General features: G+C 35.0%; 1 protein-coding gene across 1 annotated transcript; it reads right to left on the bottom strand.

The window, feature by feature from the left end:
• Positions 1-1204: 1204 nt before the first annotated feature.
• On the bottom strand, positions 1205-56912 carry LOC107305888 (spliceosome-associated protein CWC27 homolog). The gene is made up of 6 exons (XM_015848530.2): positions 56895-56912; positions 55915-56108; positions 30936-31033; positions 21566-21675; positions 20178-20281; positions 1205-1631 (listed from the first exon to the last, which is right to left on the bottom strand). The coding sequence occupies exons 1-6, from the start codon at positions 56910-56912 to the stop codon at positions 1469-1471; spliced, it is 687 nt and encodes a 228-aa protein (XP_015704016.1). The 3' UTR covers positions 1205-1468.
• Positions 56913-72089: the final 15177 nt, after the last annotated feature.

Consider the following 72089-nt stretch of genomic DNA (forward strand, 5'->3'; position numbering starts at 1 on the left):
TACAGTGTAAGATGTTCATGTAAGATGCTCAAAGCCTGATAGAAAATGGCCTTATGATTAATAATTTTGACTTACTGGGCTGTGAATGGCTATGTTTAAGTATGTAACCCCTCTTAACTTCTTTACACCACGGTGCAGTGTAGTTCACTTAGCCTAAGAGGAGGATAATGACAGCTTTATTCAGGATCTCATGTCACACCTCCAGGTTTTCTTTTTATCTCCAAGATTATACAGCACATTAAAGCAGTAGTGCGCATTAATCTGACCTCTGGCATTTGAGCCATACTAACCCACCAGTGCAGGTTTATGTACCTCACACCTCAGACCCTATCAAGAAATTTGGAAGCGGCAGCTTGATAAGGACACCATACTTTACTGAATGTGTTCTAAAAACAACATCTGCAAAACGCTTCTCTAGGACACACTTTCTAATGACCTTCCTCACTTGTGCCCCTCTTCTTTAGCTATTACCCATGTGGGTTTTCCAAGCTTCTGCAGCATCAGAAAGTGCTGTAATGAAGTGCTGTCATGAAGTGGCAGTGAGAATTGTTAAGTTCATGCAAAAATGCCAGCACCAGGAGGAAGGATGAGAAATCTGTGTAAAGACTATGACTTTCTGGAAACCTTGGAAATTGATTATTTTAAGATGGTAAATAATTCTTCTAAAAAGGGTTACATTTCTAAAAAAACTGATGACATTTTTCATTTCAGTACTGGACTAATTAACAAATCAATCTGAATTACCAGCTACTTTAAAGTGAAAATTCTAGCAATGGGAGGTTTCCATTACTGCAGCAGTTTAAGCAATCACTGTAATACATTCAAATTCTCTGTTTATTAATGTGGCACTGATAGTGAAATAACACTCCCCAGATTTCTTATCCCAAGCTGGGATATGTATTGGCATACATGTACTGGAATACATATTTCAAAAGGAGATAAAATTAACTAATTTCTTAAATTCCTTAATTAAACTTACTTTATTTCAAGAACACTGGGGCCATTCTAAATAGCTTTAATTCAATGACATTGGCTCAGGAAGTCAGTGGTTACTGCTGTAATGTCTATATGCCTTCTCAAAAACCAATAATGGTAATTGTCATTTTGGAAAGGTGTTTCTATTTTCTAATTCTATCCTTAATGAAACAAAAAAACCTCATTCTTTATGTTGAAAACTTTTTAATTACACAGGTGACTATTGTAATTAAAGTACCAACCAAAGTAAAGTCAGTTGTTTTATTAAATACACACAAAGCTTTACAGAACTTGGATAATGAATGCACTGAGAGCAGTTCAATGTACAACTTAAGAAACAAATGGTAGTCCAGATTCAAAACCATATAATAAGGGTCCTGAGAGATTCCTTTTCACACTTGTCCAGTGATATTTTAGGATCTTCAGCTTACAAAAGACCAATGCTTTACTGCAGTCACTTTTCGAGGCAGCTCTGGCTAGCATTACATTCATTTTATCTCCTTTCCTTTTTTTCTCTCATTATCTTCTTGCTTTCTTCTCTTCGCCTCTTATTTACAGGATTCCGTGGATCATAGATCTCAAAAGTGTCTTCATCCTGCATGCTTGCATCTTTCACCTTTCTGCTCCTATCTTCGAACTGAAGTACATGTGACATCCTACAAAACAAATAAAACATGGCTCAAATCAAACAGAACAGTAAGTTATGATTACTAGTTACAATAACCATGGCGTAATTGTAGCACCATGCACAGTAGAGCAAAGAAGTCCTAAGCTTCGCTATTTTGTTTTCATCCCCTTATTAAACTCTGGTATAACAGGATAACCACTTTTATGAAAACACATATTCACAAATAGCAGCTGGAGTTTGCTCTGCTGGATTTTATTTCAAGAATTGAGCTCTCTTGTCTTGTCTTTTTCTATTTAACGTATCTTCCCAAATGCACTGAATAATTTTCCCAGGAACAGGGAGTGTTTCTTGAGAAACTTTTCCTATTAGTCACTTTGGACTTCCTTTCACAGTTATAGTTATGCAAAAGGAGAGAAGAGCTTGCATGGAAAACTAAGTAGGTACACAGATCAACATGGGAATGCTTGATTTAGTACTCTTCCACCTTAAACTGGTTCATATCATACTTTTTAATTATTTCAATACTAAACTGACGTTTCTTGCAACCCCAAGTTTTTTCTACAGTTGATAAGAAATCTTCTCCATTAGGTATTCTCCCTTTTCAGCAAACTCCCACTCTGGTCTGACTGATCATATTGCCATAATCTAGTCAAAAGTTTCTTGTTATCCAGGGAAGCCTTAAACTGATCAGCTGTGGCCTTATTAGTATAAATCTACAAGTTTTAACTTGGACTAAAAACAAAGAGGTACATTATTTTCTCTATCTAAAGAAAAAGGGTTGGGGGAAGAGAGAAGAAAAATACTACAGACGCTTTGAATTTGACCGAGTGTAAACCTACTGATATTACTGACAACCTTGTTACTTCTGTGTATCACAGAATGCAGTTTCAAGTATCAAAACTGTTAACACTTTCCACCACAGCAGTAATATTTTCAATGAAAAACCCACATGATTTTTTAACAAGACTATTGAATATAAAGTCACAGTAACACTCATAGTTATGGACCAAAGGCAGCAGAATTAGAAATAAACACCAAACACTAAATTAATGATTTTTCAGTGCACAGAGACATGACCAAGCGAAAAGCTCACATAAGCCTGGACTCTGTTTTAATCAACTGTAAAAATTTCTTTAATAGGACAACTTCAAATAGTAACAATGATATTGAACTGAGTATAAGCCTATTTGTCCTTACAGCATTAGATATTGATAAAGTCTTTGTAAAACAGGAAGTCCATGAAAAACAAGTCAGAAACAGAATGAAAGCTTTTTTGCTGATGAAATATTGCTTTATCAGTCTCTCACAACAACTAAGAGATCCTGCATAAAGAAAGTTTTTCAAAGAGCTCTACTGCAGATCTCCATACGTAAAGGGGAAGAGCAGCACCAAATCAGTAGATGTAGATTATAATATTGTACTATTAAAGAAATAAGACAAAATTCAAAGGAACAGACTATATGGGCTGGAATGGTTTTGAAAAATTCTAGATACAGTAATTGGGATTTTTCAACCCAATCTATTTTTGACATGCAGGTTTCTCACATTTTTCACTGAACAGTACTGAAAGTAGAGATGCATATTACCATGTCCTACGAGAACACTTCTTAGAGTTGTTTCCAGTATACAGTATTCAGTAGCTTATAAACCTCATAGACTGATTTAAAAAAAAAAAATTAAAAAAAAATAAATATATATACTTTCTAAGTCATATCTACAATTCAGAGCAACATAAAGCATCATCAGAGTGACTCAAGATTGTGTAACTGTAGTTTAATTATAAAAACACTGTATCGCTGTGGGGAGTCTGAAGTAATTTATTTAACATGCTTTTTACATTTGTCATATTCTTGTCAGCATATTAAAGATGAGCATCTAATATGTAAATATATTTAAAAATATATACCGCATCACACTATCCTAGACCAAATTAAAATACAGTCCCAAAGAGGTGGTGTAATTCCTCTGTAAGTGGTTTTAGAGGATGATAAATGAATGTGTGTAGTGCAGTCTCACTTAACCATTTAATCAGCTGGAGTTTCAAACTATGACATAGCATACTCATAGGATATGACTTATAGGAATTAAATCTCTCTCTTTCTCTCATTCTTAGGTCTGACCATAGAAATAAGATGAAGCAGATAGTGACCATACAACATTTAATTTGTTTCCAAGACCTGAAAGAAGTCACTCTCTGACTTCTATTCTTAACTTTCTGCTGACGTGTTCCCAGTTGTGACAAAAAATGAGCCAGTATTAAGAATTACTTTGAAACTCATTGAACAAATTTCAGATGCAGCATCTCATAAGTAACGCAAAATAAACAAAAGACTGTAGTGAAGATTTTCAAAAATACTCCCCTGGTGTGAACTTCAGCTGATTTATGTAAGACATGTATCTCCACAGGTACACCTGTTCTTCATCAATGTAAATGCTAAATCAGACTTCCTACTATTGAAAGAATAATAATTTGTTCCTTATTCTTTTTTCAAGAACATGGAAAGTATCTAGTAATTATTTTGAAATTAATAAATCTAGAGTAGTCTTACTCTAGCAATTGCAGCATGCCTGCACTTGCATAATTTTCCAAATGCTGAGATTGGGCAACAATTCCACAAACGCATGTGGTCTAAGAGTTTTCCCTCTTCAGTGTGTAGCTCTCTTCCCTTTCTCATGCTCCCAAATTCAGCAGAGAGCTGTCTGCCCCCTTGTGCTTTGCACTCACTGTTATGAAATCTCTCGCTCCACCTCTTCGTCTATGGACCTCCATAGTCTACCACTCAACTTGTGCTTATCACCAACTGTTGACATTTCATCTTACACTACATAAGATACACAAATTTAAAATACTACTTTTCTTCAGAATTTAAAGGATGAAAGGTGTCATTTCTTCTACATTAAATTTGAAACCCAAACTTTTGCAATGCAGGGTGTCTCCCTGCTCCCCCCCCCCCCTTCAAAACTAGTTTGAATTAAATAGCTTGCCAAAATGGATGATTCTGGGTTAAGACTGCTCAGTGGCAGCAAAATGGATCTGGCTATCTTACCATGGATTTAGTGCTGGATAGTTTGAGTACTGATTTATTCTATGTACTGGGGCAGCATCTGTGCTTTTAGCTGCACCTGTTCCCTGCAGTGTTAAAAAATGACATTTGGTACTCAGCTCTCTTGTGCTTGCCAGAAATGAAATGTCTTGATACATTAGACTGAAATACCTGAACACATTTTAACTTGCGTCATCAGAGACAACACAGTATTTCCAAAGGTAGGCAGATACACCCCTGGTGCAGTGGCATTCTCAGATGTTTCATGCAACAGCTGGCAAGCAAGACTCCACAGTCAATAACAGAGTGTCTCCCCAGTGTCCTTACACTGCAGTAACGAACACAATACCTTAGTGATCAGTTTGATTGCTTTCTAGGAGGCAACAAGTGGGAGTATGTTGGCTGCAACACTAAAAAAAGTCTATCACTACAGCAGGCTTCAAGAACTGCTGCAAAACGATTAAGCTGTGAGTCCAATAGCCAAAGCTGCATTTGCCAACTAGGCAGCAAAGGCCAGACCCCGCCTACATGATGCTCTCCAGGCAGACTCAACCAGCTTATCTGCGAGACAGACTGTGTTCTATCGAACTACTGCCGTGCAGAGGTACTTGTGAGAAAAGATAGGATATACAGTAATTCCTGTGATTTTGGGATGTGTGAACCATGCACTGGATCGGAAGCATGTGGAAGCTGATGACAGCTGCCAGTCATTTTAAGTGTAGCATAAGCAGAAATCAGGTATCACATTGGCTCTAGATTTCCCAGCACTGCATTTTGGGAGAAACCAAGTTGGCAAACAGTGAATTTAATTTTAAATATCGGAGATAACAAGGAAGCAGTGAAAATGCTAGTGATGAAACTCTAAACTTCATGTACTACACAATGCACAAATCCCTCCTTTTCATACTAATTTAATGGAAGTGCAAAACTGCATTGTCTACTTTCACGCTTGTTTATCAATCTGACACAGCTGTTGGCTGTTACCAGCCCACCTGTTGCTCATTCAACCTTCTTTGTACAAGTTACTATACATGCCATGTCCTCTGGCACCTCTGTAACTTCCGCACAGTGCCTAGGACATAAGCTTACACTAATCTATGTCACTGTTTCAAAGAGCAAAACTTTGCAGTAAATCATCAACAGGCATGGACAAATCCTGCCAACTCTGCTATGAGGGCAGCAACTTTTGGCAGAGAGGCACTAACATCTCAAGCAGTTATAGTCGGGACTCATTTGGAGGTGCCTGCAAAAAGCATGGCAGCTGGTGACAGTTCTTTTGTTTCTGCAATCAGCGGGCACTGAGGAATGAGAAATGCACAGCTCTTCACTCTCTAGATGCAGAACAATATGCTACTTAAAATGCACTACTTACAGTATGTCTGAATTGGAACACTGAACATGGGCAAAAATTACATACTTCTAAATGCAGATAAAATGAATCGAACAACTAATTACATTTCTATACAATTTACAATACCAGAATTCTATAAGTTATTCCTACATTTTAATATTGGTTAATTCCATCAGGATGTTTAAAATGGATGAAACAATAGTAAATATCTTGCCTTTCACAGGCTGTCTATAATAAGAGAGAAAGTAGAGACCAATATGGACCTGCTGGATATCTAGGGACTCCAAATGTGTAATGATAAACACTGGGACAGATTAGACGGAAGTTTTCTTAAACATGATCATAGTGACAGAACACTGGGTGGCATCTGCTCTCCTCATTTTCTTCTGACAACAAACCTATATGCTGTTTCAGGGGAAGAAAAGAAGAAGAAAAGCAGTTATTCTAGTGTTAACAAAACCAGGTATTGTCCCTGGGAGAGGTGTGCTCCTTAAGTAACTTGTGAGTGCTGCAGTTCTAAGAAGAGACAGTGTGGAGGTGGCTGGCTCCTGTTGGAGCCTCCAGGAGTGGCACACCCAGTGTCATCTTAGCTCCCAAGTGGGGGAGTTTAAAACAACCACAGACAGTTAGCTTTTAGTTGAAAGGAATGTTGTGTTAGGATAAACTTCTTAACCAGATGTCTCAAATCCTTAATATAAGTAATTTTATCACCACAGACTGTAACAACCAGTCCCACCATTTTTGCATTCAACATCACTTGCAAGTAACATGCTACCCACTCTTCTCAGTTATGACAAACGTTAAATATACTGAAGAAAAAAACACAGTAATCAAGTATTACTACATTCCCTTACATATTCTATTTGCAACACAGATTTTTCCTGCAACTACTGTAAATGTGTTTGTTAAACCATGAACATGGATGTAGGAGTGATACAATGCTTCCCTCCCATCACCCTCATGATATATAGGCAGTGGAAAGATGCATAGTTCATGTGAACAGATGAGAAAACAGATTAGTGAATCCACAGATCAAAGTAAATGAGATCTTGCTCCCAAGAAAAAAACATGTTAGTTGTTCTGGAAGAATGAGCTCACTGGCACCGTCTTCACTTCCAGCAGAGAAGCGGGTGGCACAGGAAGGGGAGAAACAGTTCAGAAAAAGAGAGACAAAAAGAAAAATAAATTGAGGAAGGTAAAGAATAACAAAAGGATAGGAATGGAAAAACAGAGAAAAAGAGATTGGCCAGAATGTAAATAAAATTTAAAAAAAAAAAAAAAAAAAGGAATTAATCTACAATTGAAAACAAGCAAAAAATGTAAATCAAAGCAAGAGAACAAGAGTAAGAACAAGACAAAAAATGTCAAAACCATGAAACGATTAGAATTTTAAGAGAGGAAATAATGATAAAATCTAAAGTTGTTTCCACTTTTTTCAGAACTGAGATACTACAATCAAAACAAGCTTCTTGGCTCAGCCTGCTGGTACCACTTCTTGCATAACAGTGTCCAAGAACTTTGCAGATAATTTTGTAAGTGCAATCCAGCAGGACAGAGAAAATATGTCTACGTCTGATGAAACCTTCAGCCACCATTATTTTCATTAAGCTACACAACTCCTGCAGGGAAGGTTTCTATCTACCCTAATCTCACCGTTGACCTTTTTTCTATAAGAGATAAACCACAATCACTCTTCATGCAAAGGAATCCCATATTGCAAATTCCTCTCTCTTAGCTAGCACAAAAAGCATTTTTTCCCAAGTATTTAATGTTGGTTCTGATTCTTACAGCAGTAAGTGTTAATAGCATTAAGTACTGCCATAGACACAGCTTCAAAAAAAGATCCATGTCTTTCATTCTCAGTGTTTCACACAGCAACCATGAAAAGAGGTGTGCATAGACAACAAGCTTCCATGAGAATGTTTCCTCCCATTGGTGCATAGCAACTACATTAGGCTAAATCATCTACAGAAGTTCCTACCATTCTGTAGTACTTGGTACTTAAACCTTCCACTGTACCACACATTATTCCAGATTGGGCCTAGTTTACCAAGCCTGTTTGATTTCATGTCAAAAAAGCGTAATAACTTTCCTAATAACTATCTCTAGTCATCAGGAATCTTCTGTGGTTGTTACTGCTGTAAGATTTCATTTTTCCTTTTTTTTTTCTCTGCTCTGCTCCCCTCTGAACATTTCCTTTATTTCCTTCTTATATTTGCCATACTCAAGTAAGTTTTGTGAGTATTTAATTCTATATCAAGGTAATAATGTTTCAGTCAATTCGTTCTAGTTTATGAATATGGTACAGAGCAAAGTTTTTTACTGAAATTTAAGAATGACTGCAAAACTCCTTTTTCACTGTGGCTGTAAATGTGATCCTCAATCTCCACCCTCCAAGCACTTTTAGAGAATAACTTGAAAGGAGCATTTTCTGACTTCCAGATCAATAGAGTATTATTAGTCTCTATTCATTCAGATATTAACAATGGAGGTGACATACTATTGCTGCTATGGCACAGGGCAAGAACCTCCTCAATTCTCACCATGGAAAACTGATTATAAATGAATAAAAAAATTCTACTAAGTCAGACTGCAGTCTTCTGTCAGGGTAACTGCATAAAATGATCAGAAGGGAACATTAGCAGGTATTTCTAACATGCTGTTTTCTTGCGATATTCTGTTAAAATGCTTTTTACTGACTTTTGTTCCAAAATATTCATCATAAAAATAATAAAAAAGCAATATTTTTACAAAGTGTAACAAAAAATAAATTCAGTATTTCCAAAGCTTCTAATAGTTTTACTAAACATTAGTATAATATAGTTTTTCATTGCTCGAAATGTTGCTAAGATTTTTCTTTTTTTGAAAGAGGATTTAATTTTAAGTAAATTTCTAAGCTAAAAACAACTCAACAGTGGAAAAGTTCTAAAGATAATGAAATCACTCAGTGAAAATTTGGGCTTTCTCTAAGTACCATAATTAGAAATATTTAAACCATGATGATTTACAATTTTAAGTATTTTTTCTAAAGAAAACCCTACCACCACCAACAACAAACCAAACAAAAACACCCCCACAAAAAACCCCCAACAGGACAACTACCCCAGTTGTCCTATTGTTATGTTCTATCTGTTCAGTCACAATTAAAAGAGCATATTTACATATTTTCCCCTTCAGAAAAACATTAAGTATCCTGATGAAAGAAGTTGGGTGCTTTAAATAGACAACTGCTCCTCATAGAGCAGGCTGGTATGGAAGACTGTAATGCAAATTCCAGATGTTGTTCCAGACAGTGTACCAGCACAGAAAAACTTTACACAGCATTTACTATGAGGACATAAGAAAGGCCATACCGGAATAAACCAATGATCCATCCAGTCTAGTATCCTGTCTCTGGCATGGACTTCTTACAATATCTGATGGTCTAGAAGTCAGCAAATTGCCTCCCCAGGTTAACACAGTCAGGGAATATTGTATCACCAGAGCACAGAGTAGGAGGGAGGGGAAGGAGAGTGTTTCTAACATAAGAATACTGGATTTTCATAACTTAGCATTCAACATTTTCTGGATGTGATCCATCCTCTTTTGTCATTCCCTCTTCCCATTCCGAATACATACAAATCCATGTGATTTAATCATGTCACTGAAACAGATGAAGTTGGGGAGCTTAGAAAGGTGTGTAAGTACTCAGGAAGCTTAGGCTAAGCTATTCAAGATTTAGAAGATTATTTCTTCATTCTTCACTAGATTTGTTGGCAATAAATAAAATGTAACATTTCCAGATAGTAACCGAAATACTAGATATCCCTTGAGTAAAGCATGGATCATCTCTGAATTTAAGTCAAACAGTAGTTGATTCCAGGCCTGAATGCCTTGTCCAAATAAACTTAGACATGGAGGAATTAACAAAAAACAAACAAACAAAAAAATCCACCCCAAATGCCCTGAGTTTCTCAGGCATGCCAAACAGCTAGAAGCAATAAATACATAACTTCATCAGAAGAAAGAGTTGTTAATACAATATTATTGACTGTTCAGACGTGAGCTAGCAGCTAACATTTACATATCAAGGTCTGACCACATTCTAGTGGTAAAAGGGTGAAGGTGGATATAAAACTGGAAAGATTTATAGCAGAAGGATTTTTTCTCATTCTTCCTTTAAAATGCTAAAACCCAAACAAACACTTACATTTTGCCAGACAGAAAAGAAACCCCTCTTTCCAATGTGTTTCTAATACAGACCTCTGGCATGCATTTATTCTTTGTAACAATCAAGTAAGTATTTTGTCTTTTTTTTTTTTTTTAACTAAATGTAGTTGAGTAAATCAATGGCCTTAGCAGGAGAGCCCTAATATAGAGCCAGTTTTTCCAGACTAGTGGAGGAACGTTGGCTCAAATCTGGTTGGGAGGAGGGGAGCAAACATGGCTTTAATCCATCTTTGTGCCTCACTGGCATAAATTACAGCAGCACTTTTTCTTTCATTCCCCAAGCCAGCATCGGCATGTGAAATTGACTGCTGCTTAGCTTTCAGGAGCTTACTGTGTTTGTCACAGCTAAGCTTCTGCAGCTGAATCTGCAGAGACTGCTGCTAATCTTGAGGAAACCATATTTCATAGTCATTGATCTAAGGTATTATGGCAAAGAAAGAGATGGCATTCTAGAAAATATATACAAAAAGGTTAGGTTTATGAAAGAAATATAACCATTTTCTAGGTGTTTATCCAGAAGGATTTCACAATGCAAAGTTTAAGAGCAGATGTTGTATAGAGTAAGAAATCTTGGAAATAAAATGTGGAAGACATTAACAGATATATGTGTAGTAAATATTAAAAGTGTGCATTTCTGATTTATTTCTTAATATAAATGAAATCCTGTAATATAAAAACGAATTGGCTGAGTGCAACATTTTATTGATTCCAAAATTGCTGTTGTAATTAAAAAAAAAATAACAAAATCTAACCAATTCTAGTCTACTCTCTACAGCAGACACCAAAGTGATCACATCTTGTTGTTTTTTTTAAGAACCATCTCTCCCTCTATCAGACACAAAATATCTTACTAGAAGAGTATGAAATAACTAAAATACTATATTCCCACTCTTGACTGCACCAGATTTGTCTTTGACATCAATGTTAAATATTCTGAGACAAACCTTTTCATGTATGATAAACAAAAACATTTTAAAAGACAGTAAATAGCATAACTACTGATGTTGGATAGAAAATACCTTTACTGAATGTAGAGATTTATTTTTCGCTTGTGCTGGATTAAAATCTAAGTGTCTACAATCTAGGTAAAACATTACACAGTTAAATTGCAATGCATGTCCTAGCACAAGGAGTTCAGCATTACCACACAATGCTCACAAAATATTCACTGGCCTCAGTGTTAGTTTTTTGAAATGCAGGGCTGGGAATAGACTAAAGGATATGACATACAGAAAACAGCCTTCACTCTAAATGATTAGCATTGAACTTCACTGAGCTTTCTGTCCACAGAACAAGTTAAATTACTACAATAGACACATGCCCTTAATTGCTGTCTATAAGGTGATCAGATCAATGTGTAGCATTTGACTTGCACTGTATTAAAGGATTCCTAGTAGTCATAAGGCTTTAAACAGTCAATTAAAGGGAACAATTACATTAAATACTTATAGATGGAGTCTGTCACAAATAGCTGGTAACAGTCATGTCAGTGTCAGTAATTTTTTTCAATCAGTAATGCATTTCTGTTTGAGATGGGAGACCTTTCCTTACGTAATTTTCACAATATCCTTTTCACTGTAATTTGAAAAGGTATTTTCAGGCATTAACATATCCACTTAGATTTACAAATAGTCCTATTTTTCCTGTTTCTCAAATTAAGTAACATTTAGAATAATAATCTCTATATATTTAGAACAAGCACAGCTCAGACTCAGCAAAGGTAACTAACCATAAAAGAATTTTAAACTGAAAAATCATGTGAAAACCATAATCCCATTTCAAATACTCCTCTTGCACATTCTTTCTTGTCCCACAGTATATCTGAAAGCTGAATGGATTTGTTATTTCATATCAAAGGAAGACAGTAAGTTTCAGAGTCTAGACATCCTCCCAGAAATGCTTAAGCTGACTGTCTCATTTACATTTATTGCTTCTAGTTACGGCTATAAAAGTATTCCACAGGGAAAGAAAAAGTCAAACTCTCTGAAAGATGAAGAAGCTTGGTAGTTTACATCTAGCACTTCAGATTTCACCCAGGAAATCCTGCAGTGTTTTGGACATGAAGCAGTGGCACCACGTACTGCTGTAAGATGAACGGTATTGTATGCTGAAAGTCACACACAAGTTCTAAATGGCTGCAGTACTTAGAGCTGATAGATACTACTGATCAAACCAGAAGAAATTATCAACATGTAGCTGCGTGAAGGAAAAATTACTGGTCTCTTTTTAAAGCCAAATGTAACAATAATGTAAAACCACACTTACAAGGGCTCAGACTACCACTGTGGAAACTAGTTTCAAGCAAGAACAGGATACTGCCTCAGTGCAGTGTTCAGCATATACCAATACCTTCTGGTGCTCTTCCAGCATTTGCTGCCTGTTAGCCAATATGCACTTTAATTATGAAATTCAGTTGTTTAGAATTGAATAGATGGACATATATTTTCAACACAAAAAACCCCACGGCTTGCTAGTCTATGTTGGTTTCAGGCCTTACAAGGTATTGTAATCTTGATTGATTTGGTGTGTGATGTATTTCTTTTTCAGTTGTACGGAATGCTGCTCTTTGTGAGTTTCAGGTTACTTGATCCTGACAACTAAGCTTTATATTCAAGTATGCTGCTGGAGTTTGACCATAAAACTTCTTGTGAATTTTGTCTGAGAACTCACGAACAAGGTGGACCCTTTATAGTAACATGGTAAGCCCACTTAGCGATCAGGTGAACTTTAAAGAAGGAAAATGGTTTTCTGTTTTCTAGAGAAAGTTCCACAAAGTCAAGAATGTTCAGGATTGTAACATTCTCATGGGAACATAAACACCTAAGTAAGCTACATGTGTTTCCAAAGATCTGAGTGAGAATAGAAGATAATCCAGAATTCTGATCATGGGTATGACAATTGTGTTCTTGTAGCAGAAAATCTGTAACTTAGAATAAAACCCCACAGCATTCCTTCTGGAAAAGTGTAGGTCAAAAAATAAATAAATAAATAAATAAATAAATAAAATATAGGCTTCATAAGGATTTAAAGCTGGTTTAAGTTCAGCTAGAAAGCCTGCTGTTTATAAATACGCAGCTATAGCTCAATGGCAAGAGTGAAAAAACAAATTCATTTAGTTGGAAGAATATATGTACGCAATGCATGTGCAATATAAACTTAGTGAAGAAGGGTTTTGAAAATTTATTGGAGTATTTAGAATTTGCATAATTTTAACAAGCTAGTAATAATATGAAAAACAAAGCACAGGTCAGAAAAATGAAGTGTAATGGCTGAATTTCAAAAAACAACATAGATACAGGACAGAGACAGGTTAGGCAACTATTCAGTAGAAAACAGTTTGTGGCTTGGAATGGATTGGAAACCAGACATGAAAGAAGCAATGACAAATAAAGTAATCCTTCAACTCAACACTAACAAAGCATTGTATCTAGTCATGAACCACTCAGAAATCTCAGGAAGAATGACCACAAATTGAGAAGAATAATCTCTGCAGAAAAGCTAAAAATCTTTTTTTCCAAATGAAAGAAATGCATTTATGATTATTTTCGTATGTGTTAAAAGACAGCTTCAAAAAGAGAAAATTAACTCTTTTGCAAAGTCCATTGTGGATTGATATATAAGATATTTGGTATCATACAGAATCATAGACTTTTGAGTTGGAAGGGTCTGTCAAACGACATCCAGTGCAACTCCCCTTAAATCACCAGGGACAGCTATAGCTACATCAGGTTGCTCAGAGGCCTGTCCAGCCTGACCTTGAATGTCACCACAGATGGGGCTTCTATAGCTTCTCTGGGCAACCTGTTACAGTGCCTCACTACCCTCATGGTAAAAAACTTTTTCCTTATATCCAATTTAAATCTCCTCTCTCCATTTTGAAACAATTTCCCCTTGTCTTATCACAACACACCCTGTTAAAGAGTCTGTTCCCTTCCCTCTTACAGCCCCGCTTTAGATACTGAAAGGCCATTCTCAGGTCTCCCCAGAGCCTTCTCCACGCTGAATAACCCAGCTCTCTTTGGGTGCACAATAAATGGTCTATATCTCTATATCATCCTCAGCAGGTTTGCAGATGACAGCAAGCTGTGGGGTGCAGTCAATACACTGGTGGGAAGGGAAGACATCCATAGGGACCTGGACAGGCTGGAGAAGTGGGCCCATGAAAACCTAATGAGATTCAGTAACACCAAGCTCAAGGTACTGCACTTGGGCTGGTGCAATCACAGTTGTTTATACAGACTGGGGAAGAAATCCTTGAGAGCAGCACTGCAGAGAAGGACGTGGGGGTCCTGGACATGAGCCAGCAGTCTGTGATTGCAGCCTGGAAGGCCAACTGTGTTCTGGGCTGCATTAAAAAAGGGGTGGTCAGCAGGGAGAGAGGTGATTGTCTCCCTCTACTCAGCTTTTGTGAGGCCCCACCTGGAGTGCTGTGTCCAGGTCTAGAGCTCCCAGTACATGAAACATTCAGGACTTTTGGAATGGGTCCAGAGGAGGGCCACTAAAATGATCAGAGGGCTGGAGCACCTCTCCTAAGGGGAAAGGTTGAGGGAACTGGGCTTCTTTAGCTTCGAGAAGAGAAGGCTCTGGGGGGACCTCATTGTGGCCTTCTAGTAGTTGGAGTATATATATATATATATCATTGGACTTTAAGAACAAATTTGACAAACAGTAAAAAAACTATATATCCTGCATTCCTTTTAGGCTTAATTATGTTACATTTGGGAGTCCTGCTCTGGCCCTTTTCAGGTGCAACTCAGAAATCAGTATTCATGGTGGATTCAGAAATCCACCATTATCAACTGAGTAGCAACATTATCTGCTAATAAGAATAAACAGGCCTCTGTTAGAGGATATGTTATCTGGGAAAATGTTTCACTTCTTAGCAATAGAAGATCTAATCTTATCCTTCCTGTAAACAGATAACAAACTGAGAGTCCAATATCACCAGCTGAACCACCTTTCTGTTAGGGATTAAGCATCACTGTTTCTCAGTGCAGTATCTGTAAATTAGTGCCAACTACAAAAACACACAGATGACCTTACAAACTTGCTAACATTTCTTTAGTACATAGTTGGATTGGGACATTTTTTACTATATGTATTTTTATTTGATGAATTATTTCATGGGAAAGTGTTTCAGCATTCTAAGTATCACTCTTATTCCATTTAAAGAAGATGATTTTGCACAAATTAACTAAAGCAGTCAGTCTTTGAATTGCATATCAAATTGCAGTACTTGATTGTGTCTGATTTTTTTTCTCCCATGCTGGACTCTCCCCATGGAAGATATTTTATGTTATGTTCACAGGAACTGCATCATCAGTTCCATTATATGCAGCTGTCGTAATATTTTTTTGACTAAGGCTTGCTTTTAGCTGCAGGTGTAAATATTTGATATTAGAATCATAGGCCTGAAGTAGCACTACAACCTGTCTAAGTATAACACACATATGAAGATCTATATAAAGCAGTTCAAACCTTGAAAATGGTGTGTCCTGTATAAAACAAAGTCTGGGTAGTATTTTCACTTTAAAAATCAGGCTTATTCACTAGTCCAGAAGAGAAGTAACACTTAAGTGAATTATTCCAGCTGGGTCTTATGCAGTCACATATTAAGTTTTATACGTCTAGTCCCCAAACAGATGACATCTCACTGCATCTGTGATGAATCTCATATATATATATTTTGAAGAAAAGTCTGTCATTTGAAGTGCCAGGTAAGACTTTCAGCCCAGAACAAATGACTGCACTCTGCACAAACTATATGGAAGAGAAGAATGAATTCCTATACCCGATGCCCTTGTTAGGTAGATTGAAACTAAACAGCAAGTAATGATCAAAAAGTACTAAAGAAGCCCGGCAAATCATTTAAAAAAAAAACAAACAAAAAAACCCCTAAACAACAGTTATCAATTTGGAGCCATAAGGACAATGGTGTTAATACCAGGATAAACAAGTCTATCTTCTTGAAGCACCTAGATGCCACCACAACAATGCATCTGTCGACTTGTTTCCAGACATTTTTACTGCTGAGTCCCCTTTCTGATAGTACATACCATATTCATTCTGACAGTTTTGATTTCTAAAGGAAATCAGATTTTGATTGCTGCAGACAGATAGATATAATCATTCTCACTTAGCAGCAGTGTTTGCAGTTTGATGTCTCAGTAGAGATCTTTCTATTTCATGTATATTACACATTTCAGATCTCTTCACAGCACTTCCTCAGATGCCTTCTTAGACAGTAAAATCTGGTAATAATTATCAAACACCATACACACTGTTTACAATAGAGTCATATTTCTTTCTTCTTTTTCTCTTGCATAAAAAGTAGAATGCTGCTGAAAAGTACCCAAACGTCTGCTGTGCTTCATGCCAATACAGCAGCTCAGCCAAATATGCAGAGAAAAGTTTGCCAAATAAAAGAAAACATAACAAATTCATAATGGTTTCTATCCTGACAGAAAATGAAAATTATACCTCAATGTGTGGCCACTCATGTGGACACATAAAAATGTCATAGAGGCAATCGTTCTACCTCAGATAACACACCCTGACAGTAGAGCAGTACATACTGGCTAACTTTCACTTCCCATAAAAACAGCAGCCATGACCTACAAAATGAACTGAAGGAATCACATAATTTGTGCATATCATATATGCATATGCCATGCACTAATTATATTTTTCATAAATAATACAAAGTAGAATGTTTGGTTTTTGAGTAGAATGACTGTATTTATAAGAGCAGATTGGAATTAAGAAAGCATTTTTAAAAGTGAAGTCACTACAGTTATCTCAAATAATCCGATCCAATGAAGACAATGAAAACAAAAGCCTTTATCCCCAAATGCGAAATTCAACTCTCCAAGCCATCTAAACAGTCTGAAGTTTAATAGCTTTTAGAAGACTTCATTGCTTTCCTAATGTTGTATATGGTTATAGCCAATTTATGTAATATGAATACTTTATAATTTATTTAGCTTTGATGTAAATTCTTTCAAATTGGAGCAATACTTATTTCTCAGTAAAGGTAATAAGCACACTTGAACTGTGAAATCAATAATATGATAATGTTGGTTATTAGTTTATTACCTAGCTTCATATCATTCTAACTCCTTATTTCAGTGCAATGTTGTTTTCTGAACAAAGTCATTTTTTGGAACAAAACTATAAGCAATTCCATAATCTCCAACTGAAACAGTCTTTTTTTTTTTTTTTTTTGTACCGTATGGATTATCTACAGGGTGAAGAATTATCTCTGATTAGATATTAGTAATTACTAAACAAGGAACATGAAAGATTACTCATAGGTTCCTGAGTCCTTTAAATTCTGTTCCTGGAGATAAAGGAAAGGCTGCATACTTTGTCAAGAGCTTAAAAGCACATCGATACCCCAGAAGAATCTCCAAGTCCTAGTGAAATCCTGAAATCCTAGGGACTAAAAATGTATGCTGTATGTTCTCCATCATCCTCAAATAGCTGCATAATGCCTGAGACAGAAAATGACAAATTGAAGAAGGACTATGTGGTTTAAAAACTTAACAAATAGAAGGTAACAAGAGAAAACTTAAAATAATAGCAAGCAGCACATAATGAGATTTATCCTAATGTAGCACAGTAAAGTCTCTACTTTCAAAATCAAGAATCTGAAGCAAAAATCATTTTGCTTTGATTTATCTTTTAAAAAGAACATAATCAAAGAAAGCATAGTTAATTCTTCTTTTCATTCCAGATAGTAGTTAGAATTGAAACTACCAGAAAACTTCAGAAATTTAATCTGAACTTTAAAACTACCACAATTCTAAAGCTAAAAGAAATCCTCAGTGCTTATGTAAACTAGAAGTATTATAAGCAAAGTATATAATCAGTAAAATAAGAAGTAAAATGATATGCTGTAACATGTTTGAATTGCAATTGTTTTAAATTATTACAAGATTTTTAATAGCTTATATAGTAACTCAAATGCAATTTCATCACTGTTATCTGTTAAAATGAAAGTGGACTACACTAATACAAAGAAGCACTGAAAAAATAAATGCACTTACCACACTCTCCATAAGAAAAAGTGTTGTTTTACTACTGCAAGAATTCTATACTAATGGCTGTACTACTAGTGTTAACATTTCTGCCAGAGCAGGCATTCAAAGCTTTCTGCAAAAAAGTTTCCTGGCATTTCCCCTGTGAGGTCTTCACAGAATCACAGTGAAAAGGAAGAAAGTGTGAAGGTGAAGCTGCAGAATTTGTGTTGCTTAATTAAAAACTAGCAGGGATTCATCATGTGTATGACAATTAAAAAAATAAGTGATTTGAGTGATATAAAATTTTAGGATCATCTACATACTTCATAATCTGCAGTTCGACTCACCTTTGATGATCATCTTTTTTTTCTTGTTAAATTTTCATAGAATGAATCTTCAAATAAGTAGTCTAAGATTTTCTTATTTGATGCACAAAAACGACCATGTTTATATTATAGATTACTGTAACTTGACAGATAACTTCTAGGTAGCTGAAAAATTAAGATTTTTTAAAAAATTGCCTTCCATGCATTATCTTCCTTCCCACTGTTTTTTATGTTCTTTTCTTACTTGCACATCTTTTTTCAACTGTAGAATTACTGTAAAAACATGTAACAGTCTGCATTTCTTCACAACATTACATGTCTCCTCATCTGAGAATAAACCTTAATTAAAGTTATGGTTATTTTACTGTTTTATATGAATCTTCTCAAAAAGATACAGGGTACTTCAATCATGTTTAGCTAAGTCATTCATTTTCTGTTTAAAATCCGAACACCTTCTTTTTACTCCTATTTGTATTTCAGTCTTTTCTGTGTTAAAGTATTGGTGCTATTCTGGAGATTTGGGGAAGATACATTATCAGACTATCTTCCAAAACACAAGCCTTTATGAAGATCTTAAGGCTATACTTCATACATATTTTCACTTACTCAGGCTACACTTCATAGATATTTTCACATAATCATATAAAATTATCAGAGACTGAAATATACAAGTGCTGATGTCTTAGTTAAATTTTATTTTTCAGAGCTAGTTTTGTGGTAGCTGTGACTGCTTACATGTATAACTAAGAAAAACATTGCAAGAGAGATATTTTATTAGACCTACAACTTGTCTTATAAAAAATATGACCAGTTTGTATAAAACATCTTTTTTCTTATTTTTGAATGTTTTTTTTTTTTTTCCTAGCTATTTCATGTAAATATTTTTATTATTGACTAGCAGTTCTCAATTTAAGATTACAGGATTGCAATTCAAATCACACTGATTTTTCTCCTTCCCTACCTAAAGGTGAATTCTTTGACATAAACATGGTACAGGCTGCTTCTGTGACTGGAAGGTGTTGAGTTCAGAACTTCTGCAGTGCTTCATCAATTGCTTCACTGTGGTCACCCTCCCCTCCAGTTGAATCTTTCCTTATCTCATCCACCAGTCTTTAAAATATAACCCCCAGTAAGGGTGGCAAAGCATTTCCCACTCTCCTGCTTTATTTTCCAAAGCACTAAAACATTATGTTTTAGCTGACACCTGCTGCATCAACTCTTTTAATTTGGTGTTTCAGCTGCTTCTTAGATTAAAGCTTAGAAGTGCAGGGTTTCAAAAACACACAGAGAAGTTTATCTAGAGGTGATGAAATCACTAAATTTTAAGGCAGAAAGCTGCTAACTCCTTTCAGAACTTATTTCCTCCTGGAGATAAATGGCACAGAAAGCATACCACTTTGTTTCCTCATAATGATATCCAGAAGAAGAAACAAGGAGAAGAAACTAGCAACTAATTGACCACTGAGAATTAAAGTGTTAGTAAAAGGAGTCTTACAGAATAAGGATCCACTTAACTGAAAATAGAGACTGATTTGCAAAACAAATGAAAAATGAAGACTGTTACTTATCCTCTGTCAATCTTGACCAGTAGTAACGAGACAAATCAAAATCCATAAAACTTACCACCCTTCATCAGTGTCTGCTTCAGATTCAGAAACCTCATTTTCAGGAGTTTCTTCAATTGCTTGGGTTAACTTTGATTTAAATCGGTCCAGCAGTGCCAGCGTCTGAAGTTAAATACAGTAGGAAGTCACATACATTTATAAACAAGTATTATACAACTTCAAACTATTATTTTGGGAAGCAGTGTGATGAGATGGGAGATAACTTTTCTATGACTTCAAAGAAAACTGCAGTCAAGCAACTGAGACTGATGGGTGCCAAGAGCGCATGTTGAGCAAGTGAGAGGGTGTGCAGTGCCGGGAGTACACAAGCAAGAGAGCAATTATCTAGCCATCTAGTAAAATAAAAACACTATATTTAGGAAACAGATACTCATGCTAATACTTACAGAATAAAATAGATAATAAATTAGACAGCACTGGCTACTGACAACAAATTTTACTGTTTCAATCTGTTAGTTTCTTCTAGTAAGGCAATCCGCTGCATAAATTATAGACAACTAAACTATTGAAGACACAGCTTAATTGATACTCCTGTATTTTACAATGCTGATCTTTTTTTTTTTTTTTTTTTTTCCCCGACTTTAAAAAACTCTAAGCTTTTTACTTGAATACAAAGAACCATCTTAACTACTTTGACAGACACTGGTCCTTACACTACACACACCAGAACCATCCTGATTTATATTTGGTATTTTATTTTACAGATTGACACTGCCCTGTCTTTCAGCTACAACAAAATCACTGAATCTATGGTAACATCTGAAGATCATACTGCAGGTCTTCTTTCTGATCACTTGAGAGGACATGCTGATTACACAAGAATTGTATATCTAAGCATTGTGATGGCACAAGGGTCATGGGGCTCTTCATAAAAAGGGCAGACCATAAGAACAGCCTGCACAGCCTGCAGCTTAATTCTTGCTGATATTTGAGACATTACTGGAAAGGAAAGCGTCAGGGAATAAGTACTTAACTGAATTTATGTGGCAGACTGCATTTGATCTGTAGGTGATAGGTTGGCCACCTATGCTGTAAAACACCTCTGCATGGCTGTTTAGTTTTGTTTAGTCAAGTTTTTCAAATTTAAAAGAATAAAAACTAAACAAGAATAAAAAACAGAATTTGGAAATACCAGAAGTGTTCACTGGAGTCAAATTTCCTTCTGGGAGCAATCTTAACTTTAGGAGTTTCCTGGCTTTTGAGTTCTTTCAAAAACACATTTTAGCACTGCCAAAGGTGGGTTTTAGCATTTATTAGTGTTTAGAAATAACAATTTATGTTTTATGGAAAATTAACTGTAACAGATTTGTAAACTTTGTTTTTTATACAAATGAAGAGAAAAAAGTTTTCAGAACTCATTCTGGAATCCTTATTCCCTAGGATTACCTGATCTTCACGGGAAGCTCCTTTCTTTGGCTGCTGCTTCCGTTTGTCTTCGTATTTTCTCTTCTCCTGAAGGTATTCTTCAACAACACTATTTGGTGCAGGTTCCTCTTCTGAGTAAGGAAATACATTTGGTTAAACAAATTACAGTTGGCTTTTTGATTTATTACCATTTTGAAGAACATTTGTTATTTCTGAAATACCAAACACAAGCCTTCCATAAAACGTTTCAGCTGTTTTGCTTTTTGAGCAAGTAAGATGATTTGCTGCTTGATGACATGAAATACAAAACACTGTACTAAGCAGACACAAGCCCCAATTTTTTTATGTCAATTATATTTTACCTCTGAGCAAGAGAAAGCAGGGTAGAACTCTGACATTAAGACAGAAGCAAAAACTGCTGAAATTTCTCTAAGAAGTTTACCTTCATCCCTGAGCATCTTTCCTGGAGCAGCTGAACTGATATACTGTATTATTAAATTATCAGTTCTTCTGTTTTGTAAGCTGAAGAAGCTACAATTCAAATCTCTGATGTTTGGATGATTGCTGACAGCTACACAGGGGCAAATACTTTAAAATAAAATTCTCTCACTTCATTTGACGTTGCCTATAAAGTTTATAAATACAACATGTAAAAAAAAAAGGAAAGAAATTTATGGTATGTAATCATCCATATACAAACAAAATAGTCCGCTTTGATAAGCAGAAATTCTCTGATAAAAATACTTTGTATTTGCAAGAACAAACACAGCTAATAAAGAAGGAAAAGAAAGTGTCTGGAAAAGAGAGTCGTTGGGGGGAAGAATCCCTTTTAAAATGCAAACTGTCCTTTTAGAATGCACAAAGGCATTTAACTGCTATTTCATACTTCCTAGTCTGTATCCCACAGCTCCTCCAAATTTTTTTTTGACAGGGCTGGAGGACCACATCACTATATGATGGACTTGAACTTCAAATCAAGACTAACAAATTTAGGACCAGCTTGTTAATCTGAAGTATAAAGACCGTTACACTGGCAATTATATATGAAAGCTCCAAGAATCTAAGAGGATTAATTCAGATAAAAATGAATGAAACTGTCATGAATACAATACACTGACAATGAAATTCCTCACTCAAGTAGCACAGAATGAAGAAAATACTAGTTTAAGTAACACAGAACTTGCATGTGTATCCTAGAACTATCAAATCACAAAGTGTAAATTGTGTCAAGAAAAGAAAGATTTTTTTTTTTTTTTAAAAATTCTGAGATTGCATACACATTATATCATTAGGAAAGGTGAGGAAAAACAAAACAAAACAATAAATAACTTTCCTTTTTGGAAAAAAGCTTCATTCTCACTTTAAGAGAATTTCTACTTACTCTCAGCTAGCCTGAGTTACTGCCAAGAGAACCTTCATCTTACTGTGACATAAACTTCAGCATTTGTGTAATTTATTTTCTTTCAGATAGATTCTTCTATCCTAAAATATTCCTTTAAGGAGTAACAGATGCCAACATTATGGTGTAATCTAATCTAAAACTTTGGTTTTGAGACATGGTTTCCAATGATATCTTGAAACAACAGAGGAGATTCAAGTCTGTAAACCAGAAAGGAAGAGACCGATTTTAAAAAATACAGAAGGGTTTATTTTTTCACGCTTAAATTAGGAACAGTTTAAATGATGTCAGTTTTCAAATACAAAAGTGAAGGATTATAACAAAGAAATGAGAACATGATCTGAGAGTACTGTAGGGAATGCCATTCTTCAAAATTTCAGATCACTTCCTAAACAAAAGATAGAGCTCGCTATAAAATTTTTATGCTTCATTCCTACAAGTAGAATTAAATAGTGTAAACAAACACTCAACCAGCGTTGCATCAATCACCTTCCATTTCACAAACTGCAACTGAATTTTCCCTTCCACTTTATGAAAACCAAGAACTTCTAGGCCTTCTGACTAGAAGATCAGAAAAATACAATCGTTGTTTAAGGACTCACTGCACCATCCCTGTACCTGAAGGATGTTTATAAACAGGAAGGCATCCCAATTTTTAGTATGGTCTGATAGTGATAGGACAAGGAGGAATGGATTTAAACTAAAAGAGGGTAGATTTAGGTTAAATGTTAGGAGAAAAATCTTCATACTGCAGGTGCTGAGGCTGCACAGGCTGCTCAGAGAAGCTGGGGATATCCCATCTCTGGAGGTGTTTAGGACCAGGTTGCATGGGGTCCTGAGCAGCCCGAGCTGGTGGGGAGCAACCATACCCACAGCACTGTTAGTCTGAACTGGGCGAACTTTTAGTTCCCTTCCAATCCAAACCATTCTGTGATTCTATGATTAAGTCAGTTTCTGTAATCAGGACCTAAGATGCTTCTTCCAGAACCCAGGATGTTTCTTCCAGCATTAAATATTGGCTATGCAAACAAAACATTAATTTACTGCAAAGTAACATAACATATAAATAAAATAAAATACAATATGAAATAATACTGCTACTCTTCAAAGAATTTGTAACCTTCTCTTCAGTTTATTTTTGATTAGAACTATCTAACTTGTTATTTTTTCACATCTTAAACTATCAGTCAGTTACTATTACCCTGGAACTTCTAAGAGCCACTACTGGTCCTAATGAGCAAGGCAAGAGTCAAGACATATTTATTACTAGTGAACAACCAAATACATTTTTTTACAGATTGATTTTCCAAGGCTGAGATTATTACTGGATTATATAGTTTCCTACGATGAAAAATAACAGTTTCAGAACAAACTTACTGGTTAATTTAGCCAACTTAAACAAAATAATCTTACTACTGATTTTTAGAGCTTCAAAACACGTGTTTGAAAAAGAAAGCCCCACTAATAATGCACTTTAATATGTGACAATGGAAATTCCTAGTGAACTGTCTCTGAACTTTGGCAGCTTTTAGGCACGCATTACAGAAGTCACAGGCTAAAATGTGGTTAATTTTCTAACATCGGCTGACTTTGAAAACATGCTTAAGATTACTAGGAAAGTCACAGCTGGCTTACAGTGAAGCTTTTTTCAACTTTTCTTTACCAAGCAGAGAGAGAGGGAAAAGCATTTACTTTAGCAGGGAAGAGGTATTACTTAAGGACAGTTTAAACAAGAAAAAATAAAAACTGAAACAATAGAAGAAAACAAAAATACACAAAAATGAAATATTCAAGATGCACACTTCGATACAGTGGAGCTATACTCTGTATTCCATATACCACAGATCCTCATACCTAACATGCCTTATGCTACATAATTTCAAAACAACCACAGTTTGGGTTTTGCAGTTTTCTGAAACATGCACAATTCTCTTATGGTATCAGAAGTCAAGAAAACGTCTTGACAGGACTTAAGCAAATCTTTACATGCCTCTGACATTACACAGACTTAATAATAAAAACAGAAATAAAACATAATCTTAAACTGGCATCCTTGCTAGCTTTGCAGACTTTCCTAAACACTTCAATCATTCAGTTCTCTTGCTACAAACTAGATAACAATCTGTGCCGCTGTAGGAGCCTTACACTTCATGCTGACTTTTACATTAGTAGTTAGGTTATTATGTTGAGGCTTTTCTTTTTTTCTCATGTATGGTAGTTAAATTCCTTCATTCAAAGATTATCATATAGTTTACAAAAATGTTCTAATGAGAAAAATGAAAATAGCACTTGAAAACTATTTAAAACCAACATATAATTAAGAAAACATGATATTTCTCTAGAGCATATTTGAAGTATATTCACAGATTTACGCAATAAAACTTTGAAGTACATCTTTTTCAAACACTTGATTAAGTACTTCAAAATGCTGAAGTAATTCAGCACTCAAATTATAATGTTTGATGTAATTTCTGGCATCACTGCAGTGAATGTCACATAAAAGAAAAACATCTTATTTAAAATAAGGTCTTGACAGCAGTCTGGCATAGTTAACAATTGTATTCACAGATTGGAAAGCTGGTTATAATCAAACTTGTAAGCAGGGAATTATTTTTTTTAATCTCTGTCCTCTTGAAACAATGTAAACACTTAAATTTTCACCCCTAATCCTCCTTAGTTTCCCGAATGTTCTGAACGTGGAAAGAATATTACGTACGCATTACACATAGGTCACTCTGAAAGTAATGCCTCCTATTTATTTCACTGGAAACTACAACAGGTATAAAGTGTACAATAGTACTGTTCAACAGAAGAAATTCTCAGCTACAAAATACTAATCTTCAATGCAGTCACCACCGTTAGCTATGCATTTTTGCCAGCAATGGACAAGAGCCTGATAGCAGACAGTTTTTAATACATGCAATTTCTTGTAAGCAAACAAACACAGAAAAGGTAAACTGTTAACATTTGTCAGATCATACGTCATGAAATGAGCTATATAAATCTGATTTTAACTTTTGGGCAAAATTACTTGCTCAGGTAAAACATTGTATTTTTTTGCTGTTAAATTTTATTATATCCAAACTGAAGTTTGAATGTAGAATAAAGTATTTTCTGCTATTCTTTGGTTGTAAATGGCTGCTTCACAGTAAATGTATCTTTCTTCACTTGCCATCTTAAATACTAAGGTCCCAGCACCTTCTACCTAAATTATAAATCCTTTCATCTATCTCCTAATAACAAATTCATCCAGTTCTTTGCTATTTTTTTCTTTTTTTTTTCCCTTCTTTTCCCCCCTGTTTGTATCCAATTGCTCCATATTTCTTGGTGGTACAACACTGAGAAGCAATATTATTTATAACCGTGCTTTCACAGTTAACAGCTTTTGTAGTAACAACTGCATGATCAAACCTGAATCACACATAAATTCATGTTCAGTTTGTTTTCCTGTACAAACTTGAAATACCAAGTGTGATGATCAAGTGAAATATCAAGTAAATATTAGCACCCCAACATGACACTGTTTATTTTCAGTGACATGCTTCACATCTCCCCCTCATCCCAACAAATTTGGTACCTCTTGTACTGGGATTCAGTATGTAGTGACATTTACGTTTGCTTTTTCATGATCAAAACATTATTTTTTCATTTTCATGATCCAGCGTGAATACTCAGTCCAGTTTTAATTTTCATAACACATGCATCACAAAGTGCAAGTTAAATCTGAGATATAACACTACATCAATATTGTAAGACTTACAAACATCTACATCTCTGTCTTCACAATTGGTATTATCTAGCAAGATTAGAGGTCTTCACTTGCAGTTCCTAAATTACTATCCAAACACCACTGAAAAACAGTAGGTTTGCAGTCAGAGAATGTTATTTAGTCATTTTAATCTGCACCTTCTTTAAAACTGATAATACAGAATGCCAACATTTTAACAGATGTTAGAGAAAAAAAGTGAACACTTTGTTAAGGTAAGAAAGGCAAATTCCAGACAACTGCTTTTAGCTCCCTACAAGCAATAATGAAAATAGAAGTTTTATTTTGAATGCAGACAGACTCACCTTATAGTGAGTCTTTAAGCTACCCTTTAGGCAACCACTAGGTAGCCTAATGCTGTTACTCATGAAAGGCAGGGAAACTTTGGCTACTTCAGTACTGGTCAACAATACTATGAAACAGGAGCAAACTATTTGCTAATGCCCTGATTCTCTCACTGTGCTCTTTGGGGGCTGTTTTATTTTGGACTACTGGTTGGATCTCAGCAGGTGCACTCCTGGAACACATCTTTTAGTGTGGCATCATCCAAAAACAGACATCTGGTTTGCAGTAAAGACACTAATGAAGATGTATGTTCTAGTTAATATTCCTATTAAAATTTCACCTCTCCAGAGAACTAGAATTTCTCTTTCTGCAAGCAATTTCATCCTTTACCAGAACCTTACCTGTCAGCTGTACTTACTCTTTCCATACAGACAACAAATTGATAGGTATGTGAGTGATGACAGAAGAAAAATCTTTAAAAAGCAGTCGGTACAATACAATAATGAAAAGAAATTATTTTAAATTCCTTTTCCCCAAGACCAAATAGAACATGTTTAATAACTCATTTGCATTTATTTTTTTAGTGTGCATTTTTCAGTGGCAGATTCTCAATTACCAGAAAGAAATATTATTCTTTTGATCATATGGTGAATTACATTTGTCTGTATTAAGTCATCCTCAAAAAGGGAAGCATCACTAGGATAGCAACTTTCTCTGACAATAGATAAAATAACTCATGAGAGTACGAGAATAAGTTAAGTGCGGAGAAAGCAAAAAGCAAAGACAGTAATACCTTACTGCAGACATATAAAAGTTTATTTTAACTTCATGACTTAAAGACTCAGAGATGGTAAATACCATACTTTCTGTAATGCTTCCATAAAGCTATCATCACTGGTAACAAGATGCTTAGTTTCACTTCCCCCTCAAAGCCTTCCTCCAGGCACACTTTATCTTTCTCTTGATTTACTGTTCAGCTGTGCTTCACAGAATATTGAAGAAAAGAACATATAAGCACACCTCACCCAAAAGACAGGCTCAGCCTTTTGTAAGCCAACCTAAAGAAATATTTGCCTAATTTGGAGCTGGGAAGTTCCACTCTGTAGGTCACCTATTCCAAAGATTCTCTCTTATATTTAATCTAAACCTCTTTTGCTTTAATTGAAGCTCACTACCTCTTGTCCCCTTTTTTTGTAGTAGATTTTGAAGAATAAGTTTCTCTCCATGGTAGCCTTTAACACTCTTGAAGTTCTTTAACATAGGTCGCTTTGGGATGTCATCTCTGCTTTAAACTGAATAACCACTGTTCTATTGTGCTTGCCACAGCATCAGTCACTGTTGTTGCTCTGCTCTGTGAACTTTTAAGAAGTCTCTCACCATTGTTTTCAATTGGAATTTGCTCAAATCTTAGCAAAATACTCAGGCTGAAGACTCACTCAAGTGGAACAGACAACTATCTTACATACAAACAAATCACTTTATATGTATTTTGCAGTATGTTTAAATCTTTTTCTGAACCATGGCCCTATATTTCCTTGACTTTAAGCTATCTAAATGTCAGTGAATGCTGATCATCTTCAGTTTATACAGTTGGTTCCTTTTAAAAGAGATACAAGCCACTTACTATCACCTTTTTTTTTCTCTGGACCTCTTCCCTTTCTGACTTACATATACTGTTTACCACAATTTGATTTTAAACTTCTATGAACTGATTCAATCAACAACTCTGGAACAGAAGTGTAGCAAACTAAGAACAGTTTTTTCCAAGTTAGCAAACTGAATCAGATCAGTTTGCTAACACATGCCAGGGACAGTACAAGTCAGTCACCAAACTTTTCATTTTAACATCTGCATGTGAAAATGCAACCTTAGCACTTATATTTGCACTGTTCTTCATTTTTCCTGTCACATTCCCCTTCCCTGCTCCAGATTTTTTTTTTTTCTTTTAACTCCACAAATAAAGGTAATCTGTCCTATTCTTCAAATCACAAGTAATCAGATTCCCAGTTTCATTAGTTATCTTAAAGCATTTTATTAATATTTTGTTAATGTCTCTGGGACTGCTTTAGCCAACTCCCCAGTAAGCTTCAGTGAATTCCAACAAGTTTGAATGATTTTAATGCACCTATTAAGTAGTTTATAGTTCATTTGTTCTGTACCTGAATGTTTCCCTTATGTGATAGATCCTCTGTAACCATATAAACAAAAGTGACCACTAGAGATTGAATTAAGCACTCAAACTTCTTTCCTTTTTGTCTAAAAAAACCAACATCTTGCTCATTCTTCTCCTCTTACTGTATTTTCATTAATCAATTTGTCCATCAATATTTGCATCTAATTTAACATCTTCTTAATTTTGTCTTCCATGCTTATTTTCAGAATATTTAGTTAGACTTCCCAACAACTCGGCGAATAGTTTCTTTCCTGCCATACATATTTCTCAACAGTAGAGTAGACCACTTCTGCTCAAAAAGGGAAACCAGGATTATTTTTATCACTAGCTGCTACCTACAGTTTTTCAGCAGGTTTATATTCTGCCTGCAATTTAATTCAAAGAAATTTTAAAGAAAACAAACTGATACATAAAGCTTTCTTTTCTTCCCCACAGCACCTTGTCCTAAAATAAAAGGTATCTTTTCAAACAGCATCATAGTTTTATCTATCACTGGCATCTAAATATTAATTTAGTCTGTCACTGTGGAAGTGGATTTCCTCCAATTCTTCTTCAGTAAGTCCTCTGACGTAACTGGCACCCAAACAGGGATATGTTTAAGCAATGGTGTTACAACTGCCATACAAGGCATGCTTCTGTTTCATTTATCATATATGTACATAGGGATTATTCTTTTTCTTTTCTACACTTCCACTTCTTTTTCATGTGCCCAGTGATTGGATATGCTGTCTTGCCAAAGAGAGCTCATATTCACTTAGTGACTAAGTTTTATTTCTAGAGCGTTTTTAGGGCCACTACTTTCTATAATATGATGACAGACTTCATACACAAGTTCCAGATACTGATTTTTTTTTTTTTTTAATTTGCCAGGCTGGTTTACTGATCAAGCTCACCTGCTATTCAAGAGAATTTATGACAATATCTAGCAATTATGTTACACTTTCTACCACTTTTCTAAATTGTGTATAATATGGCAATTTAACTGACAATTATTTTATATTTTCTTTCAGATTTGTTATGCTGTTGAGAGATGAGTGAAGACTGCAACCCAGAAATGTATCTAGCAACTCCAGAGTGCCAAAAAGCCTGTTTTTTTTTTTTTTTTCAGTTCTGCTAGTAATCTCTTGCAAATTTACATGCTGAAAATTCACCTTATCTATTAAACACTTGAAAATTTGTGTACGTTTATTAAGAAACAGAATGTAATTTTTTTTTTTTGCTACAGAAGTGTGCATCTAAAGATCCATCTTCTTTTGCATAAGTTTATATAGGATAAACTTTGAACTGTCCTCTATATTCTATATCCAATTGGTATCATTCAGAAGAAGTTCAGAATCGTAAAGTCGACAGCTTTGAGTTCAGTGTTGAGCATATGAATTTAAGTGTCTTTCCAGTGTGAACAGTCAAGAAAACTATTCACATTGGATGAGATAAGAACAGGCATGTGCCCTTCAAAGAATTCAGCTCATTATTTGAAAAAAACTGTATTTCAACTTTAGAAGCACTGTCCAGCTACACATATGTAAGCACAGGACATATGAAAGCAGAAATGCTACCAGTACCATTTATATACTGGTATCCTTTTGTTACTACCACTACCCATTCTTATAGAAAATTAATTTTCTAGGAAAAAAAACACCAAACACCATCTACTTTGACAATATATTGTCCACATTTTTGCAAAAGAAAATAAACCTACTGAAGAACATTAAAACTGTGATGTTAACTGGAGATCTAAGCAACACCTGCTGTACCTTCCTTTTCTTACCTTCCTTTTCTTTGGGTTTTATAGTTTGCTCTTCTTTTTTCTGCTTTGCTTCCAACAGTTCACGTTTCAGCTGTCGTGCTTCTTTCCGTAGCTCCTCACTGCAAGGAGAAAAATATTTACAAGAATTTAATCTTCTGAGAATGTAAAGCCACTCAGGAGAAACAGAATCAAAGTTAATGGGCAGTAAATCTCTGATATAAATTAAGGGAATGTACTGACTCACTCATGCTAGGAACATGGCTTAAGAATCAATTAGAAGCTAAGAAAGCTTGTATTTTCATTTAGAAAAGACAACAAAGGGACATAACAGATGACTTATTTTAAGAGCCCTTTAGAAATATGTCAGGGACATGAATAATAAAACAAAGAACTCCCATTTGTATTTTTAATTTAACATTGTAATATTTACTATAAGAACCACAAAAGAATTTGAGACAAAGGTAGAGCCAAATCAATTTTATGCATATTATAAAATTCAGTTTACAGAAGTAACAAATGCCAGCATTCCCAAATTCTTAGATGGACAGATAACGTTAGTTGTGATGTGATTAAGATTACATGTATGTAAGGATAAATTATTACATATGAAAAACTTAATTTTAAAATTTTACAACAACAAACAGGAAATAACAGCAGAAGAAAAAATTGCAAGTCAGTGTGCCAATATTGAACTAAATGTCTTTCTCTGCCATCCTGGCTTGTATCAGGAATGATGCGGTAAGCAGGACTAGGGAAGTCATCCTGCCCCTGTACTCAGCACTGGTGAGGCCTCGCCTTGAGTACTGTGTTCAATTTTGAGTGCCTCAATTCAGAAAGGACACTGAAGTGCTGGAGAACGTCCAAAGAAGGGCAGCAAGGCTTGTGAAGGACTTAGAAAATATGTTCTACAAGGAGAGACTGAAGAAACTGGGACTGTACAGTATGGGGAAAAGAAGGCTGAGGGGAGACCTTATTGCTCTCTTGCAATGTCTGAAATGTGCCTACAGTGAGAGTGGGGTTCATCTCTTCTCTCTGGTGACAGGACAAGTGGAAATGGCCTCAAGTTGCACCAAGGGAGGTTTAGGCTGGATATCAGGGAAAGCTTCTTTACAGAAAGGGAGGCTAAACACTGGAATAGGCTCCCCATGGAGGTGGTTGAGTCACCATCCCTGATTGTGTTTAAGAGCCATTTGGATGTCGTGCTCAGGGACTTGATTTAAGAGAGGGTTGTTAGAATTAGTGTTGTATGGTTAGGTTGTGGTTGGACTTGATGATCTTGTAGGTCTTTCCCAACCTGAGCAATTCTATGAATCACAAAACAGAAAAGTAATCTTGATCTCTTCTGAAGACTGTCCTGTCCAACTCCTTTCCGCAAGCATGGCCAATCATAGCAAGTTGGCTCAAGGCAATGTCCAGTTGGGACTTCTGTGTCCAAAACCAGAGACTCCATAACCCCTCTGGGCAACCTGATGCACCATCCTCAGTGTAAGGAAGTTTTTCCATATGTTTAAATTTAATTTCTTGAATTTCATTCTACATTCATATATATATGTATGTAGTATATATATACTAATATATATATATATACTAATATATATATTAAAGTAGTATATATATACTAATATATATATATATACATATAATATATATACTAATTTAAGTTCCTATTTATTTTTTACATGCCTGGAAACCATGTAATTTTTGACTTTAAGTTCCTTAAGTACATTGCTAGGTACAATCAAGTATTACAGCTTCTGAATGTAAAGGACATTGTAGAGTAAATGAATGCCACAATTTTCCAAATAAAGATGAGCATTAGCTTATTTGCAAACAATAGCTTTTAACTTTTTATCTCAGATTGTTAGCCTGCTTATTTTTCGACAATTAATACCACCTCTTGATTATTTAATCCTTGGTAACCTTTTCTGATTGAAGTCAGAACACCCTAAAAGGTAATAACCATTGAAAAATGTTAGCAATAGGCTTACACTATTCCAGGGCCAAGCAGAATTATCATCAGCTAGCTCAACCATATTCTCCATACTGAAAATAATGAAAAAATAACAGGGTATGTGTGTACTTGTCTACATATGCTTAAATGCATATAATAAATTGCACAGTAAATATTTCTGAAAAGAATTACTGACACTATTCTTTTTCTGCCAAAATCTAGGCAAGTTAGCTCCAATAAGCACTATGAGAAAACAAAACCAAAAACCTACTTGCTGAACTCAGAAACTAAAATGGAACAATATCAACATAATTGTTCATTTTTCTTATTTCTATCACAATTAATTGAAATCAGCATGTTCATTCTGCTTAAGACAAACCTAGACAATCAGAATCAAAAGAAAATGACTAATGTCAGGGTTTTTAGATGCATCAGTTAGACTCATGGGATCTCTATGATGTAGAAGCTACAGGATACTGGCTGTCTTCAGGTTCATCTCTACTGCATTTTAAATACAACACGCACGGTAAAACTACCAGCTTTCCTGGTAAACTATTTGAATGCATGTTCAACCAACAGCTCTGCACTGTCACCTTGGTCACTACCTGGCTTTCTATTCAGCAAATGAAATAATTTGTATTTCTTTACAATCTTTTTTAAAGGAAAGGATGTTCTCATCATTTTAGTAACTCCTGTTTGCTACGTAATTCCCTGCAATATGTCCACAATCCTTCCAAACACTGTCCTGAGAATCAGACATGGTGAGTTCAAGCACTCCAGTAAAGAACTGACTGCTTACTTGGAGCCTTTGCTTTGATTCACAGAAAATACAAAGTAATGACTGCGCTGAGTACTCAAATTACTTCTTGCAATGACTGTAAACCCATTTCTTATCCACTTCTTTCCAAAATGTTCTTCAGCCATTGTACTACCCTGCAGCTACAACCTACATTCCTGATTTCCAAATGTATCATCTATTATTCAGTAGTATTTTAAGTTTTTCTTGTTGCATTCTGGCTAAGTGCTATTTAATTCAAACTATTTTTAAGACTTTATCCTCAGGAAACCTAATGTTCTCATATAAAGACTTCAAATAAAAGCAAGAATGCCAGTGTGCTTATAAACAAATGCTTGGATTTACCTGTACTATAACCAATAAACTCCTTTTACAAATCAAAAAGGTAATCTCTTTAAACCTGTATCATCATTTCACTTAAGTTACTCTAAGAGGCAACACAGTTATTTACTAATCACCAGCAATGACTACAACTTTACTGGCCATCATCTTTGCTTTTGAGTATAACAAAGAAAGCATTCTGTTACGCCTTGTTAGAAAAGAAAGGATAAATTATTCATTTCTTGGTATCAGACCTTTTGCAATATTTAGACTCTGCAATGGCAGTCCTAGAATTCTTTGCAATTTCCTGGATTTTTACTATAAATTAACATTAGAAAAGCAGAAAGCATTCCATTTTCACCAATGTCCTTGCCTAGTTAACTAGGCCCGTTTTCTGCAAGTACTTAAGTTAAAAGATGTAGCATCTTTGTCAGTGGATGTGAACTTTTTACCGTCCTCATTCATACTGCACATACCACATATAGACCATAAATATTTATGTATAATTTTCCTATATAATGATTTCTGCTATCTTTATGATTGTCTGAAGACAAGCCAGCCATTTGCCCTGGTGGTCAAGAAGGCCAGTGTCCCCCTGGCCTGCATGAAAAATGTAGCCAACATGTCTAGGGAGTAATTGTCCCTCTGTACTCAGCCTGGTGAGACAGACAGCATCCCAGCTCTGCGGACAGTTTTGGGCCCCACACTACAAGAAGGAAATGACGTTGCTGGATGAGTTCCAAGAAGAGCAACAAAACTGGTTAAGTGACAAGGACACAAGATACGAGGCACAGCTGACAGAGAAGGAGTTGTTTATTCTGCCAAAAGGAAGCTGAAGGGAAATGTCACGGCACTCTATGCTACTTGAAGGGAGGCTATTGCAAAGCATATGTCAGTCTCTTTTCTCAGATGAAAAGTCATAGGATGTAAGGAAACAGCCTCAAACTGTGCCAGCGGTGGTTTAGATTGGGTTATCAGGAAGACTCTCTCCATGGAAAAAGTAGTCAGGTATTGGAACAGGCTGCCCAGAGAAATACCTCATCCCTTGAGGTATTTACAAAATACATGGATGCAGCACTTAGGAAAATGATTTTAATGGTAGAACTGGTCAGTTTGTTAGTCAGATTTGATGATCTTGAAAATCTTTTCCTACCATGACGATTCTATGATTCTGTATAGCAGACGACTCAATATACAGTCTGTCAAGACTTATTTTTTCCTTTTCTTTTTAATCTAAATTGTTGAAAAGATGCCCGTTCACTTGCTTCAAGCCTCATGGTGATTACATCAATATTTTACTGACTCTTGTTTCTAGTTGGTACTGGTGTTCCCATTCAAAACATTCTTTGCTATACCCCTTTTCTTTTTAATTGATTTCACATTCCTTTTAAACCAGAATATTTCCTTCCCAACGTGTCTTTGTTCCACATCCATATTGGGCATCCCTGAAAAATCCTGTATTTTGGTAACACCTCATTCTGTCTTCAGAATGCCTCCTAATCTAATATAATTTCAGAAATTCATGTCACAAGTCATATAAAGTAAAAAAAGCCTAGCAGTTTGAAGTCATACATAGGGACAGGCTCTATGCACAATCTGATGGAGATTGCTTAATCTCTTCTAATCCTTGCACTGAATTTGAAAGAAAGCAGATTTTGGCATCCCCACCGTCATAAAACGAAACAGGAAGAAGACTGAAAATCAGACTAAAGGTTAATAACGTAACTATTACCTTCTGTAACAAATGATCTGCCTTTTAGAGGGTAAACACACACTTGTTATACTGTGTACTTATCTTAAGAGCTGTGAGCAAGCATAGCTCCAAAAACTGATGATCATATAGTAGGTAAGGAGTTTCAGTACATTAGTTCTTTCATTGTTTAAAGCTTACATAGTTTCTGGCTTGGTTAAAAGGTCTGCAAAACTCGCTTGTGATGCTTGTTTACTACAGATATTCCAGCTCTCAGCATTCAGTCAAATTAAAGCTGCATTATTACTCATTCTTTTTAGTTTTAATTAATAAGTTTAAATTTCAATAAACTTATTTTTAAATTTTAATAGAATTTCATACAATTATGTTTAAAACATCATGCAATAAATGCTTCAACTTTCTAATTAATCTTTTTTTTTTTTTGTTTTGTTTTCCCCATATTTCTAATTGGGAATTAATACTTAGTTAATACAGAATTCAAAATTTAGTCAAATAATCTAAGTTAAATAAATAAATTTGTTTCCAGGTGCTAAATACCAAAGGTATCTTATGGCAAATACTAAGGGGTCCTCTGAATTAACTGATTAACCTCCTAAATAGAAAAGTTATATATTTGACTTCACTTTGTCAGAAGGAAAGATAACTGGTTATAGTACAGGAATTCTGTGACACTGGTGTAATAACTGCAGGATAATATTTCTTATGCACAAGCAGAAACTCATCCCTCTTCATATATGTACATTTGTACTTGTATGCTCATGCAGTCATGTATGTAAACCATGACTGGATGTTTAAGCATATAAAATATGTGAATTCTAAAATATATGTAATGTACTGTATTAGGTTTAGCTGACAAGGTTTTGGTAGCAGGAGGGACGCTGGGATGGCCTCTGTGAGCGGAGCCCAGATGTATCACTGGCCAAGCTGAGCCACAAGCAATGCTGGGTATGTTCTGGGAGAGCAGATTTAATAAAGAGGAAATACGCTGTACAACAGCAGCTGGAAGGGAGGAGTGAGAAATGTGAGCGAAGCAGCTCAGGAGAGGCCCACGGCAGTGCAGGCCGTCCCCCTGCAGCCCTCGGGCACCACGCAGAGCAGATCTCCCTGCAGCCACAGAGGAGCCCACAGTGCAGTGGTGGCTGAGGCTTGCAGGATGCACAGCACACGGATACCCCTGCAGGAGCAGCTCAAGGACGGAGCTGCAGCCCGTGGGGGTGGTACAGAGCTGTGTGGAGCAGCCCTGGAGAGCTGCGGCCCAAGCTCCAGTATAAAATCCACTGCAATGCAGAGTAGTTACTGCTCTTCCTTGAAATTCCACCTAAGCCCTGAGGGAAGCACAAATTGCTTGAGATTAGTCTAACATACAGTCATTCTCTGATCTTGGTACAAACAGCATCAAACAAGGTGTTTTTCTTTCACAACTCAAGCTCTTAGCTGATGCCAAAAAAAATACAAGCAGACTCACAGCCTGAGGATTCACTCTGCTAAGTGTGAATTTATAATGAAGAAACTACTCCGTGACTGAAAAATTGAAGAATATTTCCCACCATCAGACCTGGTGTTTTTCTAACAGGCGTGATTTAGTTGAAGCAAGAATTAATTTGCAGAAGTAATTTTTTTCTGTAATAATCAGTATTAGATTAAATTATCATTTTTTTGATGGTGTAACGTTATTTCCTTCCCTCTTTTTAAAAGTACTATAATCACATTATTAACATTATTATTTTAAGGTCATTTCTTCTCATATCTTTGAGCTGGCTTTTCATTCAGAAGCAGCAGAGGACTATTACTACTAACAGACTATACGGAAATGGTACAGTTATTTACTAAGTGTTGCTCGAAGTGAATATAACAGGAGAATGAAAAGAAAAACATTAATTTTACAAAGTTATTTTAAAACTATTTAAGTAACTAAGGAATGTTAAGATTGTCACGTGAAAGTATAGTCTTCACATGAGCAGCATCCAGTAACGTCTTCTGTCAGTTTCAATTCTCTCTTAAACTGCTTTCCAGTGGTGTAAACTATTCCAGAAATTATAAATATATACCACATAACAAAGTTAATGTGAACTACTTTTACATTACTTATGTGAATTCCACAGCAGAATTGATGATGTTAATTCAGTGTAAAGATAAAATCAAGATCTGGTACAATATTATCTATTAACTCTTCACAATGTAATCTAGCAAACTTTAAAGAAGTCCTGGACCCAATTCCCTCTTATTATAGGCAGATATATCTCTTTTAAAAAACTATTAAACATTAATTCCATAAGAAGCATATTCCACCATCTCTTATATTTACTAATGATCATATTCAATGTGTATTATTTCAGTAGCAGCCATGAAAGGTCATGCTAGAACTGACAAACGCTGATCTCAGGAACACTAGAGAAAAGAATCCCTGTTTAGATGTTTGCTTTTGATTTCTACTAGATTCTTTTGAAAAAACAAACACAAAAAACCACCTGTGATACCATGTTTGGGAATTCCAATTCTAAGTTAAAATATAAACAGCATTTTCAATTAGATCTCTAATGACAAGTTAAAGCAACATAAAATATTGTATCTGTACAACTACAGGCAGAATGTGAGCAAGGATCAAGGGAAATGGCTGTTACACAAGGTCATGGTTTTGGAGGCTTTTCCAATACTGCAGAATCTGGGTACCTGCAGAATATACAATTCTTGGAATGGATAGCAAATTCCTCCATTTGGCATGTAGATCTAAGACTTTTCTAGGGTTCAAGAATCTTATTTTACCTGGAATACTTGACTGTTCATCGTTGGCACTGAAAGAATTTTACAACTGTAAAACTGCAAAGGCAAATTGAAAATTATGGGTTTGGAATATACACCAAGTCTTTTTGCCAGCCTGGTTTTGCTGTAGGAAGGAGTCAGACAGATGTCTGTCTTCTGCAGATGATGTGCAGAAGAACTTCTCTATGGTAAGGGTGGTGGAGCAGCAGAACAGGTTTCCCGGAGAGGTTGTGGAATTGTCTTCTATGGAAATATTCCAGACCACTCTGGACCCATTGTAGGGTTCCTGCTTTAGCAGGGGATTGGACTTGATATCTTGAGGTCCATTCCAACCCCCGAAGTTCTGTGATTCTGTGATATAGACATAATAGAAGACATTCACCAGTTCCTGATGTTAGAAATCTGAGCTACATAGGTTGATGTAGGTGCTAAATGCAGTATTGACATGCTAATAATTAATGCTGTTTCTTGACTTTAATTTGCTATGTTCCTATTTGCATTTAGTACAATAACCCTTAGTTTAAAAAGGTTATTTCCTGCATTACTGCTTGCAATTAGTACTTTAACCTTTAGTTTAAAAAAACTGCATCAGAAGTGTTTATGGATGAATTACAACTATTTATATATTTTATCTAGGACTACTGAATTGTTTCAGTCCTGAAATATAATACGAGTGGCATGTGGCATATTTATTAGGGAGTACTGTGGCATCCATTACTGTTTTGCCATTTCCATAAATTCGAGTAAATAAGTAACATGATTAGAATATTAATTATCTGATGCTTTATTTCAATGTAATTATGCATGCTGGAATATAAACTGCATTTTATGCCAGCTATTGCAGTGCTGCACAATGAATTCACATAGGCTGAGATTGATGAAGAATGTTACCATTTTATTCTGTTGGAAGAAGCTTAGCAGAACAGTTGGACCTACAGACTGAGCACACAGTATAAACATATGCAAGAAGAAAAGTATTAAGTGAACAGCAATATCTTGTGATAGAGCAACTAAGACAGACAGAAAGTAAAAAAAAACAAAACAAAAAACAAACAAGTTTCAGGGCATATGAGCTCTTCTTCAGCTAGTTTATTTTTCTTTCACAGTTAGACTAATAAAAGGTATTAGCTTTCCTTACAAGAGTTGCTTCATTTATATGGTTCAGCCACTGACTATGCTGCCAGGAACGACAGATGTATGCATTAGTGAATGTATAGAAGCATATATCATAGTTTTATCTTAAGGATGATTTTATGCACTATCTTTACTTCTATTTTCATAATAGATTCTGGAACAGATAAGAGAACCTAACTTTTTCCAGTGTAAGAGAAGAGCCTAACTTTGGCTAATGTAATGTAGGCAACACTGTTATAAACTAAAAAGAATAACCAGAAAACCTCTGTGAAACTGCCAGCATACTTCATCCAGAGCAACTGGTGTGCATCTATATAAACTGGAAGCATGCAGTTTCAAGTCTGATAGAAGCACATTTGCCTTTTTCTTTGCAGCTCAGCACATTTTTTAATCAATGCTGTTGTGGTTAACAAGTTTCCTTCCTCATCTGTCACTTCCAAGCGACAGTTTGCATTAAGAATTCTTGTTTAAGTCCCTTATTGCATAATCTTATGACTGAAGCTTCATTCTATGTCTATCAATCAAACTTCTGTGATGAATTAATTTTCCACTGGGATATCTCTATCTAAGAAACTAATACTTTCTTCCTAAACATTACTTTCCAGCTTTATCCTACTTTGAAGTTTCACTTAATACAAATTGTTGGTTAACATCTCCCAAATTTAAACTGCTACCGAAAACTTGAAATGGGAACTATCCTAATAAACTTGACTAAAAGCTCCCATGGCATAATTTACATTCCCTTTTAACTGGCTTATCTATTTTAAAATTCTTCTAAATTTGAATTTCCTTCATTTTATCAATTTCCTCCTCTTAACCTTCCTTTTATCATATATTTAGCCTATGAAAAATGATTATTTTTGAACTGTAAGGACCTTGGCAAGTTCTCCTTTGGTAAACCAATTCAGTGTATTTTTCTATCAGCCATTTATCCTTGTCTTTAATTATTCTTACTGTCAAACTGAGGTCATTGTATTATACTGTTCTATCATAGAAGAAACAAATCAAATTCATAAGTCATCCTGAAAATTTAGAAGAGAAGTCTTAAAGAAAATATTACATGCTCTGGAAGAAACAAAACTGCTTCTTCTGAAACAACGAGCACTAAGATGTAATGAAAAGCTCACAAAAAAAAGTGACCAAAAGGGCAAAGAACTTGTGTGACTAAACAACAAAGTTTAAGAGGTTATTCATACAAAATAATTTTATATCTGTAAACTTCAACCTAGGGCTGGCAGAATAGATGGTAGAAGATCATATGTTAGGGGCTATGACAAACTTTAAAGAGGAAACAGCTGAAAGTATTAATGCTAAAATGACTGAATTAAGTAAAACAAGAAAACATAAAAGAAGGAGGAGGTCACTAGGTCACGTAGGATTAAAGGGAATAATAAGGCAAAACAAAACCACTGCTGATAAGATAAATGATGTATTTGTTTAAGCTTTCTCAAAAGAAGATGGTAGAGAGATAACTCTCTGAGAACTTGATGTGATTTGGAGATCAAGATGATGCACTATCAGAGCCAGAAGAAGAGTTATCAACCAACTGAAATATGATATAGCTCCAGAGAATATCCTCTGGAAGGAACTCAAGAATAACTGTTCCACTAACTCGCCTTAAAAACTATGTTGTATCAAATACTCTGATACAAATACCATATATTTCAAACTAAAGGAATGACCAAGAAAGCACAGTAAATTCCATGGCAACTTCTCATTAATAGTTACAAATACCTAAAAAAAACCCCACTCCTAATGGCAAGTCTCTATGTTTCAGTTACTAAGTAGTTTCATTCCAAGGTGCTGATAGAAGTGTGGATGAATACAGTAATGGACAATAAAATGAAGAGATTTAGACATTCAAAAATGCAATTAACAACAGCTTTTAAAAGTGCTATTAGAGAAGAAAAATGGCGAGAACAAACTGAAGGTAAAGTACACTGTGAAAAAAAACATAGCTGATCTGGGACAAGAGCAAGTAGTAATCTGACAGTACAGCAAAAGGTAATAATTCAAGTTGAACACTCAAAAAAACTGAAGGAGATCCTTGACAGCAATGTTGTGGAATATCCAAAATCAGAAGATTAGTCAATCCCAGACAAAATGGAGATTCCGCAGGGTTTTACGTCAGGAGTAGAGAATGAAAAAAAATGATCACAGTCACCTGTTCAGATATTCTGAGGAAATTCTCTTACAAAATTGAAGGAGATTCTGCAGAAGGAAATATATCTTGTATGGTTTACACAGCTCTAAACCCACAGAATAACCTTATGAAAATATTCTGAGTTTTATTAGCATCAACTTGGTGTGTAACTCCAGTAACCTATAGTTGTGAAAAAAAATCCAAACATATAACATATTGTGCTATAATTCACATTTATGGAGGATAATATAACAACTATTACAGTGGCTCTAACAGAAACAGCAGCATTGCTCAATTGAGAGTATTGCATACAAAACTGGATAACCCGTATCAAAACAGCCAAATCATATGGGAAACTCCAGAAAAGATAACCATATTCTCACCATTAAAAATGTTTGAGGAAACATGCAGACTTCCAATACCAAGTTGAAGATAAATTCAACAAAATCTCATAAATTATGTTAATAAAATATTTTTAACTCCTCAGATGAGAGCACACATCTCTATTGCAAACATTTTCTTTGCACTTAAAACCTACATCATTAAGAGTATCTCAGACATTTACACTGAAAATACAAACACTTTTTCAGAATAACTAATGCCAAAATGAATTTCAGAAAAAATAGAAGACTTCATTCCTTGAGATTATCTAATTACAAATGAGTTTATGCCCATTGCTTGATAGATCCCTCTCCCACTTCTCTAAGGCAAACAGAACTGACTACTGGCCGGCCAATTCTACTTGCCAATTTCTACATCATGAACTGAGGCAAAGCTAGTTAGAACAGCAGCATATGCCTAATGGAGATTTTCCTCTCCAAGCCTTAATCTGACCCTCTAATTTTATTAAAAGTGCCACCAGTGCTCCTGATTACTAAGTACCAAAACATTTATATCGTCATTAGATCTTTCAGAGAAAAACAATGTGCAAAAAGATGGAAATAAGTTTCTATAAGCTCTGTAATACCTGTATGCCGTTGGACATTTAAAGTATCTAAGTGGATGGATTGAACTAAGAGGGACAATACATGCCAATTACATATCACTGTTTCTTGGAAATTGGATAAAACACTTGCTCTGAGTTTTGCCTGCCGTTTCCCAACATCTGATAAAAATTTATAACAGATGGAAATGATTGCAATGTGAACAGCACTCCCTTCATGTTCTCCATTCTGCTGATTTAATCACAGACACACTGAATCTGATAGTAATGAAACAATAGACTTGTTGTTGATGAGATCACCAAATGGTTCCATAAAAACCTATCAGACACCGTAAAATATAGCCACCACAGGCATACAGAATTATTTTTTGACCTGCCATATCACCTGTCTATACAAAGTAGTAAATTCTGCCATAGGAGCAGCCTTAAATAAAACAAATGGTAAACTTTACTTAATTTGAAATTATATTGAGAAGCCAGATTCAAAAAGGAAAATCTTGCCAAAAATGCTTCAGAGTTTGCTGGCTTCGACACTTCTAAATTTTAGCATCCTTCCGTATTATGAAATGGCAGCATGATTCCCCAGTGAGTCTGCTCTGAAATCACTATATAACACATATTTTAAACAAACAAATCACATTCACATATTCTGCCACTGCAAACTACTACTGAGAGCTATATTTGTGTATACAATAGTGCTGAGGCACTTACAGGATTAATGCCAAATTGACTGGAAGGTCAGTTAGACCTTCTATTGCGTCTACCTATATTCCTCCTGAAGTAAATACAGATTCAGTTTTTTACTAAAACTTAAAAAGAACAGATCTCTGAAGAGAAACAAAATAACTTAATTCTTCTAAAACCTCAACATTATAAAAAATTGCTTTTTTGTACATAAAAATGTCATCAACTTAATGTCAGTTTAAAGACTGATTTGCAGAATGTTTCAAGTCTAGAAGCAATCACTGAGCCTCACTCATAGCTAACAAAAACTGCCTCTTTCCAATAGTACTATTTTAGCCTTGAAGTATCCAACAGGGTGATTCATCCAGCCTCAGGATCCTTCCTGGCTGCCCCTTCTCCTAGGGGCTGCTCTGATCCAGACAAGGGAGAGCAGACTGGAAAAAATTTTTCTGGCAGCAAGAAAAGAACCTAGCTGGAGCGCTGCCTTCCCCAAGCCCTCTTTTGTCACATGAAGAGACCACATGTACATGATGTGGTGGGAAAGGGTTGCAGGATTCTCAGGGAAAGTCAAAAGTCAGGAGTTCCACTGTCAGAACAATTTATCTGGCCCACATCATAGTTGTTTGTCCAGGGGCTCCTGAAGACACAGAGCGCTAGGTGTGAGCTAGATGAAATACTCTGGTAGCAGCATTTCCTTTCTTCTGTTTATGGCAGAAAACACAGGTATATATAGTAAATGTAGCACTTCAGAGAATTAATTGCCAGAGGTGTACTGTACAAAACATTCACAATAGGCCAAGTTATACTGCAGAAAACAATTATCTTTTATAATAATTCTCTCTCTCTCCAAAAATCCTGCACCTCACTTCCTGGTCAAGCACTGCATCTTGGTCTACAGTTGCTTCTGTTTCAGAAATTATTAGTGGTTAAGAGGATCTTTTATGAACTCCTTGCCTTACTTTTATGATCTCTCCTCTAAATACCCTGTCAGAAGGAGCAGACCACATCCAATTGGGATTTCAGTGAGAAAAGGCAATCGAGCTTCTCTGGCTGTCCAGTGAAAGAGGAAATTCCTCATGTTTCACCATCTCCAAAGCTTGTTCATTATTCAGAGTCCAGCGATTAGAGATGCTAGATATGAGAAATTCATATGGAAGGCAAATTATAACACAAACAAAGATTTGAAGGGGTCTGAAAACTATACCCAATCAAATATGGGACAGAAATGTCTTCAACAGAAAAAGCTGCAGGAGTTAGTCACAATTTTTCATATGAAAAGAACCTGAAGGTGTAAAATGAAACTGGAAGACAGCGGATTTAAAACAAGCAAGAGGAAATATTGTCCACACTGGTTAAAATTAAATTGAGGAACGTACTGCCACATGATATCTAAGGCCAAAAGCATGACTGGGATCAAAGCTGCTCGATATATTCATGGAAGAAAAATATACCAAAGACCATTAAGCACAACAGCCCAAATGAATTTTCTGACTAAATAAGCCTTAAACATTAGATTGTAGGAAATGGGAAAAGTTTCTCAGTATTATCCTAGGCCTACTCTGTTTCTGGCCACTGTCAGAGACAGGGTATTTGACTAAACAGATCTTTGATCTAATCCAGCACAGCTTATTCTTAAATCAATTGGACTTCTAAACACTGACATTTATTACTTTGAATTAGCAACATATAAGCGTGGAGTGACATTTTCCATATTGGAGAGGTCTCTGTTTAAATGTGCACAACTACATTTGTTTTCTTGCTTTATTTTTGGATGAAATAGCTCTTCGGTAAAAATAATCTTCAGAGAAAGCAATATGTCATTTTCTGCTTTTGAATGGAGAGAAAGTAGGCATTTCTTACAGCTCTAAAAGGATTGGCTTCTTTATGTAGTAGGAAAAACTGGATAAAATTTTGAAAATAATGGCTGTGGAATATGTAACTATAAAAAGAAAAATATATTTATAATTTTTAGGTAATGTATAAACAAGGAAGGAGTTAATAAATGATATCTTTTCCAGTATAATCAATACCTCACCCAGTCTTTAGGACTTGTGTGAAGTACATCCATTTTAAACACCTAACATATGTAAATTGCTCTGGAAGTAATGTCTCCTGTTCATTTCCATGGAAACAACAGCTGCAAAGAGCAAAATAACACTATTCAACAGAGAAAATTCTGAAATAGAGAACACAGTCACCACCATTAGCTATGTACTTTCACCAACATTCTACATTTGTAAAAATCAGCCCCAGCAGAGATGCCCCACTGTTGCCATGGCTGAAACGCGCCACCCACCGCCTCACTGTGCTCACATCCACTGTTTGGTCTCCAGGAATATCCAGAAAGTGTTGAATGATGTCAGTGGGTGCCATTATTTTCTGTTGGAAGAATTCAGTGGCACACTCTTGCTTTATCCGCACTTGCATGCCAGATGCCATTTTGTCAGTGCCCCTCTGCTGCCTCTGTCACATGGCAACAAAATGTTATGGCATGTTGGTGGGGAGGTTCAACCTGTACTATCATACCACCAATATCTGATGTTGTGGTCCAAAATAACAGAATAGGAGGCATTAGTTTCAGAGTAGTCCTCATAGAACGATTATGCCATAGCTGATACAGTTATCCAATGAATGTCTGGACTATAGAATTAATTACAATGATGTAATCATGATCAAAAAAACTCCCCCAGCTTCCCACAGTATAATCAAATGTATTTCATGGTGCCCAGTATATTCTGTGCATCTGATGTAATTCCTTCACCTATAAAATTAGTTAGAAAAATCACTAGCGTATCAGCGTAACAGTAATTCTAGTAGAAAAGAATTCAGCAAATTAAAGTGACCATTAAAATTTGTGAAGTCTGTCTAGAACAAAAAGTAAGGTTCAATTATTCAGTTATAAATGAATAAAATATATTCTACAATCTTTAATCTTAAGAAGCACAACCTGAGTGCTGTGTTATTTTACAGCAGAAAATTCTAGGTGATCTTCTTACACCAGATGGATTTCACATTCTTATGAAGTAGCTCCCTCTCTAATCTCTTCCCTTACCCATTCCTTTCCTCACTTGAAGGAAGAATGGCTCCAAAATGCCTCTTTCATTATTATACCACATCTGTACATCAATTAAGCATGGACCATTTGTGAGCCAGAAAAAACATTTTTGGGTCTCTTTAGATTGAGTAAAAAGTATTTTCAAACTGAGCTAAAGCAAGCCTTAGAGAAATTCCAATCAAATAGAAAATATGTTCTATTTTTGCAGCAGATCTCCAACTGGACCTGAATCTCATTATGTAATAAAACCACGCTTTAGATGAACATCCTGTCCCAGATATTATTTAAAATACTTTTTCTGTTTTAAAGAGCAAGACAGGTAACTGATTAACATATAATATTTCTTGCTTCAAATATGTTTTGTTACGGTAATCATTATTTTTTTATTGGTCACCACAGAAAGACCTGATTGGGATAATTAGACAGATCCGCAGACACTTCTGTACTTTGCTTATCATGTATATAATTCCATTCTTCAAACTACATTTCACTGTTTACATCCATACCTTAAAATGATATACAGTGCTGAAAATGCTAGCAGATTTAAAACATTTAGGCTGAAAGGCTTGTACACTTGTGAACAAACATTTGTAAACAGTAAAGGTAAGTTAATTTAAACCATATAAAAAGAGAGGCACAAACTAATGTTCCATCTTATCCCACATGCAACTTTACTGCCAATCAAGAAGTATCCTGTTCTCACAATTTTCCTCTTTTTCAGGTGATAGTCAATTAAATTTCTGTCTTTACTGGACTAATTCACTATAAAATAGTTGCCCAAATTTAATAATCAAACTGGCATATATAATACTTTCATATTTAATAACATAATAACAGTTCTTGTAGCAATGTCACCAATATCATTAATTTGGTAAGTGCTGGACTAATTTGTCAAACATTAAAATTTTATTATGTATGTGATATTTTTTATGTAAGTATCGAATAAAAACAAATGTAAAACTAAATAAAAATAATGCAAGTGCTTTACCACTGCTTAAATAACATCTAAAGTACTAATATACTGCATAAGCTAATATATTTACATTTTATAGTGTATGAAGTAATGAAATTATTCTTAGTGACTTCTATTGGTAAGTCCCATTTAATAGACAAGTCAGTTCAGCTTTAACAGTAATTAAATATTCCTATAATTTGCTGAAGAAAGGCCATTTGGGGTAAGAAACAAAAAGTTAGGAACTGAGTGGATCCCCACCTGCAGAGCACAACAGACAGTTGGGATTATATACATCGCTTGCAACATTTTCTATTTCTAAAGGTAATATTTTGTGAGTAATCATCACAGTTTGCAGGAATCCTGTAATTCAGAGATCTGTCTGAAAACCCAGAATTCAGAACTTAAAATAGCTATTATCTCTAAGCATCAGTTAGCTAAAAATCCTAAAGCTTACCAGTGAATGAATAAAAATCAGTGCTTCACATGTCAGACAGCTGAAATAAAGTGGCCTGCACGTTTTCCTACTTAAACTACTCTTAGAGAACATTTACAACCAGGCAATATCAATGGAGAAAAACAATTCTATAAAGAAAAAAGACCAACAGATCATAGCAAAAAATAGTCTTATTGTAACAATACATTACAAAAGGCTTGTCAATACATTGTCCTAGGGTGCATCTTCTGTCTTAGAATTATTATTATTATTTTTTTAATTTTTCCTATTTTTTTTACATTGCACCTGTTATTCACCATTAAAATAAACAAAGGTGACTTGAACACAGAGAATGGATCCCATAGCTTTCAGCGCTACTTCTCTTTTAAATAAAAAAAGAAGGGTATTCTAATAACATCTCACTTTTCTAGCATGAAAGGCATGCATAAAAAATGAACAAAATTAATACACATGCAGAATTTTTCTTTCCTTACAAATTCTTACCCATTAACAGGAATATTAGCTATTTTTGTTATTACAATTATCATTCTGTTGTCTTGTTTTGATTTGTTGCTTTGTCAATAAAATCATATTTCCGTTTCCACTGATCTTCTAACAATGATAATTAATTATTCTCAAGTAAGGACTTCCTGTTAAAAATTTATGTAAAGCCTTTTCTCATGGCTTTTAAGTTACTAACGTCAAACACAAGACCAATGCGACAGTTTTTAAATGACCTGCTTCTAAATGATGCATAAAGTTCACCTGTTCAAAAATAGTCAGCCATCAAAGTATCTGTACCAAAGCTGTATCCCAACTGTATATTCTCTCTCTCATATCCATACATTTTCCTATGAAAATTATCTTAAAGCTTAACTAATTCCATTTTATTTATTTATTTATTTATTTAAATCTTGCCAGTAAAAGGAGGGATGATGCTGTGTGATCAAAAGTTCACATTCTACAGAGGTAGATTCAGAAGAAGGTAGAGAAGACTACAGTAAACTGTAAGTAAGGCAGTCACTGAACTTGAAGGGAAAAAAAAAAAAAAAAAAAAAGGATTTTAGAAATACACACAAATGCACACTTCAGAATTAATAGACCATTGGGAAGAATGGTAGCTTATTCTTGAAATCAGCCAGTAAGTATTGGATAATAGTAGAAAAGGGAGGTTTTTTTTTTTTGTTTTAAAGAAAAAGTTAAAACATATGTGGCAGAGGGCCCCCGTTAGTAGGCTGCAAAAGGAGAGTAGGGGATTCAGCACATATTTTATTAACTCAATTTTCTTTTCAGCTTTTCAGTTCACCTTTAAAATAAAAGCTTAGATTCTGCTGAAAACAGCAAAATTTGTGGAAAATCCATGGGGAGGCTCCAAATCCTTGGGATTTGTGGATTTTCTATTTGGACAGATTTTTATTGTTCCTGTTGATTGCCCTAACACTCACTTTCAGGCACTAGGCAGCTTGAATTATGTTATCTGTGGGCATTTAAACAGTACCAGCAGGTAGCTTAACTTTCCAAACTCATTTTTTCAAGAATGTGGAATGCCAAATAACTGTTAAGAGAGACATGAAAATGTAAAGAGAATTATCTTATCAGTTTTGTTAATTTAACTAGGTTTAATCATTGCCACTGACTTGTTAGATATATTAAGTTATAAAAATATTTTTATATACTGACACCTCTATTTTCATTCTTTTTGTTATTGCTTGGTCACATATATAGGAAAATGGCTGTGTCTGGGCTAAATGCCCAGAACATTTGAAGCATCTCATGCTGAAACAATAGTGGTCTTTGTTGGACACCATCTGCTAGCAGACTTTTTAAAAAAAATCATTGTGTGTCTGTTAATACAGATGCATTGCACTTCCACAAACGGAATTACATTTATGCTCAGACTAAATACTGTTCATGTAAAAGTGTTTCATTTCACATTATGACTGAGCTGGAGTTATGCTCATGCAACACACATGAGATAAGCTTGTTCCATGTGGCCAGATCACTTCAGAAGTATTTTATTTTATTTATTTATTTGTTACATGCTCTGCCAAGTTTTCAGTACCACAAATCATACCTTTCAGTAATAATCTATGTTCTGAAGTTGCTGGAATTGCTCATCATTCTGTTTCTTAACTAACTGGTACAAATTGGGCAACTGCCTTGTTTAAATTATGAATCAGGCAATAAAGAACACATTAATAAAATCTGCAGACACTAAGTAGTTATCTCCAGTAAGAAAACAGAAATGCATTAACAGATTTACAAAAATTAAAATACGAGCAGAAATGAAGTCTATCTTCAGAAGCATAAGAAAAAACATCTGTGAAAAATAGTTAAAAGTACAGATAGTCAATGAGAAGAACCAAATAGTAATGTGAAACACACTGAAAATGCAAACAAACCTAATTAAAGCGAGTATTGTGGCTGCATTTGTTGTTCCTTTTATATATGTATGTATGTATATATGCATTTATTGTAAAATTAATATGATGGTCATCACAGTCCTGTCTGAAATTTCACTGTGGAGAATGATATGGCAAATGGTAAATGGATTTTTGTGACAGCTAATGAGGGTTACTTCCAAATTTGTGAAAGCAATTTTTGAATCTGAAGGAAGAATGAAGAAAGTGAAAAAGTAGAAATGACTGTATTTGCTTCCTTATGTCTACTAGCTATATACTGCTTTTTTTGTTCTCCTAGATTATGCACCTGCAACAATTGTTTCCTTATGCTTCATAATTTGAAAAATATTTCTGATATCGAGTTCAACTATTGTGATTCTTTTTTCCTTTTACTTTCCCAAATCTTGTCTATTCTTGATCTTCAACAACTCCTATAAGTAACATGTTGACTACAACCTCAGATATGAGTAGATACTAAAGCCTTGGAAATGACTGTGGATCACTGTTCTGCAATCAGAACTGTGTGTGTACTTAGGTAACAACAAATACAAAACAAAGTATATTAACTTAAAACTCATTTAAAATATAAACTATGTGCCTACTCAGCAGAAATTAATCTGTAGTTGTCCCACATCAATTTAATTCACGTTAAAAATAGTTTTTGTAATCCAAGCCATACAAAATGAGTTTGTTTAAGACTACATTCAACTGTACCTCTAACTTTAGTGGAGGAGTAGCTAATAGGCATTTCATATAAATACTGTCTAAAACATACACTTAGATGAGTTCATTTTTTATACCCATCACATCTTTAAAATCCTGACTTCCAAAGCAAAGTAGCTGTTCATATACTTAGGTGACAACACAGTATTCTGAAGGATTGTTAATAAAAAGTATACAGCCCTATAATTGTTTCATCAGTAAAATATATTTTATTATATAAAGTCTAAATAAATAGAAATATAAATTTAAATAATGTGTATATATGTTCTAAATGACACATACAAAAGAATAATGTATTCCCAAAAGAACAACTCTTCTCAAAAATGACACAGTAGTTATGAACTATAGCATGCCTTGTTTAAACTAAGTCTTAGAAGAACAATACATAGAAAAATAATTAACGATTTATATTACTGACATTTATATTGCAGGAAATTCCATAATTAATCAAACCAAACTCTTAAACTAAATTTCAAAGCAAGCAATATATACAGAAACTTTCCTGTAACCTACTGCATTCTGAATAACTCCCCTACTTCATAATGGCGCTCAATAAAAGATCTGCATAACAGCCAGTACTGTTTGCAAGAGATAAGTATTTTATATAATAGAAGGCACTTTTAATAGGAAATGTCTAAGCTAAACAGTAACAAGTACTTTTTAAAAAAGCTGTACATAATACAGGCCCCTAAAAAAAACCAGCAGTAGTTGATTGGATTTTGCTATGTATAAAATGACCTGCATATCCCTAAAATGTTAAGAACATGGAATTAATAATTACACATTCAGTGTCTTTTTGAGGTATGCTATGTGGAAAGTGTATGCAGAAAGTTAAAAAAAAAAAAGAAAAAAAAAAAGGAATTGTACTCATATGGAAGCTGCGGTACTGATGTGTTTATGTCCCACAGCTCCATAAATCCATCTCCTACGCAGGTTGCCTCCATCCGCTTTTAAAGAAGTTTATTCAGAAACTACATTGCAAACTTTCTTTCCCAAAATCTGCTTTTTCTTGATAATAAGCCTGCTCTAGCCTGGGTAATAGCAAGCTACTTTCATATGGTCTTTCTCTGCATGCTTATCATCAGCTTTGTGCGGCTTGATTTCAGAATAAGAAGTATCCTGTTTTCCTTACAAGTCATACTGATTGTCTGGTCTTATACAGACAGTCTATAAAAACCAACTTTTCTGTCTCATTGTGTTACCAAACAGGAGAAACAACATCAACCAGACCATCTCTGTCATCAGTATTTAAAGCCTAAAAAACCCAACACCCAAAAACATTTAAAAATACAATGTTGAGACAACTTACCTCCAGCATTTATGTTCAGTATAAAAGTGCTAGATATTTCATCACAGTCAAGCGTTAATGTGTTTGACAACAGTTTTGTCTTTGTAGCCCACTCGGTTTACAGTAGTTGCTCTTTCAACAGTTTTTCCTGTCTTTTTATCAGTTGTTTTTCTTTTCAGAGTGTCCTGCTATCTGCTTTCCCTTTTTAACAATTCACCCTTAACCAAACTGTTGCCAAACACTGTCTTCTGTATATTTGTCTTATCTCACAAGATTAAGTAAAGAATGGCGCAGTCTTGTATTTACAAATTATTGCTTAATTTATGATGTGTTATAATGTATTTTATAATAAAAAGAGGGAATGCATTCATCTAACATTTAAGATTGCTATACTTGAAACTTGAAGATCCATACTGTTTATATTTTTATTAAATACATTAAAGGGTAAAAAGAAGGGTTAACTCATTAAGAACTACTTTTTCCACATCTAGTTTAAGGTATGCAGAAAAATGAAAACAGCAGGATCAGTAACGAATTCTAGTGAAGTACAGCCATAGATTTCTGTTGCCAGGCTTCACATCTGCCCTTCCCACCCACCCCTGACACTAAGCAGATATACCAGAACACCATGACAAATGAAAGTAATTTCTCTAATGTTCTAAAGAAAGCAGTAAAGCTGCTTTAGAAGCTAGGGCAAAATTAATAAATGCTTTTTTATAGAGGGATATTTAAGTATCATTTCTTAGCTACATTTCACCAAGTACAGAATCAGAAAAAGATACATGCCTACTGATGACTTCTGCATTTTTCTGCAGTTTAGATTCAATTCAATTCAATTCAATTCAATTCAATTCAATTCAATTCAATTCAATTCAATTCAATTCAATATTTTCTCGATAAAAAGTTCAATATTAACAAAGAGCACTACTTCAAAAATTTAGGTAATGACTTTCTCTAGCAAATAATGGATGGCACCGAGGACAACATCAGGAAAAGATGCCTAAACATCACTAAAATAAACTGTCGGTTCTACCAAAATTAAAGCAAACAAACAAACAAAAAGCAAACAAACAGAAAGAATAAAATGGGGAATGCATTTGGAAAAAATATAAATATTTGGAAAAAAATATAAATATTAAAGTAACTACATTTCACAACTCTAACACTATAAGATGCAATCTTCAAGTTTACTAGACTGCTCTAGAAATAGGACCTTGATTCACAGCTCTCCAGAAACACAATCTAGAACACTCAAGAAATCATAGATAAGAGGGTATACTCAACTTTCAGTCTTCACACTTAACCGAAGTTTTCAGAAATGTCATCTTCAGCGGAGAAAAGTGACTACAGACAGATTTCTGAAGTACTTGCTCTGGAGAGGACTGACGCCTCCAAGTCAGATATATATATAAATGTTACACTAGGTTTGAGAGAGGAAAAATAATTGCGAACTAAAATTTAGGCTAAGTTTTCGCTAATCATCTTACTTTATGTTATGAAGGACCAAAGTAAGAGGTGAGAAAAGAACTGTCAATTATTAGTGTTCTTCCCAAGAATGTGCTATCTCATACTGCAGAAACATGAAAAGACTGTCTTGGATATAGATGGTACAAACCAGTAGCTCAAAATGCTGCCCAGGAAGGTCTTCTGTTTTCATTAAGTATGGCAACAGCACATGTTCTCTGCTGACTACATCTGTACAAGGGGAGGCTGACCCTACACAACTGCAGTGTTTTGACACCTTTCAGAGCATATAAACATAAGAAAGATGAAAATGTGGGCTTATAGCAGAGAAGTAGAATGACATCCTTTCATGTATTAAGTATGTTTTAAAATGTTAGACCCTTTCTAATCGATTTCTTCTAACAGCTGTATCTAGAAATAGACATAAATACTTGTCAATTTCTCCCCTAAATATTATTTTGCTTTCTCTTTTACTGCTTCTTGCGTCTAGGAAACTCCCTGATAAAATGCAGACAAACACACATTTCTTCCTCCAAGCTCTCCTGTGTTACTCAACCTCTGCCAAAACATCTAAAAAACCTCTGACTGATATTGAGGGTAATCAGATGTCTGACTATTGTGATTTTCTGTCCTCTTGACTTTCCCCGTGGTCTTAGTCTACTGAGACTCATTAAAACAGTAAACAAGGAGAGAGGAAACTACATTGCTTTCTTCTGATGTATTACTTATCACTGTCAGCTGTATCTGTCCTCCATAACTCCCACTTTTCTGACTGCTCAGAGCTTATAAGTACAGTAACAAAGATTGTGTCCTTTCTTTTCTAACTCTGAAACCCAGCCACATGGAGAATAAATAACATTCTTTTTTATAGCACCTTTGATGAACACTGAGATCAGCAGAACTATTTAAATGTTATTTTCCAAATCATTAACAAGAAACCATCATACAATTTGAGCAATACCATCCAGCTACAAGAAACGAAGCACTATATACAGATTCAATTTTTATATTTAAATATACATGAAAAGAGAAATTTCTTTCTTCAATATCTTATTGCAAAAGACTTTTATATATGAGTATATATATTAAGGTACATTTCTACTGAGTTAGCAATATAAAACTAAAAAACCTGTGGTTCAAATATACATCACTGAAGTTAAAATATTATGGGAATCAAAACTGCTGCAAAGTCAAGCTCCTATCAGTGAACCTTAACGCTGGGATAACTGGCAGTCACGCTCTCTAGTTCAGACAGGTAAGGAATGGTTTTAGGACTCCATAAAAGTTTTCTAGTTGAGAAAACACATACTTTTGAAAAAGGTCTACACTGCAGATTCTGAACAGAAGCAAACTCACTTTTGAGAGCAGCTGCAATACCAAGGGGCTCTTGAGTCACTCTTCACTTGAACTACAAGAACCAGGTTTCAAATATGGTAATTCAGGTATGCAATCACAAGCAGTAATTCAATAGCAAAAACTAGAAACACTGATTTTTGTTTTGAAACTATAACTGCTAGCAGATATATCTTTCCAAGCAGAAAGGAGGAAACCTAAGTTCTAACCCTCTTCCAGTCTTGGTGGGTTATTCCACCTGTCAATCCCACGAACACCATGCTTTGCCTAAACCTGGCCAAACCAAACAGATGGTACGCATTCTTTAGGTACTCTTTTGTGGTCTGCCATTTACATGCAGGTCTGATCAGATCCATAACACAGGGCAAATGTCCTAACAGAGGATAATATGTAACAATATATAATCCAATATTATAATTATATATATATATATATAATATATAAACCAAAAATAATCCTCCAATAACAGAGGAAATGTCCTGCAAGTGCAAGAATTCTGAAACCAGTAAATGTAAAAGCAGTTACTGACAGCGGTACATTCAGCTGGACAAAAGAAAATATGCTGCTTACTGTATAGTTAAGAGTTGCAGGTTAAACGATGGGCAAAATGAAATCGGGCAAAAAGAGCAGAAATTCATTAAGCAGTGCTTCCTAACTGAACAGTCTGAGATTTAAATAGGCAGAGAAAGCAGGTTCAAAAAAGTATTTTGAGAATATTTCCACACATTTTAACTCATGATTCAATGTTTTGTTTGGGTGGAGGGGTATTTGTTTGGCTGTTATTTATGTTATGTAATTTCAGAAAATCATTTTAAGTATTAGGCAAGAAAAGTCAGAAGAAAACTAGGAGCTTTGCAAAAATGTATGCCTTTGTACATAAATACCTGACAGGTGGGTGCAGAGAGGACACTGTCAGTGGTGCCCAGAGCCAGGACAAGAGGGAATGAGCACAAACTGAACACTGTGCTGTGTGGGCGACAGAGCGCTGACGGCAGCTGCTCAGAGAACTTACAGGGTCTCCTAGGAGATGTCCAGAATCTGCGTGGACACAGGACTGGGTGCCTTGCTCTGGGTGCCCCTGCTAGAGCAGGGGTTGGGGCAGGTGGATCCAGAGGGTCCTTCCTAAGTCATGTGGTAATTCCTTGGTCTGTACCCCAAAACACATAATTCCTGACAGCTATCAGCTATGATTGTTCTTAAGAATAAAATGGGACAAACTGAACTTAGTGACATTTTTACATACTACTTGGCAATTATTTTATTCTCCAATAGAAAAGAATAATTTTGTACAGTTGAAATAGTTTGATTTAATGACAAAAACACCGTCCATGTTCCTTCACTTAATAGTCTTGCTTCAACTCTGTATCATGTATATCATGTATCACTTTTTTATTCTATCTTTCTATACAGATAGGCAGGAATTGCATACGAAATGCTTCATATCACCTAAAACACAGCAAACCTAAACATTTGGTATTTTTTTGTATGGAGTGCAAATGTAAAAATAAAATATGTTTACTGTGTGGACTGTCTAAGTAAGCTTTATAAAAAATGGTCTGGAAATATGTGCACAGACTTGTACAGAACAGTGAATGCTCGCTGTCTCAAAGCATTGCTCACTCAGTTTCACTCCCTTCAGACAGCGTTAGCAGTCTTTTTCTGACCACACCTGTCCCATAGGAGTCTCCAGTGGAGTAGTGATGTTATGTTTTGGTCTCAGTTCGTGAAAAGAAAAAAGCACCCTTTCATCTGCTTGGGGGGGCACATAAAAGATATTTCCAGAACACATAGTGAGTTTCCATTAAAATGCATCCTTTCCCTATAACTTCATTTCCTTGAGATACCTCCAGACTCCTTCTCTCACCTCCGTTCTGTGGTCCATGTTTAAATATTTTGCAAGAAGTTCTAAGATTTGGACACTGTTTTGTCTGTCTCCTGTCCCACAGCCTTAACAAGCCTCTCCTTTCACCCCATAACCCTGCCCAGCCTCTTCAATTCTGTGAGTCAGCAGCTTTTACCTTCCAGCAAAATATCTGCACAGAGTATTCTAGGTCTCCACCAAAAGGAAAACTGTATGCACTACAGGTAGAATTAACTGCTAAAATAATACATGCAAATAAAACAATTACCTGCTTCCATACAAGCTCAATAAATACTTACATTTTGGAGGGTGACTTTTTGTCTTGTTTTGTCTTTTGTTTTGACTTTTGACTTTTTTTTTTTAGAACTTATCACAGGCGTACTGTTGCAGGTTTTCTTATCTGACTACTACAAGCTAATGTTTCACAGAAACTGCGATTTTAAGCAAACTTGATGCCTTGCTCCAAAAGAGCAGAGAGATAACGAGCAGCTCATTGTAAGGTGCATGCCAAGGATTTGCACTGATAATATTAGTATAATTTAAATTTATAATAATTAATATTGTAATTTTCTAGGTATCACAAATATCTAAAAGCAATTTCTATCAACAGATAAAAAAAAAAATTGAAAAAAATTATGATTTTATTACAGGGAAAAGGGAGAGGAAAAAACATTCCAAAGATGTGTACATGAAATAGCTTACATCCGTGTTCATTTAGGGACTTAAAAAGCAAAATAATAAAACAAAATAGACCACTATAACCCCAATTTTTTAATGACATGATATTACTAACAGGCACACCATCCTCTTCGTAATCTTTAGGATTTCTATGACATTGGTGTAAAGAATCAGTTCACCTAGAAGTATCAATGATCAACAGCAGGAAATGCAATTATATTTTGTTTGCTATTCTAATGGAAGAGGTGGTAGAACATGTACGTTCATTTATGGAAGAGTACTTCATAAGATGATAAAATACATGTCTTCCCCAAAATCACTACCAAAAACCACATCCCTCAAAAACAAAAACCAAACCAAACCAAACCTAAAAAAACAAACAAACAAAAACAGAAAAAAAAAAGCTTTACTTTAAAAGTACCTCTTAATTAGATAGATTAGATTCCTTAAGGAATCAGAAAGAAAATATGGTGAAAATCCCTTGGAAATGCTGTACTTTCCTGAGTACCCTGGCTACTTGAGTTAATGACAGAACCATGAAAACCAACAGGGAAATACACTCTTCCAATCTTCCCAAAGACTCTCTGCAAACTATGAAGTACATCTGAAAAATATTTGGCTTTGTAATGATGATTCACAGTATTTTTTTTTCTTTCAATTTAAATAATTAGATATTTGTAGTGATGTACAGATTTTATGAATGCATGGTGGGCTTTAAAAAAAAAGATAATATTTTTAATAAACAGAAGTAACTACTTTTATCTTCTGCATCTGACATATTGGGTGGCTGAAATATAATTGTAACTCTCCATCAGAGTGAACTGTTAAGCTTTAGAAAATACTAGAAAAACAAAAATAATCTCTAGCATGTTAGTTGCAAATTAAAATTTTTTTTACAGTGATAAGATGAACAATAACAACAACTGGTCTGTGTTAAGTTCATAATAGGGACTGTACGCTTTGGCACTGGTAGGGACCTATCTTGGGAGCATTTGAAACTCCCTTTTATACCTGCTTTCCTAGATGCATAAATGTTCCTCTGCAAGCAAAACAGAATATGCCTTTGTTTACCATACGATTTCCTGCCAAGAAGCATATATTTATTAAAGCCTCTTCCCACATGACATAAGTAGAAGCACTGCTATTGTAAGAATATAAGATTTGCCTCTGTTCTATTTTTATTACTCATTAACAAGTAAATGGAGCTCCTTTCCCTGCACACACTTTGCAGCCCACCGTGAAAGGCCAAAGGATTGCAGCTTTTCCAGTGTGCTCATAATTCTGAATTAAGATAGTAATAATAATTAAATAGGAATCTGCACAAACCAGCAACTCCTGAGTTGCTGGAGTGCATGCAGAGGAGATCAACAGAATTGGTAAAAGGACTAGAGAAAAAGACCTGTGAGGATTGGCTGAGGGAAATGGAGTTGTTTAGCCTGGAGAAAAAGGAGGGTGAGTGGAGACTTCGTCACTCTCTACAACTACCTGAAAGAAGGTTATCTGTCTCTTTTTTCAAGTGACAAGTGAGGACAAAAGGAAACAATCTCAAACAGCACTAAGGGTGTTTTACACTGGATATCAGGCAGAATTTCTTCAAGTATCAGAAAAGGATATCCAGGGAAGTGTTGGCTCTAAAAGGTACTTGTGGGCATTGCACAAATAGGACATAAAAGGACATGTGGGCATTGGACACAATTTAATGATGGGACTTGGTAGCTCAGGTTGAGGGCTTGACTTGATGACCTTCAAAGACTTTCCCTACATAGATGATTCTGTGATAAATCTTAAGATAAGGTCTCAAAATGTCTAACCGGATATCAAAGCAAAGAGTTTAAAGCAAATAGAGTAAGCAATAAATATCAAGCAAATAGAGTTTAACATAAGCATTTCATGAATGTCTTTTCGAGACAAAGCATAGTTGAATATTACTTTTTATTATTTTTGAAAGACAGTCTGCCATCAAAAACTCTGTTGGTTTTCAATACATGATGAACTTGGACATGTAGACCATGTGGGCAAGTGGGAAAGGCAGAGGTATTAAAGATAAAAATGGATTAAATTTCTAAATCATTATTTAATCCAATGCAATTTTAATCTAGGTCCTTGACGTTATTTGCAAACCTTAGTTCTGTTCAGAAGCCACAAAATTCACAGAGTGTTTTCAGTACTTTAATTTAGAATATTTGAAAATGGAATAGACAATAGCATTTATTAAAACTGATTCAAGTATTAGTAATCAACAGCCACGTGTAATAGCTCTTCCTTTGAGAGTTTCTAAAAGCTAAGACCACAATGTAGACTAGGAGGCTAAAGATGACAGAAAAACATTGCAAAGTGTCATAAGTAATTGTTTCTTATACCAAGTAACTCAAGTTCTCAGCTACAGAAAAAAAAAAGGAAAAAGGAAAATCAGAGCCAAAAACACAGTAGAGCTTGCTTTGAGAATTGTAGTCTGATCTGTAGTAGTTATTTCACAGCACTTTTTAAGCAACAGTTTTAAAAACAAACAAACAAACAAAAAGAACAGAAACCTCACAAAACCTGACCAACAGTAAAGAAAACCACCCTTATGAGGAAATGGAAGAGTAACTACCTCCAGAAGAATTAGACGTTCTCACTGAAAGTTTGCATGCCTAATCCTGCATGTCACTGCAGGGCTACTTTTCTCCACTTACTTCCCATGGAGCTCAAAGCTGAACTTGGCAGATCAGAAAGTTCTCACTGAAAATGGTTCAAACTGTTTATCATCACCTCCTCCTACACACACGCAAAAACTGACGATGTCAAATGTCATGGATATGTTTTAAAAAACATGAAAATAATAAAATCCATAACTCTTATGACAGCCATGGCAAGAATGTAGTTTTATTGATGAGTCAACAAAAAGTTCATGTAACCCTAGACTTAGTGGGCATATTAGGGTTCATTTCACATCAGGGATTTTTGTTGTTGTTGTTGTTTGACTAGTTATAACTGCTTAAACCTGAAAAGAGCATCGGGTGTAGAAGAGTTCCCTTTATAGCACATATTTGAAGGAATCAGTATGATATGAACTGGATTTTTAAATGTCCTGCTATTAAACAAATAAGCAAAACCCTGGCTAAATTAAAACATCTAAAATACGTCAAATTTGTAGAAGCAAATATTTAGAATCTTTCATCAGATCAAGCGCCAGATAATATAATGAAATGCAAAGAATCAGGAGGAAGGGATAAAAAACAACAACAACAACAACAAAAAACATAAACAAAACAATCTGTGACAGTTCTCAACACCAGATCTATTCTAGAAAGTAACTAGAACTGGAAAATCAAGAAAAAACTGGGATAGAGAAATGAATTGTGTAGATCAGAAAAACACGATAAAAAGAGAGCACAACTGTATCAGTAAGTATGCTGCAGAAAACCAATCAGTAAACGGTCTAGCCTTCTGTTCAAAATCTTTAAGGGAGAAAGGGAAATTCAGCTTGATAGGAAAGAAAATCAAGAATTCTTCAGTTACTTTCAGATCCAACTGAACCCAAGAAAGGCAGCAGAATCAGTAGTATGGAAATCCAAAAAAAACACCACACAAGGTGGGAAAGCATCTAATGATGCATTTGAATCTGACACAACACATTTAGTATACAACTTTAGTACACAACTGCAAAACTTAGAAGTATGTGCAATTAATACTGGCATAATGAATTGTAAAGTTCATTTAATTGAACATATATCACCCCTTGAATTTAATGGTGAAAAAATTTTGACAATAAATATAAATCACACATCAGTAGAAATCTTATTTCTTCTGATTTTAAATCTCTCAGAATAAGGATGTTTTACACTTTTTATCAGTGCTAACGTAAGAATACAGTTCTTGGCTGACTTATACAGAGAAAAATGATAGATTGTAGGAAGTGACTGTAGCATATCAAATACATTGTTATACTGTGAAATACAAACCACAGAAGCTGAAAGTTATACTTCATCGAAAGCTTGTAGCGCTTTTCCAACATAAGTTGTCCTCTGTAACGCTATTTAAGTACTCATTTAAAAAAACTTGTTTGCAATTCTAGTACTTCAAACTGTAACCTAATATAAGCAAAACTGAAATTAAGCCTAAAACTAAAGTATGAGTGAGTGTACTTATGAAAGTGAGAAATGGTGGTGGAAAGAATACTATGAAATTTCTTGTTTAGCATCAGAACAATCAATCAAAGACCTACTAACACAATTGTGAATCTTCTGACCTAGAGTTGAATAGAGCTTGTGCTTGGAAAAAAAATTTGATTCACGTGGACAATACTTAATGCTGAGTTTGCAAAACTTAAGATGATTAACCCTGCTTTGGCAGAGGATGTCTTTTAAAAAGAATCTCTGTTGGTATGCAAAGCTTTATACAACTCTTAAGTCCTTTCCTCTGTCAATGCAAGAATCTGAAGATTTGAGAACATAAGCACAGAGTTCCTATAACCACAGTTTTTGAGAGAAGCTCCCTACAGAACAGCCCTCCTCCACATTTGGGCATTTTTACTAATTTTTATTACATCCCGTCTTTAAAGGAGTACAAAATTTAAAGTTTTTATTACAAGAGAAACCTACAAATTAATACATTATGTTAAAAAGATAATTAAGCATTGTCTTGAATGAAAAGAGCCACGTACTTTAAACTTATCTGCAGTATTCCCGTTTTGAGAAACTCACATCATAAACTGAAGTGACAATTTGAATTTAACAAGCATAACAGGTTGCCAAACTAAGATTACATCTAACAATGTTTCCAGTGCACCAGGCACTTTCCTTCTCCTGCTGACCTTTCAACACGTGGTTCAGAGACTACTGGATTAGAGCTGTTAACAAGTGACAGGTGCAGCCAATTAACCAAGCAATGACGTAACTGTGACTTCCACCATTAAGCATAACGCTTGCTCAACAGACTATGCTTATCCACCAATGAGCTCAGTTTTGTTATCAGCCAAACTTAAGAACTTCAAAAGCTCTGTACTGCTGACACACTTCTCATTAAAGAGTGATTTTGCTGTGAAATTATCCAACTGTGACTACAGTACGCTTCACCGTGCTCCAGCCTGGGAAGCTGTGAAACAATGTGCATTAACCCTTTTATCAAGCAGATCATACATTTTCAAGTACACAAGGAGAACTATGGGAAACAGTGAGAAGAAATACATAAAATTTAATCAATAAATGAAGTAGTTGAAATGTAGCTGGCAATGAGTAAGAAAAAATATTATAATAACACAATTTAGAAAACAGTGTTTGATCAATTTCAGTTCTTTGCCATGATGGTCCCAATTGGTGTGAGGCACCTTTCAAGACTGAATCATCAATCCATAAAGCTATCAATATCCATTTCCTAGTATATCTTAACACATAACTTGCAGTGATTAAAAGTTCCTTGGTTTCATTCTTGCTATAACAATTTGAGACAGAATACATTCAAAAAGAATAAAGGTTTGCTTATCTGAGGATGTGTACCACTATCAAATTGGGCCATCCAGATTACCAAGCTGTGTGGTGTAGTTGCACCAGACAGTTATAAGCAGAATTACATAATTTGATCAGTATAGATGGACATGTGTAGCAGTCACTTCCAGAGACTGGTAAGTTAGGAAAGGGGAAGGATTGCTTTTACTGAGACAGAACCAGAAGAAAACACTCTAACAATTGACTGTTCTGTCCCAAGCCAGGTGTGTCATCCCTCCTTTGTATTCCAAGCACACAGAATTGGTGCAGAAACAGCTAACTTCATGATTATCAACTCAGGTCCAACGTGACCTATCAATCTAACTTATTATCAAGTATATTGTATAAAGGCTAGCTCCTGAGGCAAGACTTGAATATCTCAATAATATATCAGTTGGCACTCTGGGAGTTCAGGTGTTCTTTGCCAAGCAAATATATAATAAAAAATGCTTTAGTTCAGTACCTTTGAAATAGGCTGATTTAACTGTCTATGGCATTTGTCCTGTCAAGAGTCAAACCACTTGGACCCATTTATGCCTGAATAAAAGATAGTATCAAAAAGTGAAAAAACAAATATATAAAAAATAATAATAATAAAAAAATTGGCCTCAGAAATTACTGTAACAGGGCAAAAGTCTTTTTAAATATGAGACTGATCACTAAATAACTCCTGTCCATCACCTTATGACAACAGGTAAAGCCATACATGTGTATCTGAGCATACAGAGAAAACCATTTCTGTATTTTCTTTTTCAGATAGAGATTGAAGTCTGAAAAATACAGAAGAGATTTAACAGTGTAGAAAAGAGGAACAGATTCATCAGCTCCTTCTGTTCTCTGATTAAGCCAGATACAGTATCTGAAGATAATATATTTTTCCTTTTCCTTCATTAAGTTACCCCACACACAACTGAAAAAACAGCTTCTAAAATTAAGCAGTAAAAAAATAAACAAGCTCAGGCAATTTGTATCCAAGCATTAAAAATAAAAAAATAAATGAGGAAGTTAGAAGAGACTACTGAGCCATGGGGAATGCTGGTGTTGAGTAATAGAACATAACAGAACAAGAGGGAAATTCTGGAGAAGTGAGGGAAGGGGGGAATTGAGGGAGGAAGGAAAAAAATCTGTAACAGCATATTGTTTTCCAACAGAAAACATAGCTCAGATAATTATAAGCCTGACTTCAATAACCTGTTCTTGGGCAAAAATAACAGCATCATTAATACAGAACCACAAAAAAAGAAATTAACTACCTTTTATGAACATATGGAAAAAAGAGACTGCCAAACTACCTCATGAGAAGGAACAAAACACAGAATAATTTCTGACCAAGTTTACACATGACAAAGATTGGAGAGAAGTAAAATGCCACAAAAGGAAAGGTTAATGTTCAGTCTACTCAATTTATCAAAGTTCAGGGTGGTTTGTTCACAATCTGCAAGCAAAGATGGATGTGCTAACAGAAACTTAGCAGACAAGTAAAAGATGAAGATAATGACTCCAAGATGAAGCAAGTCAGAAGGCAGACAGAAAAAAACCACAGTGTTTTTATTTATTTAATGAGAATAGCAATTAAAAAAATTTTATTGGTATACTTGAACATAAAAAAGGGATTTTTTTAAAAATTTTTTTTTTCCCTCCAAAAGATAATACTGAGATTAAAAAAATTCACTAAGTCCTGTGTGCTCTGTTAGGTAAAGTTCTCACTCAAATAATCACAGCAGTTTTTTTCTGCCTTATCCTATGAAAGTCCAGGCTTTTTGGATGTTTTCCATTTTCATTAGATAAACAGCTTCTTCTCATTAGAAGTAGATATACCCTTATAAGGACTCAAGTTCTGCTTCTTTACTCCTGCTGACAAAGATTATGCTCCGAATCTTGTTTAATACATCTTAGATCTTGTTGCAGAAGTAATCAATGCAAGTACTTTTGATGATATTTCAGTTAAATACATTTATAACAAGCCATTTAAAATAGCTTACGTTGCTTACAATAATTATGAAACTACTATGCTCTCCATGTTTAAATTTTGAAGTCAAGTGATCCCAAAAAAGAGGAAAATCAGTAAAATACACTCTCTGTGGAAGATGAGCACTGAAACTCACAGCTTTTAAAGAAAACAACTGTGCATTTTGTCAAAACCAATCCATTTTATTTACATAGCATTACCATAATTATGTGGAAGGGATTCTGATCAAAAAAGGGAGTACTTCAGTCTGTACATATTCTTGACTCTTGACCTATTAAAAGTCTGCCCAGCTATGAACCTCAGAAATCTATTCCTCAAAACATGACTCCTAAAACTTATTGTAGTGCTTATTACCATGTTTAGTCAGTTTCACTGAATTTACTCAGTGATCTAGTAAGACTATTAGTTATAGAAATTCTGACACAGCAAAAGGTTGTAGGATCTAGCTTGAAAGTGCCAGGTTTTACTGCTGTTTTCAAATAAACTCCTATATCCTCAAAAATCCACAACAATCCAAGCAGAAAGAAATTATGCAACTAACCACTCACTTCAAGAAAGTAAACTCACACAGAAGAAATGCAGGGAAAGAAAACAGAAATCCAAATTATCTGCCAAAATGTAATTACAGAACAACAGCAAAGATATGTTCTCAAAAAGAATATAAAGTTTAACATTGTTGATATGCTTTTAAGAGACAATTTAACATTAGTTTTGCATAAATAATTACGATGCATATAGATGGACACTAAGTTTTATTTATGAACCTATAATTCATAAATACAAGATAAATTCATAAAACGACTGAAGAATATTAGTCATCCTTCTTATCAAAATTCTTAATATTCTGCCCCTCAGTGCAACTTAGGTATGTTTTCAAACGGGTATCAGAGGTTTTTTTTTTTGTCCACATGACCATAAACTACATATACAATGCTGTATGTTGAGGTCTAATACTATTTACAGTATACCCTTTAATAAAATTTTAAGACAGCCAGCACTAATGGACATCAACTATCATCACCTGTTGCATGTCTAGGTTGAACAGAGCTGATCAACTAATTAAAAAACAGAAGAGTTGCCTAAAGTTTAGCAAGTAAAATACTTCACTACTCAGTGAAATAGACATAATCTTAATTGGGACAGTATGCAACCCTGAAGCTGTCATTTACAGCTAAAATATGTTGAATTAGTAAAGTTTAATAACTAGTATTCTGTATGTTACTATCAGTATTACCGTTTACTTGTATAAAGTTTTCAACCATTCAAATGGTTGGAAAAGACCCTGAAGATCATCAAGTCCAACCGCAGCCTAACCAGTACCCTAATTCTAAAAACCCTACACTAAATCATATCCCCGAGTACCACATCCAAACGGCTCTTAAACACAACCAGGGATGGGGATTCAACTACCTCTCTGGGCAGTCTATTCCAGTACCTAACTACCCTTTTTGTAAAGACGTTCCTCCTAAGAAGATATTTGTTAGTAGACTTTAACTATGGTTTAACAACAGACTGCCAGCTGCAATTACTCCCCAAAATAATGTAAATTCCTGGAAGGAATAGATAGTAAAAAATAAAAAAAAAGAGAGAGAGAGAGAGAAAGGAAAAAGAAAAAAAATGAAATCCAAAAATTTACAAAGGAAATAAGAATTTAAGTGTTATTCAGTATGTCCAGCTGTTAAAACAGAGTGACACTAGACTGAAAACTGAGTAGGAAGCCTAACATCAACATGAAATGTGAGTAAAAATTTTGATAATTACAATTCAGCCACCAGCAAAAAAAAAAATTAAAATGGTATTACTAACCACCAGTAAATGAAATGTCCTCCTTTCCATGTGGCTCATTTTGGAAGTCTATATATCTATAGAAGAAGAATGCAGAGAAATGGAAGAGTGCTTCCAGCAACAGCCAACAGAGATAGAAGATGGGAAACAAAAAGTTAATCACCCCGCACTGTATTGCTTTAAGGGAAAGAAAGCTGAACTCCCCTGAATCTACTACCCAAGTAGTAGAAAAATAAAACCTTAGTATGACAGCTGAATACCTCTGTTAATCTCATTATCAATTTGTATCAACTTAATCCCTAAGGTAAAGTTCTAAAAGCTCCTTAGGCTTTGATAAATTGGACTTAAAAAGGAAACGATTTAAGATTTATTATCCCACATGACAACAAAAAATGAGTGGACACTGAATACAACTTGGTGAAGACTTGCAATCAGAAAATGACCTGTTACAAAACAGAACACAGAGTATCAAACACATCTGTCTACTAAAAGAGTTTGGTAACAATGATGGGGTGGAAGACCTGTGAAATGGTGGTCAGTTTAACAGTAGTTATCTTCACAATCTGAAAGGTTTCCCAAACACATCTGCTTGTCCCAAGGATGATCATTTAACTTCATTTTGCTATTACCAAACTAACTACTGCAGTCAAGTAATATTAACTTTTACTGTAGCTAAATTTCACTTCCTATTATTCATGCAGGATTATTAAAGATTAGAAAATCTGAATATGATGACTGAGATAATTTGTTCTGCTCTGTTTTAAAAATTGGTATTACCTATTTTGTCACACAGCACAATGTGTAAAATGTCATGACTTGTATGTCCAGATACAAATGGCAGATGTGAAGAATAAAGAAAAATATTTCAACATACCGTACACATCCTTCACCGCAGTACTGCTTTAAGATGTACTGACCATATTTACAAAAAAACGTATTCCATAACACAAACAAAAACCTCAAAATGTCTCTTCCCATGCTTCTCAAATCCATTGGAACAAAGAAAGGAAATGGAGCATGAACATTAAGCAATTATAAAGTACATGGCTATACCACTGTTAAATCCGTCTTGCTATGTAACAAAAAATAAAATAAATAAAAAAATCACATGTGCAGCTAAACAACTGAGAGCACTCCAGCACTTTGAAATACTATCCTGCCCATGATACAGTACCAACAATTCACTTTATAATAAGTATTACACATTCTCACCTTCCATCATGCTAACTGCATTTTCACGGGTCATCTACGCATCCTTTTTTCCAGGTGATTAGACAAATGCATGCACAAACTTCACCTAAAAATACACTGATTCTTGCCAAGTAGCAGCAGGATGAAATATACCACAGTAACAATCCAGTCTTTGTCCCAGGCTAACACTATACCTATTAACACACTTTGATGCTTAGCCAAGAAAAATCTCAGTGCTGGGATTCTGGTTTTTGTGCCCAAACAATCTGTGTTTGTGTTTAATATAGTATAGACTGCTTTTAAGTTACTGCCAATCATTAACTCTACAAAGAGCACGTCTGGGGTTATTTTTTCTTTAAAATGAATATTAAGGTAAAGAATACAGAAGAACCTACGTTATTCTGAAAAGAAGAATCATGCAATTCTTAGCTCTACACAAATGATCTTATTCAGAAAAACACAGTATTTCTAAAACCAATTCTGAAATAATCTGAAATTATCTGAGATAATTCTGTGATTCTGTGATCAAATTATTTTTCTTTCCTGCGTGTCACTTATGCATTAATGAAAAACTCAATTTCTCCAACCAAATGTAAAAAGAGATGAAAAGGAACAAACCAGTCTTGGCCTTACAGAAACCTTAAGGGCTGATTTTTTTTGCAAAGGATCTTATCAATGTAAAAGTAACTGATCAGTTGTTTTAGAGAGGATGGATAAAATTTAAAGCATGAAATTTAAGTAAAATACGTGATAAAGATTAATATAAAGAAAGTGATATTAAACAAGCAGCACTCAAAGTTCTAATCCCACCAAGATGCATTCTGTGATTCCTTCTAACATTGATGCCTATATATTTATGCCTTGGGCATAAAGTCATGAATACTTTCTACAGCACTGAAACTTGCTTCAAAGTCTCTCAACTTTGACAGCTGGCCCTGCCTTTGTAGTTCCCTTTTTTGATGTTTTACCAGGACCGAATCAGAGATCTGTATTACAAGAAACTCCTCAAGTAATTATAAAGCCATAATTAAGGCAAAATGACAACAGCGAGCGGTCAAGGGGACAGGAAGGCAATAATTTCATAAGACAGACTTAGGAAAAAGAAAAGTTTTTCAGTCTGAAGTGTAAGGACTTCCTCTGTCATTTCAGACAAAATAATATTTCCTCTCCTTTATCCTTTGTGCTACATAATGATTGTCAGATTCTAGTCAAAAGGAATTTCATTTTAGTGAATTTTTACTTGCAAGAGCATTTTCAATGGAATCACTGAGCCATTTGCAGAACTGAACAATTTCCATATGTCTGTGGATAAATGGCAATTTTATAAATTAGCACTTTAGTTTCAAATCCATTGTGAATTTATCTGCTATCGTAAGTAAAATTCAAGGCATACTAAACACACACAGATTAATGTGGAAGCATTATTAAGAAATTTGGCATGCAGGTAAGTACAACTGTAAGGTGTACGGCCTGAAGGTGAGTCTGTGTATGGTGTCAATACAAACTCAGGATACTGATTTCAGAACAGAAGATTCAGAAACCATTTCCGTTCTTTCATATACTCCTGAAATATACAGCAGCAAGCCCACTACCTCTTCTCCTTTAAATTCTTAAGAGAATTTTTGTGTGTATATTTTAACATTATTTATAGTCCAGATCAAGCAAAGTACCATAAAAATATCTAACTATCCTTTTCTGGGAATCTAATTTATAAAGACATCTCTACAAACAGAAAGCAAAAACAAAACAACAACAATAAATGAACAAAATAAAAGCACAACAAAAAACAAACAAGAAATAACAAAAACCCAAACCACCTCAAACCCCAAGTGTTCTGTTTATGTACTAAAAACAGTAGTTATGTGGAAGAGTATATGTTTATATTTTCCAAGAGTCAGCAGTTTAAAACAGATGCTACATTAATCAGACATATTCAATCATGGAAATGGAAAACAAGTGCACTCATTTAAAAGAATACATTAAAAAGCACTTCTTATTTTTTCATTTTTTCATGAAAGCCAAAGTAATGTAGCATTTACCAACGTCACTTGTGATATTTTGTGTTATCTAGAAATTTAATTCCTGCCAACTTGTGTTGGTCCTTTTTCTCAAAGCCAGGTGGATAAAAAAATCTATAATTCTGTAACAGTAGCTCCAGCTCACACACATCTGCTTACCATAGCTGTGGCAATATGGCACAACAGATGTAGTCTCTCAGGTAACAGAGACTCAAAAAATTCAGGATTCAAGATTTCCACCTGCAAAGCCACAGGAGGCATGCATAAATCAGAACCAGTATCAACACTTTATCTGCCATTTTGTAGCAGTATATTACAGAGACCATATATTTGTCATACTTATTACACAAGCACCATCACTCTGTCTGTGTTCAAACCAAGACCATGTATTTTAAAAACACTCCTCTTTACATAGCAAAGCACAGATAAAGTTTAATTCCATGCCATCACTGACTCAGTAATTTTTCTAAGATGGTATGCAATGAATTAGCTACTATTGCACACAATTGGAATTTCTCAGTTTAATCTTTTAAGTTGTTTTAAAATAAACTTCAGACATTTATTTTAGGTTGGAACACAAAATGGTTCACTGCAAAAACTTTAAACGAAAAAACAAACTTGGATGCTAGTTTACAGATCTTGACTGTTCCTTGTTTTAAAGGAATATCCATGAAGGTGGAGCAAAATAATCACACAATGAACATATATTTTCTAATGCAAAGGTCATTATAAAAGGTCAATATAATCATCTGTATTATAGTGGGGTGCATCCAAAACTGATTATTTTTTTAATTACATATAAAAAAAAATGAAACTAATCCTTTTACACATATTCAATCCAAAATTTAAATTAATTTTATGTTAATTTCATTAGGACTTCCTTAAAAAACAAGAAACAAGCAAGACAAAACAAACAACATACAATGGTAATGGACTAAAATCACAAAGCATGCACATCTTGGATCAAGTTATGGTAAAATAATCCAACACTTTCCCACAGAAAAAGCATACTCGTCAAAACACACAAAAAAACCTCAGAGGAGCATGTAAGTTCAGACATAATGCTATCAGACACTTTCTTAGTTGAATTCAATGTCACCTCCTGACTGGTTGCTAATCTGACTAATTTTTAAGTAAATCTAAATATCTAATCTTGATTATATTAGGAAAACTTGCTTCCCTGTACTTTCAGAAGAGAAAGTTCTTATTAGTAGTACAGAACAGAATCAAAGAAGATCTCTTGAATAGATGAATACCTCTTATTGAGTAAGAATTAGGTTACAGAGTTATCATTTAAAATGGTTGCCAGTGGGATGTAAAAGACTGACTGGAAACATATCCTTTCTCAGGGATATGTCAGGGAATTCCAGATCCATACACTCAATCACACAAACTGTCATGGGATGGCAAATTATCCTATCTGGATTGCTTGTCTATCTGAGCTTGTTAAAATAAAACACAACAAAAGCTTACAATAAGTAACTGCAAAACTCTAGGAAGCAGGAACAAGACAAATATAGAAAATGAGAAACTAGCTCTTGGAGAACGGTAACTGAAAATAATCCGGAAAGCCCTAGCAACGTAAAAAAAATCTCAGTGATCACTGTAAGAACAAACACGGCCACGGAAGCAAGAGAGTTCTCTATATACAGTAGTAGTAACACTAATAAGAGATTACTGACCAAAGCTCTTTAAAGAATGTTGAAAAATTGGAGAAGGAACAAAAAGGCTTCAAAATGATCTGAAGAGTGGAAAAAATGTCTTACTGTGAAGGACTGAAAGAACTCAGTGAGTATGGATTATCAAAAAGACAGAAAAAATCAGAATTAAAGTAGCTGAAGAAACAGAAAATACTGCACACCACAATGAACTTCAGAAAGACACACAGCAAAAAAAGTCATTGGTTGCAAGTTGAACCCAGACAAATTAAAACTGGGTGAAGTACTATTAGGAGTAAGGTGTCCGGAACAGATTACACTGTCCAACTTAATATGGACCAAGTTATACTCTCTTGGTACCTACAAGCCCTCCTGTTTAGCTGTGGCCAATGAGCTTAATACAGTGGCAAACAACTGTAAATTATGGCACAAGA

The sequence above is a fragment of the Coturnix japonica genome, chromosome Z (genome assembly GCF_001577835.2).
Source record: "Coturnix japonica isolate 7356 chromosome Z, Coturnix japonica 2.1, whole genome shotgun sequence".
Taxonomy (NCBI): Eukaryota; Metazoa; Chordata; class Aves; order Galliformes; family Phasianidae; genus Coturnix; species Coturnix japonica.

What these genes read in the sequence shown, in the direction of transcription:
- LOC107305888 (XM_015848530.2), bottom strand. An exon ending in TCTCTGCACCCACCTGTCAG is followed by an intron (nt 31,034 to 55,914) that starts GTATTTATGTAC and finishes TTCTCCTTGCAG; the next exon opens with TGAGGAGCTACGGAAAGAAG. An exon ending in GAGCTTCCCGTGAAGATCAG is followed by an intron (nt 20,282 to 21,565) that starts GTAATCCTAGGG and finishes ATTTAACTTCAG; the next exon opens with ACGCTGGCACTGCTGGACCG.